Source organism: Tiliqua scincoides, chromosome 2 (genome assembly GCF_035046505.1).
Source record: "Tiliqua scincoides isolate rTilSci1 chromosome 2, rTilSci1.hap2, whole genome shotgun sequence".
Taxonomy (NCBI): domain Eukaryota; kingdom Metazoa; phylum Chordata; class Lepidosauria; order Squamata; family Scincidae; genus Tiliqua; species Tiliqua scincoides.
Genome location: NC_089822.1, coordinates 111,328,679 through 111,389,626, shown reverse-complemented (window position 1 = coordinate 111,389,626; position 60,948 = coordinate 111,328,679). Strand labels below are relative to the sequence as shown.

General features: G+C 45.5%; 1 protein-coding gene across 1 annotated transcript; it reads right to left on the bottom strand.

Moving 5' to 3' along the window:
• Positions 1-470: 470 nt before the first annotated feature.
• On the bottom strand, positions 471-46,039 carry LOC136638659 (phospholipid phosphatase 3-like). Its single transcript, XM_066612693.1, has 6 exons — positions 45,985-46,039; positions 25,029-25,186; positions 23,691-23,971; positions 21,011-21,068; positions 10,909-11,085; positions 471-1,400 (listed from the first exon to the last, which is right to left on the bottom strand). The coding sequence occupies exons 1-6, from the start codon at positions 46,037-46,039 to the stop codon at positions 1,299-1,301; spliced, it is 831 nt and encodes a 276-aa protein (XP_066468790.1). The 3' UTR covers positions 471-1,298.
• Between the last annotated feature and the right edge of the window lie 14,909 nt (positions 46,040-60,948).

The window sequence follows — 60,948 nt, the reverse complement described above, 5'->3', positions numbered from 1 at the left end:
AATATCTGCACACTTATTTAGCTTGCTACCAAGGCATACAAGATGTTAATGTGAGATTAAAGTGGGCACTGGCACAATGAAAAATAGCATTGTTGCCCTTCATTCCTTAGAATGACCCCAATATTTCCATTTTCCAGGTCTGAAGTGGTGGTTGTGAAAGGAGAGGTGCAATTGGTCAGAAGTGGGGTGGAAAGGATTTGATTCTTCATAATTTCACAATCATAAGGTCTAGAAACCTACTTCTTTGTTTTAAATGAGAGCTACACTTCTCAGAACCCAATTCAGTGTTAGGTATCAGATCCTATCCATGCAGAAATGCAGAATATAATTAGCCACATCAGCTGTTTGGTGCCACATAAACTCAACTAGGAAGAACGTTTTGAAGTACAGAGTAAGTGAAGTAGTGCAGTCTACTTGGCATTCCCAGCCTACTTGCCCACCCTCTACCAAGTCATAGCTATTAAAGTAGATGATTGTCAGTACCATTTATTACAAAAATAACATTCACATTTTGGGGGAAGGGGGTAAAAAGGTGAGGGCAGGAGGTACACTGCAGCATTCGATAGCACACTGCATCAGCATACTGGTATTAATCCACAGGTCCTCCACATTTTTCTAGACCCACAACCTCACCTCCAGGGTCTGTGGTTCATTCCTTCATGTGCAGGTTGCTGCAAGACACAAAGCTGCCTCATAAGCAGTTGAGATGCATCATTTGAGCAACAGATATTGAATTAAGGATATCAGTTCTTCTCCCAACAACACACCCAAGTGCCTAATATTTCCAGGGTGAGATCATCCCAGTACCAGTGAGGAGGAAGGGCAGGTCTTCCTGGATGAAAAAATATGGGATTTCCTTCTGGAGTTTCCTCTATCATCTTGCAGGAAGCGAGGCTGGCAGTGGTGATGTGGACTCTTCATCCTTCATGAAGTGTATAAGAAAGCAGGGAGTGGTTTTGTGCCCAAATCCATAGAAAAACCAGGCAGCTGGTTTGGATGGTTGAATCTTAGTGTTGGAATAACAGTGACCTGAAACCTGTAGTAGGGCAGCACCCCTTTTCTCTCTTATTCCTAGTAGTCATTTCAGCAATGGACAGTGGTGTGGTAGTGAGCAAGAGCTCCCTGATGGCTCCCAGAAGTTGGCAAGGCTGTTGTATCTGATACCTAAATAGTCATCAGATACAGTAAGTGCCTTGCAACTGGTCACTGAGGTAACTAGTTTGAATAAGGGCTCTGAAGTCAGAAATACAGAGAGTGATTTTGGCCATCAGGGAGCAGAGTGCATCTGTATCCCAGTGTTAGCAATCAGTGTGCCCATCTGAGCTGGGACTGTCCAAGATGGTAATACGCCGATCCTGGGGCTGCTGCTTACAATGAAACATGCTGGAAACATGGAAGGCCTGTAAATAGAAACAAGAGACAGTATGAGATACGGTCATGGGGTCACCGAAAGACAACAGCCCAGGGGCTGCAGATGGGATGTGAGCCCCCACCTCAGGCCCACCACAGAATCAGGGCATTTGAGTTCAACTATGATTGCTTGCAATGGAACATGCTGGAAACATGAAAGGCCAACAAATGGAAACCAAGTAAACTGCTGAGGAATCCTTTTTCAGGACTGGTATCTACATGTCACCAAACTATTTCCCCCCCAAAAAATCCTACACCAAAGACAACCAATTCAAATCAAACAGCCCAACCCTAACCAGGGCTGGGGCAGTGGGGCCATATGGCCCACACTGTGTGCAGAGCTGAGACTGAGTAGGCTGGAAGTCACATTGAGGTATGAGAACATTTGCTCCCTTACTCCATGTTGAGCCGCAGCCGGCTCAATGGGGCTACTCAGATCTGCACCAGCAAAATTCCTGGTGCAGGTCCAAAAAGCCCTTTGGTGGGGCTTTAAGGACCAGGATGGGGAATAGAATGTGACACAGGCCAGTGCAACTGATCCTGCCCCCCCCAGGCCTTAACCGCACTGCATTCTGCTCTCCCCCACCCTGTTACACACCTTTCCATCCCTGTTCCGCCCTCCTCCTGCCCCTGCGCTGCTAGGCAGGAGCTTCTTTATATGTTTAAGAGATTTATACTCTGCCTTTCCATGCCACTTAAGTGCCCTCAAGGCAGCTTACAAACAATAAATCAATACAATAAAAACAGTGCTAAAAACATTAAAACAATTAAAACCAGAAAACAATAAAACACAATTGGATCACAGATTAAAAGATGTTTCATAAAAAGCGACAGCCCCCTGATGTCAAGTATTTAAAAGCTTCCCTAAATAAAAAAGATCTTGAGACCCCTCCGAAAGGACTCCAAAGTGGGAGCTGTACTCAATTCCAGAGGGAGGGAATTCCATAGATGGGGTGCCACCACTGAGAAGGCCTTATTTCTTGCTGCCATCCCCCTCACCCCTACTGATGGGGTGGGCAGTTAGAAGGTCCCCCTCTGATGACCTAAGGGAACGGGTGGGATTATATGGAAGCAGGCGGTCCCTCAAATACATGAGCCATAAAGGGTTTTTAAAGTAAAACTAGTACTTTGAATTCAGTCCAGAAATAAACTGGAATTCCGTGAAATCGCTGAAGCAATGGCCCAACAGAGTCAAACTGGCGAGCCCCAACAGCAGTGTTCTGCAGTTTCCGAACTATCTTCAGAGGCAGCCCCACGTAGAGCGCATTCCCGTAATCTAATCTAATTGTCACTAGAGCAGGTCTGTGAGACCCAGGTATGGTTGCAGCTGGCAAATCAGCCAAAGCTGTGCAAAGGCTTCCCTGGCCACTGTCACCATCTGGGAATCTAGGAGCAGCTGCAGATCCAGGATCCACCTCCAAGCTGAGGACCTGCTCCTTCAGAGGAAATGCAATAGTCCAGAGCAGGCCAATAGTCCAACACCCAAATTGTGGATTTCCAGACCAGGAGAACCTCTGTCTTACCAGGAGCTTATCTGCTCTATCAGGCAGTGCTCTTGGATTCAGCACTGGCTGGACTGCACAGATTTTTCCGCTGGTGCAGCCTACTTACTGGATGCCACAAGCATGCATTATGGCACATTTGCAACACCCTAGGCCGGTGAAGTGGCTGCTGCACCAGTGTAAGGAAAGTATAGAATTCTGTTGAAAATCTACCATGTAAAATGACTTTTTTTTAAAAAAGAAGAAAAAGCCAAGCAAGATCCTAGCTCTTACAGTTGCAGACAACAGCCCTGAAGCTCTACTCTTGGTTTCTGCAATTCCTACTCAGCACTTACAGCAGAGACCAGGCTATTGGCCTTGCACATGTCTTGATCTTAATTATGAGAACATCTCCTGTTGGCATCAGTCTAGCTTATTATCTGTTGAATGTGGCTGATATCTTTTAATGATGAGAACCCCAGCTGCAGTCATACATCTATCACTTTGCTGTCAAGTAGCCCACCTTTTCCCAATTAGAACTAATTTCATGATAAGGCAGCTGGAGTAAACACCTAACCTATAAAAGCCACTGCATTCAGCCATTGCCTTACTCCCAGGCCATGCTGAGTTGCCTTGAGTTGTTGTATTCTTATAAGAGATTCATGTGTGCAAGACTTATGCCTAGAAATGTTGTACCTGGAGTTGCCTCTAGATGCCTGGAGGTACTCCTGTATGTTGATGCGCTTCGATTTTCTCTGTAAACCGCTTTGTGAACTTTCCATTGAAAAGTGGTATATAAATACTGTTAATAATAATTAATAATATGCTTGGAATCGTAAGTTCGTGCTTGGAGATGCATCTAGGTACCTAGAAGTGCTCCTCAAGTTGATGCTCTTCTGTTTTACAGTAAACAAATAAAACTCTTATGACAACCTTGAACTTAGACTCACTTCTTTCTATGATCCAAAAGAACCTCCAGTCCTAGCAAGAGCCAGTAGACAGAACACCACCCTCTAGCTCAGTGTGTCTCAAACTGTGGGCTGAGACCCACTCGGTGGGTCATGAGCCAATTTCAGGTGGGTCCCCATTCATTTCAATATTTTATTTTAATATATTAGACTTCATGCTACCATGGTAAGTGGCTGCATCTGGGGAAATGTTACAGCTCTGTACTTTTAACAGGCTACTATGTACAATGTACTACATTGCTTTTAACAATGATATGGGACTTTAACAAATGGGACTTACTCCTGGGTAAGTGTGGGTAGGTTTGCAGCCTAGGATTGTTAAAAATTTTCCTGCTTGATGATGTCACTTCTGGTCATAAGATCACTTCCGGTGGGTCCTGACAGATTCTTATTCTAAAAAAGTGGGTCCTGGTACTAAACATCTGAGAGCCACTGAATCTAGCTGTTTTAAACTTTATTTGGATTTCTATCCTGCCTTGTCCATTGCTGCACTGCCCCCTTCCTGATGTTCCCTACCTTAGTGCACAATTCTAGTGACGCAAACAGAAATAATCTCTTGCAGATCCCAGTGGCCTTATAGCCCATCCCTCCTCTTTTAGCTCAAGACCACTCATAGGGGACATGACTCTATAGTGACCCTATGGGTGGGGACGTGGGGTTGTGATGGTGTATTACAGGGGCATCCAAACCCTGGCCCTGAGGCCACTTGCGGCCCTCAAGACCTCTCAATGTGGCCCACAGGTAGCTCCCAGTCTCCAATGAGCCTCTGGCCCTCCAGAGATTTGTTGGAGCCCACACTGGCCTGATGCAACTGCTCTCAGTGTGAGGGCGACAGTTTGACCTCTCACATGAGCTGTGGGATGAGGGCTCTCTCCACTGCTTGTTGTTTCACATCTGTGATGCAGTAGCAGCAGCAAAGGAAAGGCCTGCCTTACTTTGTGCAAGGCCTTTTATAGGCCTTGAGCTATTGCAAGACCTTCATTCATTCATATAAGTTCATCTTTAATATATTCATTTATGTAAACTTATGCAAATTTATTCAAATTTTAAATATAAATTAATTCTTTTTTCCCCCGGCCCCCCCCAACACAGTGTCAGAGAGACAATGTGGCCCTCCTGCCAAAAACTTTGGACACCCCTGGTCTATTAGGATATCATTCATCTTACCGATTATGCTGTCCAGCAGTCTACAGGGTTTGAGTGCCTTCGTGTCATGCTGGAGGGGCGAGTCATAATAGGGATTTTGTTGGTATACTACCCGCCATGCTACCCCCTTGTCTGAGCTGATGGATGTCATCTTGAGCATGGTTTGGAGTGCCCTAGTCTATTAGTGCTGGGGGATTTTAATATTCACACCAAGGCCCCAGGGACAGCTGCAGCTCAGGACTTCATGGGTCTCTCTCAGAGAATAACCACCCCAACACATGATCCAAGACACACGCTGATCCAAGATTTACTGCTAGGAAGGTCAAAGGAACTGGATGAGGAGGAGATTAAGATCACTCCCTTGTCATGGACAGATCAATTCCTGGTGGGATTTAGGCTTATTGCAGCTTTTTGCCTCTGCAGGGGACCACGCTGTATTGTCCACCCTAGAGGCCAATGGATCCAGATACATTCCTGAGGGTATCTCCTGTTGCCAGAGTTGATTACTCACCCAATGCCCTGGTTTACTGGTCATTGGGGAAATGACCAGTGCTTTGGATTGGACTGTTCCTTGGTTTACCAAGAAACTGAGGGTGATGAAGTGATGGGGCAGATACCTAGAGCAACAGTGGCAGAAAACTTGTGCTGAGTCTGACCATACACAAGTTAGAGACTAGTCTGTGGTGGCATTGGCAGACAAGAGGGCTTTCTTCTCTGCCACCACTGCATCTGCTTGGGACAAGGGTATTTGAGGGACTGCCTCCTTCCATATAATCTGACTCATCCTCTGAAGTCATCAGAGAAGGGCCTTTTAACTGGGCCAATGATAGAGGTGGGAATGGTAGTGAGGAACAGATTCTTCTTGGTGGTGGGACACTGATTATGGAATTCCTCCCCAAGGAACTGGCTCTCTCCCTGGAGACTTTTTGGCAGGGCCTTCAATAGCATTTAATAGCTGACATGATGGGCTAGTGCAGTGGACTCCAAAGAGGAGACTGCCGCGTGCCAGGAAAAGCTTCCCCAGCACAAAAAGTGCTTACCATTCTGCCAGGAAGCTTTGTGGTCACAGCACCGCTCTCCCCAGAACTGAGCCCCGGCTTGCTGCTTCCAGGGTCTGTCACCCCAGTGACAAGCCAAGGTGCAGTTTGGAGGAGAGTAGTGCTGTGACCAAGAGGCTCCCTGTGGAACTGTAAGCACCATTCATGCAGGAAGGGGTTACAAAGGGCACTGGATCCAGAGTCTTGAGAGCCCTGGGCTAGTGTTTTAATCAAATGTAGTTTTGACTGTTTTATGTGATCTTTTGGGGATCTTTTGTTTTAATTGCTTTTATTGTTTTATTATTGTTGTTTTTAGTTCTGTAAGCCGCCTTGACTGCCCTTACAAGGAGAAAGGCAGGGTATAGGCAGGGTATATATTCTTTAAATAATAATAATAATAATAATAATAATAATATTCTTTAATGTTATTGTCATCGACATGGAGCTGACATGTCATCATCGACATGGAGCCGAGCAGACTGCAGATGGACATCGTCGCCCTTCAAGAGACAAGGCTGCCAGATTCCAGATCTGTCAAGGAGAGAAATTTCTCATTTTTCTGGCAGGGAAAACCACCAAACGAAACCAGGGAACATGGCGTTGGCTTTGTGGTCAGAAATACTCTGCTGGAATCCATCATCCCACCTACTATGGGAAGTGAAAGAATTTTGTCCCTGCAGCTCCAGTCATCAGCAGGACCTGTCACACTCATCAGTGCTTATGCACCGACTCTGTCGTCTCCAGCAGAAGACAAAGACAAATTCTACGATGACCTGGCCACCACTATCAAGAAGATCCCTGTAAAAGAGCTATTGTTCATCCTCGGCGATTTCAATGCTAGAGTTGGTGCTGATAACAGTTCGTGGCCCACTTGCTTAGGTCAGTTCGGCACTGGGAAGATGAACGAAAATGGCCAACGCCTGCTAGAGTTTTGCTGTCATCACGGTCTCTGTGTCAGCAACACATTCTTCAACACGAAGCCCCAACATAGAGTCTCTTGGAGACACCCAAGATCAAAGCACTGGCACCAGCTCGACCTGATTCTCTCCAGACGCTCCAGCCTTCCCAGCATCAAGATCACACGCAGTTATCACGGTGCTGCCTGCGACACTGACCACTCCCTGGTGTGCAGCAGAGTGAAACTGCAAGCAAAGCGACTGTACCACACGAAAAAGGAAGGAAGACCTCGCATTGATACCAGCAAGATCGGGATCAGAGAAAAGTGGAGGAATTTGCACAAGCACTTGAGGAATCTCTTCCAGGCCCAGCCAATGCAAACACATCCAACAGATGGGAACATTTCAAGAACACCGCCTTGTCCATATTTGGCAAGAGGACCAACAAGACGGCAGACTGGTTTGAAGCCCACTCTGAGGAGTTGACACCAGTCATTGAGGAAAAGAGGAGAGCTCAAGCAGCATACAAGGCCTGTCCCAGTGAGTGCAACCTGCAGGTCCTCCAAGCTGCTCGCAGCAAAGTCCAGCAGCCTGCCAGGAGATGTGCTAACGACTACTGGCTCCAGCTCTGTTCCGAGATACAGATAGCAGCTGACACGGGCAACATCAAGGGGATGTATGATGGTATCAAGCAGGCCCTAGGTCCAACACAGAAGAAAATTGCCCCTCTGAAGTCTGCCACAGGCGAGGTCATCCAGGATCGGGTGCAGCAGATGGAACGCTGGGTGCAGCACTATTCTGAGCTATATTCCAGAGATAATGTAGTCACCGAAGAAGCGCTGAACAACATTGAGTGTCTGCCTGTGTTGGAGGAGCTTGACAGTGAACCAACCCTAGAAGAACTTCACGTGGCCCTGGACTCCCTTGCCTTTGGCAAGGCACCAGGAAAAGACAGCATCCCTGCTGAAGTCCTAAAGTGCTGCAAAGAGATCATCGTCACTGAGCTGCATGAAATCCTCTGTCTCTGCTGGAGAGAAGGTGGAGTACCTCAAGACATGAGGGATGCAAACATCATCACGCTGTACAAGAACAAAGGTGACAGGGGTGACTGCAACAACTACCGTGGCATCTCTCTCCTTAGCGTTGTAGGAAAGTTGTTTGCCCGAGTTGCACTAAAGAGGCTCCAGGCACTTGCAGAGAGCGTCTATCCAGAATCGCAGTGCGGATTCCGAGCCAACAGGTCCACCACTGATATGGTATTCTCCCTTAGACAACTGCAGGAGAAATGCAGGGAACAACAACAGCCACTCTTTATAGCCTTCATAGATCTCACGAAGGCTTTCGACCTGGTCAGCAGGGACGGCCTCTTCAAGATTCTCCCCAAGATTGGATGTCCACCCAGGCTCCTCAGCATCATCAGATCCTTCCACAAGGACATGAAGGGCACTGTTGTCTTTGATGGCTCCACATCAGACCCCTTTGACATCCGAAGTGGCGTGAAGCAGGGCTGTGTTCTTGCACCAACTTTGTTTGGGATTCTCTTCGCTGTCATGCTGAAGCAGGCCTTTGGAACTGCAACAGAAGGCATCTATCTCCGGACCAGATCTGACGGAAAGCTCTTCAACCTCTCCAGACTGAGAGCAAAGTCCAAAGTCCAGCTGAAATGTCTGCGTGACTTCCTCTTTGCCGACGATGCAGCTGTCACTGCCCACTCTGCCAAAGATATCCAGCAGCTCATGGATCGTTTTAGCAAGGCCTGCCAAGATTTTGGACTGATGATCAGCTTAAAGAAAACACAGGTCATGGTTCAGGATGTGGACTCACCTCCCAGCATTACAATCTCTGCGCATGAACTGGAGGTTGTCCATGACTTTGTGTACCTTGGCTCAACGATCTCCGACACTCTTTCTCTCGATACCGAGCTAAACAAACGTGTCGGTAAAGCAGCTACCACGTTTTCCAGACTCACAAAGAGAGTCTGGTCCAACAAGAAGCTGTCGGAACATACCAAGATCCAGGTCTACAGAGCTTGCGTCCTGAGTACACTTCTGTACTGCAGCGAGTCATGGACTCTCTGCTCACAACAGGAGAGGAAACTGAACGCTTTCCACATGCGCTGCCTTCGACGCATTCTCGGCATCACCTGGCAGGACAAAGTTCCTAACAACACAGTCCTGGAACGTGCTGGAATCCCTAGCATGTATGCACTGCTGAAACAGAGACGCCTGCGTTGGCTCGGTCATGTCGTGAGAATGGATGATGGCCGGATCCCAAAGGATCTCCTCTATGGAGAACTCGTGCAAGGAAAGCGCCCTACAGGTAGACCACAGTTGCAATACAAGGACATCTGCAAGAGGGATCTGAAGGCCTTAGGAATGGACCTCAACAAGTGGGAGACCCTGGCCTCTGAGCGGCCTGCTTGGAGGCAGGCTGTGCAGCATGGCCTTTCCCAGTTTGAAGAGACACTTGGCCAACAGTCTGAGGCTAAGAGGCAAAGAAGGAAGGCCCATAGCCAGGGAGACAGACCAGGGACAGACTGCACTTGCTCCTGGTGTGGAAGGGATTGTCACTCCCGGACTGGCCTTTTCAGCCACACTAGACGCTGTGCCAGAACCACCTTTCAGAGCGTGATACCATAGTCTTTCGAGACTGAAGGTTGCCAATATATATATAATATTCTTTAAATATATTAGAAGAAAGCAAAGTGCCCTCAAGCCTTTCCTTCACAACTGAGCAATAGCAGTCTGTTCCTACACAGAAAAGGAACAGAGATATGCTGGTCCAAACTCTAGCATATCTTTTTTTTAAAAATAAAGCATTGCCATCACTTCTATTGACAGCATTCTATGAACATTGTCCAAAATTTTTTTAAAGGATAGGAGAAGTTTATGGCTGTGCTCCCGTAACACTGTTGAATCTGATGCCAGTAGTCCAATATTCAGTGTACCCACTCACATTCAACACTCTGTGAGACTCCATTTCTCCTAAACAACAAGGGATAAAATTATTGCTTGTTAGGATCCTAGCTCTAGTAGTTAGAATGCAGGGCAGCAGTTAGGAATTTCCACTTCTATGCACACTTTGTTGTATGTTCTGGAGGCAGATGGGTGGGGCTAGAATCCCAGAGCCAGAGATGGTAGGAAACAGAAGAATTTCCTACTTGCTGCCTGTACACAATGCTGGCAAGGGTGTGCATTTCCTTAGCTATTTCCTGGCAATTCACACCAAACCCCATTGTTTTTCTCCGCAGCAGAGAAGATGCTGCTTAGTATCCCACACATCCCACAACATCTGGACAATGGAGCCCCTTGCAATTTAAGAAACAAAAAAAGGGGAGTAAAAATGACTGGGGTTGAAGCACCTTCCCAACAAGTAAAAGCTAAACCATTTGAAACTTTTTAGTTTACAGAAAAAAACCAAGCAAGGTTGGGACATAATGGAAGTTTACAAAATTATAAATGGTAGGGATTAGGAAGATAATCTTTTTCCTCCTCTTCTCATAAGAACTTGTACGTACATGAAACATAACATGTGAATAGACCTAATGTGTGCAATGCCTGCTGAAATCTCAGACGAGGAAGAATAACTGAATATGACTTCCAGTGGTCAGGGGGTGGGGCTTCAATTCCTTGTCCTTTCCCATGGCTAGCAGAATAAACTATGCAAAATTATGCAGATATATTGTTTTGTATACTTTTTACTGAGTGCAGAATTTGGCTTTTTTGTCACAGAATTTGGGTGATCTTCACAATGAATTTGTTTGTTTTAAAAATGCAGCCTGGCTGTAAATAAGAGAACACAATTTTTTTTTCCTTTTCCATAGCTACAATTAGAAAACTACAGCAATCCAGGTTCCTGCCTCCCTTACTAGATAACCCAGCAAGGCCCTCCCAAGCCCTCTCACAGACACTCCATAAAGAGCCCCAACCCCTCTTTTCCTCAAAAGACAGGTAGGGGAACTGCAACTCACCACCCAGTATGCCACAAGCGCCCCTTGCAACAGCCCCACCACGACATCAGATGGATGGTGCCGATAGTCAGAAATGCGGGTCAGGCCTGTGTACATTGCTAGCATCAGCAGCACGAACTGGACCAGCGGTCTTATCAGTCGAGCACCTTTCCAGGTGAAGCGTGCCTGCAGATAAAACTGAAGAAAGAAGGGGCAGAAAAATGGAACAAGTCAGCAGAGGTTCTAGCAAAAGTGAGAGCTGGGCCAATCGGCTTATCTCCACCATGAATCTGAGGCTACCCAACTTCAGCCATAAACAGGAGATCAGGGGTCTCAATGCGTGGATGAGACGGTGGTGTAGGGAGGAGGGGTTTAGATTCGTTAGGCACTGGGGAACGTTTTGGGACAAGCGGGGCCTGTACAAGAGGGACAGGCTCCACTTGAACCAGAATGGAACCAGACTGCTGGCGCATAACATTAAAAAGGTGGCAGAGCAGCTTTTAAACTGATCCCTGGGGGAAGGCCGACAGGAGCCGAGAGGCACCCGGTTTGGGACTCCTCATCCCTATGGGACGAGGATAGGGAGGTTAGAGAACAACAAGACAAAGGCAGAATAGGAGAAGAAACTGGGAAAGGTAGCATGATAGGATGTGATAGACAGTTTGGCACAGTGAGAGGATGCGGGGACAAAGGAGCGAATAAGCAGCCCACCCTGGGGCATTCCATGTACAAATGCTTTTATGCGAATGCCCAAAGTCTCCGAGCAAAGATGGGAGAACTGGAATGTCTGGTGACAAGGGAAAACATTGACATAGTGGGCATAACGGAAACCTGGTGGAATGTGGAGAAACAGCGGGATATCGCAATCCCGGGCTATAAACTCTACAGGAGGGACAGGCAGGGGCGTGTTGGAGGTGGGGTGGCCGTTTATGTTAAGGAAGGGATAGAATCCAGCAAAGTAGAGACTGAAGGTGGGTCCAACTCCACCGTAGAATCTCTGTGGGTTAAATTACCAGGCTTGTGCAGCGATGTAATACTGGGGGCATGCTATCGTCCTCCAGACCAGAAATCGGATGGGGACCTTGAAATGAGGAAACAGATCAGGGAGGTGACAAGGAGGGACAGGGTTGTAATCATGGGGGACTTCAATTATCCTCATATAGACTGGGACAATTTGTGTTCTGGTCACGATAAGGAGACCGGATTTCTTGACGTGCTAAATGACTGCGGCTTAGAGCAGCTAGTCACGGAGCCCACCAGAGGGCAGGTGACTCTGGATTTAATATTGTGCGGTACACAGGACCTGGTTAGAGATGTAAATGTTACTGAGCCATTGGGGAACAGTGATCATGCTGCGATCCGTTTCGACATGCACATTGGGGGAACAATACCAGGCAAATCTCTAACAAAAACCCTTGACTTCCGATGGGCGGACTTCCCTCAAATGAGGAGGATGGTTAGAAGGAGGTTGAAAGGGAGGGTAAAAAGAGTCCAATCTCTCCAGAGTGCATGGAGGCTGCTTAAAACAACAGTAATAGAGGCCCAGCAGAGGTGTATACTGCAAAGAAAGAAGGGTTCCACTAAATCCAGGAGAGTGCCCGCATGGCTAACCAGCCAAGTTAGAGAGGCTGTGAAGGGCAAGGAAGCTTCCTTCCATAAATGGAAGTCTTGCCCTAATGAGGAGAATAAAAAGGAACATAAACTGTGGCAAAAGAAATGTAAGAAGGTGATATGGGAGGCCAAGCAAGACTATGAGGAACACATGGCCAGCAGCATTAAGGGGAATAATAAAAGCTTCTTCAAATATGTTAGAAGCAGGAAACCCGCCAGAGAAGCGGTTGGCCCTCTGGATGGTGAGGGAGGGAAAGGGGAGATAAAAGGAGACTTAGAGATGGCAGAGAAATTAAATGAGTTCTTTGCATCTGTCTTCACGGCAGAAGACCCCGGGCAGATACCGCTGCCCGAACGGCCCCTCCTGACCAAGGAGTTAAGTCAGATAGAGGTTAAAAGAGAAGATGTTTCAGACTTCATTGATAAATTAAAGATCAATAAGTCAGCAAGCCCTGATAGCATCCACCCAAGAGTTATTAAGGAGTTGAAGAATGAAGTTGCTGATCTCTTGACTAAGATATGCAACTTGTCCCTCAAAACGGCCACGGTGCCAGAAGATTGGAGGATAGCAAATGTCACACCTATCTTTAAAAAGGGAAAGAGGGGGGACCCGGGGAACTATAGGCCGGTCAGCCTATAGTTACATTCCATCTATCGTGGAATGTAAGATGGTGGATGTCCCCTGGTTCTGGTGTTATGTGAGAGTGTAAAGAGCATCTCCCTATCCACTCTGTCCATCCCCTGCATAATTTTGTATGTCTCAATCATGTCCCTCCTCAGGCGTGTAAGGTGTAAGATGGTAAGATGGTGGAATGCCTCATCAAAGATAGGATCTCAAAACACATAGATGAACAGGTCTTGCTGAGGGAGAATGAGCATGGCTTCTGTAAGGGTAAGTCTTGCCTCACGAACCTTATAGAATTCTTTGAAAAGGTCAACAGGCATGTGGAAGCAGGAGAACCCATGGACATTATATATCAGAAGGCGTTCGACACGGTCCCTCACCAAAGGCTACTGAAAAAACTCCACAGTCAGGGAATTAGAGGACAGGTCCTCTCATGGATTGAGAACTGGTTGGAGGCCAGGAAGCAGAGAGTGGGTGTCAATGGGCAATTTTCACAATGGAGAGAGGTGAAAAACAGTGTGCCCCAAGGATCTGTCCTGGGACCGGTGCTTTTCAACCTCTTCATAAGTGACCTGGAGACAGGGGTGAGCAGTGAGGTTGCAAAGTTTGCAGACGACACCAAACTCTTCCGAGTGGTGAAGACCAGAAGTGATTGTGAGGAGCTCCAGAAGGATCTCTCCAGATTGGCAGAATGGGCTTCAATGTCAGTAAATGTAAGGTCATGCACATTGGGGCAAAAAATCAAAACTTTAGATATAGGCTGATGGGTTCTGACCTGTCTGTGACAGATCAGGAGAGAGATCTTGGGGTGGTGGTGGACAGGTCGATGAAAGTATTGACCCAATGTGCGGCGGCAGTGAAGAAGGCCAATTCTATGCTTGGGATCATTAGGAAAGGTATTGAGAACAAAACGGCTAATATTATAAAGCCGTTGTACAAATCTATGGTAAGGCCACACCTGGAGTATTGTGTCCAGTTCTGGTCGCCGCATCTCAAAAAAGACATAGTGGAAATGGAAAAGGTGCAAAAGAGAGCGACTAAGATGATTACGGGGCTGGGGCACCTTCCTTATGAGGAAAGGCTACGGCGTTTGGACCTCTTCGGCCTAGAAAACAGATGCCTGAGGGGGGACATGATTGAGACATACAGAATTATGCAGGGGATGGACAGAGTGGATAGGGAGATGCTCTTTACACTCTCACATAACACCACAACCAGGGGACATCCACTAAAATTGAGTGTTGGGAGAGTTAGAACAGACAAGAGAAAATATTTCTTTACTCAGCGTGTGGTTGGTCTGTGGAACTCCTTGCCACAGGATGTGGTGACGGCATCTGGCCTGGACGCCTTTAAAAGGGGATTGGACAAGTTTCTGGAGGAAAAATCCATTACGGGGTACAAGCCATGATGTGTATGCGCAACCTCCTGATTTTAGAAATGGGCTATGTCAGAAGGCCAGATGCAAGGGAGGGCACCAAGATGAGGTCTCTTGTTATCTGGTGTGCTCCCTGGGGCATTTGGTAGGCCGCTGTGAGATACAGGAAGCTGGACTAGATGGGCCTATGGACTAGATGGGCCTATCCAGTGGGGCTGTTCTTATGTTCTTATGTAGGAGCAAGGGACCTTTTTCCTGCAGTTCTCAGAGAATGTGCCAGGCTAATGGACTCTCCTGTTTAGCTAATGGACCCTGTTTAGCAGGGTGGACGGAGGATATCTAATCACCATTATACAAGAATCCTGGCCCCTTAAAGATTAACAAATTTATTGTGAGCTAAGTTTTCACAGGGAAATACAGTGAAGGAAAAAGAACCAGCATTGTACAGCAGACAGAGTGATAGATTTGGACGGAGGGAATTTGGGTTGAATCCTCATTTGATGACCTTGGACAGTCTCCTGCAGCCTGATCTACCTTACATTGTTGATTGACATAAGGATAAATTTAGCGAGGCTCCATGTGTGCAGCCCTGAGCTTGGAGTGCAAAGGGTAGAATACAGATATGATAATAAAGAATTGCATCTTCATCAGATGCAGATAAATCTGTTTTCCAAATATGATCCTTGATCTTATAGGCTCACCTTCTAAAAACAGATTTGTCTATGACTAGATCTGTATATGCATATATTTTCAAGATTCTTACTGTGGGTTCTTGAGAGCTGTTGAGTAAGGTGACAGATGAAGCTGTGAACCAGGAAGTCCCCAGTTCAAATCCTGCTTCTAAGGTGAACTCCTGAATCACATCAAACTCTTGGAGGCTATTCTGGCTTCATCCTCACACTGTAGCATTAACCTCCTAAGTCAGCAGTTCTTAAACTCTCTAGGAGATGTGACTCTAGAAGAGTTTGAGCCACAGTAAGTCCCCAGGATCTCCAGTCCCTGCAGCAGCCTCCTGGGGGTACAGGGAGCCCTGTGCAAGTGTCTGCAGGGCTCCTAGGCCTTCTAAATGTGAAAGCACTGCAATCACGCTCTGCCTCTGCAAAACCAGAAGTGGAGTGCAATTGCTCCAGTTTAGCTTTTGGAAGTCTGGGGAGCCTTGCAGAAGCTTGCGCAGGGCTCCCCACACCCCCAGGAGGTTGCTGCAGGGACTGGTGAGTACATACCAGTCCCTGCTCCCCCCCTTAAGGGGGCAGAGGCCAGGGCCCTCAGGCTGGGATATCGTGATGCCCCAGTTTGAGAAGCCCTGTCCTAAGTTTAAGCATCCAATCTCACAGCTGGAACCATTGTACAAGTCAGAGGTTCAGGGAAACCAGCCAACCAGCCAGGACAAGCCTCATAATCACATCTTTCTGGCACTAGAGCCTCCCAGAGAAGAAGAGGCTCTGCTAGGATGCCAGCCTAATCCTTTATTTAAATATATCAGTGTAATTAAATAATGTGCGTCAGATTCTCTGAAGCTACATAATGGGAAATGGAAGAGAACTAGGAATCGGTGGGGCACGTCAAAGACTCAAGTAAGGGTACAAGAACAGCTCTGGAGTTCCATTTTATTCTAGCACAGCATTGCCCAAAGTACAATTGAATTTCCCATAAGCCACTGAGGCTGCACCCTGTCATGCCCATCCCTCACTGAGCCAGCTGCTTAGCAGTCATAAAGTAATTGAGACCCAAAGTCATCAGAAAGGAGATAATTATTAACGTCTTTGTTTTACCTAAGAGGAAATTGTGATGGAAACAGTATAAAACAAACATCTGTAGAGTTAGGGAAGTACACTGTGAGCCAATATTCCTGATTTAAATCACCAATATTCCACTCTCCCCCTAAAGCCAAAGATAAACACATACATACTCTCCTACATCTCACAGATAACAACAGGGACAATTATATATACATTTTAACATCTCTACTCTCACAATGAGTGGCCCTGTGTGAGCACCCCTACCACAACCAAATTACTGAACGCTCTTCCTCACTGCTGTGCACCATGTGTCGATCTGAGAGAGCAAAGTAGCTTGTTCTTTTGGTTAAAGATATATTAAAAAATCATAATTGTCCTATAATATGTTCTCAACAGTTCAAAGTCAACCAAGCATGTGAAATGGCAGGCTGTGCAATATAGTGGTGTTAATGTCCACTAAGAACCACATGCACCTGGGGGCCCACTCAGCTACTGAATTTTACAAATCCAGGGGATGGTGAAATCTGAAAAAAATAACACTCAATTAGCACTAACCACATTTTAAAAAAAAATCACCCCCAAAATCTCAATAGGAAAAACAGGGACAGTGATTCACTAAGAACAGGAGTTGACTCTGGTTAACAGGGACAGCTGGAGCATAAGAAAACCTGGAGCCCTGAACCAAAACATTTGTTGCTATTCTGTCTTTATGTCCTTTACTGTTCTTCCTGACAGAAAGAAACCCACTCAACCAGCAGTTAACTTTAGGTGTTGTGATCAGCAGCAGAAAATAATTATTAATTGGATTTGTACTCTGCCTTTCTCCCCAAAGGGCACCCAAGGTGGCTAACAGGCAATACATAAAATACATAGTCTAAAAATGATAAAATACAGATAAAAACTACAGAAAACAACAATAAAAACAGACAATATAAAAAACAAGCAGTCAGTAATAAAACATGCCAATAAAAACATTAAATAAATTCATAAAAGCAGTCATTACAAGCCTCAAAGGCTTTCCTAAATAAAAATGTCTTCAGGCCCTGCTGGAATAAAGAGGAAGCTGGTTTCAGCTCAAAGGGGAGGAAGTTCCATAACACAGGTACCATGAAAAAGAAGGCCCTGTTTCTGGCTGCCATCCCCCTGACCTCTCTCGATGGTGGCACAACCAACAGTGCCCGCTCTGATGACTTCAAAGAACGAACCTGATCGTACGGAAGAAGGCAGTCTCTCAAATACGCTGGTCCCAAGCCGTTTAGGGCTTTAAAGTTCAAAACCAGCACCTTGAATTGGGCAGCCAGTGCAGCCACCAGAGCAGTAGTGTGACAGAGTCACACTGCTGACCTCCAGCAACTACACAAGCTGCTGCATCCTATAGTAACTATAACTTTCAGATCATCTTCAAGGGCAGCCCCACATGGAGCGTATTACAATGATCTAATCTTGATGTCATCATGGTATGGACCACTGTGGCCTGAGCTGACTGAGGGCCCGATCCAGACCCACGTGCGCCAGCTTACCGCTGGTGTACACTGTCACAAACATGCAGTAAGGCATGTTTGTGAGTCCTTACAGTGGGCCCAGCACCGAAGCTAGCCCAGCACGAGCCTGTGCTGGGCCAGCTCAGGTGCTGGGCCCATGTTCCGCAGCCCGGAGGTTGCCCAGACCACCTGGTGGCAGAGTGAGGGTATGGGGGAAGGCAGGGAGGAGGTGTTCCAGGACAAGGGGAGGACAGGGAGGAGGCATAGTTTGGAGAGATGGGACTGGTGGAGCTCGGCTCCACCAGATCCTGAGCCCTGTGTTAGGCCGTGTGGCATTTCATGGGAATTTCCGATTCTGCACTGGCTTCTGAGCTGGCTTCAGAGCTTCCTTACCCGGGGGAAGGGGTCGAAAGTCCCCCTGAGGAGCCACTGTGAGCTGCCCAGTTAGGCTCAGGATGCCACGGTAGCCATCTTGGCGCTGCAGCAGCCCTGCACTCTGGGCCACTCAGGATTGGTCTGCCCAAAAGGTATGGCTGCAGCTGCTGCACCAGCCGAAAGCCGGGTATCCATGAGCAGTTGTAAGTCCAGGATAACCCCCAAGTTGCGAACCTGTTCTTTCAGGGGGGGTGCAACCCCATTCAGAGCAGGGTGATAGTCAGCACCCACACTGTGGATTTCTGAACCAAGAGGACCTCTGTTTTGCTGGGGTTTAATTTCAGCTTGTTTCCACTCATCCAGATACAAAATGCCTCCAGGCAGCACTTCAGGACAGAAACAGCCATCCTGGTAGCCAGTGGAGAGATAGAGCTGTGTCATCAGCATACTGATGGCACCCAACTCCAAATCCCCGGATGACCTCTCCCAGTGGTTTCATGTAGATATTAAATAACATGGGGGACAGTATACAACCCTGTGGCATCCCACACCTTAAGGGCCAGAGTGCTGAACAGGAGTCTACCAGAAACACCATCTGGGATCTGTCAGCCAACCACCACAGAACCACCACAAGACAGTGTCCCTGACCTCCAACTCAGCCAATCATCCCAGAAGTACACCATGGTCGATGGTGTTGAAAGCCACTGAGAGGTCCAAAAGGACTAGCAAGGATGCACTCCCTCCATCCAGCCCTTGGCGTAGGTCACTAGGGTGACCAAGGCCATCTCCATCCTGAAGCCTGGCCTGAAGCCAAACTGACAGGGATCCAGATAATCCGCTCCATCCAGGGCCCTCTGGAGCTGAAATGTCACTACCTGCTTGACCAACAACAACAAGCCTTTATTAGGCATATAACCTGCTTGACCACTTTGACCAGAAATGGAAGGTTCAAGACTGGCCAATACTGAGGGCTCCAGAGAGGGCTTTTTCAGGAAGGGGTGAACCACTGCTTGCTTTAAAGCCAGTGGCAGCACTCCCTCAAAGATGAATTTACTACCCTCTCTAACCACTCAGCCGGTTCCTCCCGGATCTAATCAGCCATGCTGGGCATGGGTCCAGCAGGCAGGTTGATGGCCTCACACTCCAAAGGATCCTGTCCACATCCTCAGGTTCCACAAGCTGAAAAGAATCCCACAAACCAGGACCAACAGATGCCATGGGGACATCTCCAGACATTGTCAAAGTGGTGTGAAGTCATGGAGAATCTGAGCAATTTTATTTGTAAAGTGCCTGGTGAACATGTTATAGCAGACTTCCATGTGTTCCTTCCAGACAACTGGAGAGGTCTGATGAAGAAGACCCACACAACATGGAATGGTTCTGCTGGCCAGTTGTGTGGATACGACAGTGGCAGAGAAAAAGGAATGCTTTGCTGCCATCATCGCCACATCATCATCACCAGGGCTTTATAATAAGCCCTAGCCCGGTCGGACTTGTCACGAGTCTTTCTCCATTGTCGCTCAAGACGTCTGCCCTGCTGCTTCATTATTTGTAGCTCCTCGGTAAACCAAGGAGCCACTCTGACTCTGCTAGCTGGCAGACACTGCTCAGGAGCTATTTCATCCACAGCCCTAGCCATCTCCCTATTCCAGAAATCAACCAGAGCTGCAGGTGAGTCACCCACCCAACTTCTGGCCTTTCCCACCCAACTGCTGCCTTTTCACTCTTCAGGGGAAAGGTCCTAGAGATTTCAGAAGCCTCCTATTCCTTGTGCCTGGATCTATTTCCCCTTTACAAACCTCCATTCATATTCAGATTCCAGAAGTATAATCTGCACTGCACAGCGATAAGTTTTATATCACATTAACTGTCATGGCTTCCTCCAAGGCATCTTGGGAATGTTAGTTTGCTGAGACTTCTGTTAGAGAACCCTACCCTTTCTCTCGGAAGAGGGAACTACATCAATCCAATTCACATTTGCTGAGCAGATACACCCCTTGACAAGGACTAGATGGGTAAAACCCATGAAAACCCTCCCCCTTCTGAAGAGGAAAAGAATGCTCCCTCAAGATTTCTAGCCAACAAAGCTCCAGGTATATTGCTAAAATTACAAATGGAGACACTGCTCAGAGGAAGAAAACGCAAGAACAGGCATGGCTAGTCATCACAGATTGTTGCTACAGCTCTGGAGAACACTATTTTCAACAGTCTATTTCCAAACAATGTTTGTAGTCTGGAATTTTCTGGCAATGTGCTGGTAGGTAGGGTTCTTGGCTCCTATTCACACATGCTAGACATCAAAAAGAAACTAGATTGTGTGAAGCCTGCTCTACATGGCAACCATTTGTACCAAGTGGCTCTGTAGTGGTTTTATTTATTTTAAAGATGTATTACCTTTCAGGTTTAAAAACTCACAAAGCAGCTATCGCAATATAACATAATATAAGGCGTTGCATTATTGTAATAAAACAACAATTTTAAAAAAGAGACAATAAAACAATATTATGCTTTTAAAAAATGATAACAGTTAAAATAAAACTGAGGTCAAACAAAGGCCTCAAAAATAAATGTTCTAACCACTTGCTTAAAAGCAGCTGGTGTACTGGGTCTGGTAAACCTCCCCATGGAAAGTTCCAAGGTGCAGCACCATAACCAAGAAAAAGTTGTCTTTGGAGCCTGTCATTCAAATTTATATAGGCCAGACTGCAGGACTTGGTATTTTCACCAACCCAGCCTGGGTTTTCTCTTTTTGCATAGAATAGGGAGCAGCTCACACAAATGGCATGAGCTACTCTGCACAGTCACATGGCTGTTTGCATGTATGAAGCCCCCCCTTTTTTTTAAACCTTGAAGCTTACAAAGTGGTCAGAAATACAACAGGAAAGATCCCCTGAAACACCCCAGCAAAGGGACTTACCACCAGGTACATCATAGCATACATGGCAAAGGAAGCATGACCAGAGTAAAATGATTTTCTGAAAGAGAAAAGAACATTTTGGTAGAGAGAGTGGCATTTGCTAAATTATTAGACCAGACAGTTCAGATCACAGTCCCTGACAGCAGCCTATGCTACAGCCTGCTCGCTAACCAGGATTTCTTTAAACAGCCCTCACTTATACAGTACAGCTTCCTTCTGCTTAACACATCCTTGTCTTGTAGCCTGATGCTTATTCACAGGGGATACAATCCAGAGAAAGTTAACCAAGTGATAAGTGTGGGATTAAACTCTGTTCATTTCAGTGTGACTTGCATGTTTCAGTGGGTCCTAACTTTCACTGGGCTGAGATTCAGGGAATTTAAGATTCAATGAGAAGGCCAACTTGGTAAAGGTGTGAAGGCCAGACATGAAGGTCTCTGACTTTGGGTGAGAAGAGGGACTACCTAGAATTTTAAAACAAAGGCAAGTCATGACAAGGCTTTCCTACACAATATGCATATTGTTACTAAGGGAGGCCTCACTTTGATCCTGCTTATCCACCCATCTGTCCTCTCTTCCTTTCATCTTGCTGTCCCTTCATCCTAGTCAGGGATAAAGACCTTAGCCAGCTGATAGCAATTTTGGAGTCTCAGGGGCAATTTTGGAGTCTCAGGGGAAAAAAAAACTGGAGAGAGTGGCTGTGGGCAGGTTAGTTTTCTGCATTCTTCAGCTGTAAAATGCCCTTTTTATCTTTAAAAATCAGGCAGCCCATCCCCTCATTGTATGCAGTTTGAGCTATTTTATGTTTCAACATACTGAACTGCCATGATCACATCTAGCCCTTTGCTGCTGTTATTTTAATAAACTGTCTCCATCCTTGATTGCACCCTGTGGCTCATCAGCCATCAAGTTTCCATCTCACTTCAAGCCCCAAGGCTAAGAAATAATGCACGTTTCATGCCTGACCTTTTCTAGTGATGGGCACATGTCTGTATAGCATTAGAGTAGCACTCCCCAGAACAATCTGCATAACCTTGGGCTCAGGAAGACAAGTGTGGTCCCTTGATAGATCTGAACCAATGAACACCAAGTTCAAATTCCTTCTCACAGCAAAGGTGTGAAATTTAGAGATTGAGCTGGGTTAGTCTCAGTCATTCATGTCCAATGAGCTTGAGCTAGAGATGGATCACTGTTTGGTTGTGTTTCATTCACCTTAGTAGATGGGAGAACTATTAATATATCTTTGGACTATGCTAATTTTTTGAAAACTTCAGTCATGTCTCAGAAGGAGATTCACTGGTTAATCACTGTCTCTCAAGCTCAGATCACCATCTGTAAAATGGGAACAACAGTTAATCCCACAGAATGCTTGTGAGAAATGTACATGGCAAGACTTTTAAAGCTCTACAAAGCAAGTGCCATTAGAGATCAGAGCACAGTATCTCTTCTTCAATCTACTGGGACTTATAAAATATCTCATATCCTCCTTCTTAGCCTCCCTTAAGGGCAAGCACAGGAACTGCTTTCTGCCCTGTTAGCTGGGCCCATGGAAATGACAGTGGCTGAACTATGCAATCTGAGAACCTTCTACTCCTAGAGTTATAGCATTTCATAAGGCACACTTGTCAGGTTACATGCAACTTTATTAGTGTACCCTAAAATATCACTGCCCTACCCCTATGCGACCACTTGGACTGCAGATTGCTTGTGCTACTGGGATACCCCTGGTGTGGACAGTACATATAAACTGCCTTGCCAAATCAGACCATGTTGCCAAGCCAGGAGCCTCTGGAAAACTCACAAGGGTCCTGAGACAACCTGCTGTCACTGTTTGCCTCTAACATCTAGCACTCAGAAGTGCTGTTGTTATGTCACTTCCTATTTCTAATATTTGAAATTCCTTTGACTGGATCCGAGCCACCACCCGCTCTAAGGTACCAGAATCTTCCCCCCTACTAGGGCCAAGGACAGTAACCAGATATGCTAGTTTGAACTGTTCAATTTTCTTCCCATTCCTGGCTTTGGTTCCTCCCTGCAAAGACCAGCTCATGATAAAATCCACTGGTCTCTCAATGGCTGCTTCTGGCCTGAAATTAGACTGACAGCTTCTGCCACAATGAATAAGGAACTGAGGCTAACCTTGGATCTTGCTCCCCAGACCACTCCATCCAGGGTTTCCTTTAAAGCTGTAACCCACTCCCCTGAGCACTGCCCCCCTTGAGGTTCAAGATGCTAGCAAAAGAAAGCCCCCTAAAAATAGCTGCATCTGTACATTAGAAATTGCTGTGTAGAATACACAGTGATGCAGCAGGCACATGAAAGAAATATACAGAAAAACTGCTTGGGACATGAGACAGATATAGATGCAAAGATTAATAAAATAAAGGATTCATAAAATGATATAAAAGTCTGCAACTAAAACTATGAATCGCACTGTATGCAATTTCAGAAGCATGATGGGAGGTTGGTTCATTCATCTGATTCACACAGAAAGTGTTATCATGGAGCTTACAGTTTTTGGTAAGGTGTCTCCCATCAGTCCAGTGTGAAAAAACAGTAAACATTCAATGTGTTCCATTTCTAGGGTGCTTTCTTTTGTTCTGTGTGCTTTGGTCAGCAAGCATCCACCACCACTACCACCACCACCACCCCAATTTAGGGGGTGAGGCCTTTCACACACCTAGCTTCCTTCTCCTGAGAGGTGCCCCCAGTACAGATGTAGTCCTCCAGATATCCAGCAGAGCAGTTAATGTGAGTGAAGTTAGGCCGACATACAGCCAGAAAGTGTGGGCGGAGGCGACCCACAGCAATTTTGGCCATGTTTGTGAATGACTGTCCCACAGTGCAGCCAAAAAGAAAGGCACCAATTTCTTTATACAGTGCAGCCACATAACGGTTGGAGACTATGGAGCGTGAACTTTGGGGCAGGTTGCGTACACGGCAGGTTTCGCCCAAGATGATCTGCAGGAAAAAGAAAAATGAAAAGCAATTACTTATAAGCCATACCAACTTCAGGAGACATTTTTCTTGATGAGAGTAATTAATTCCCACTGTCCCAGACAACAAAGCATAAAGCTGTCCCTTTGCTGGCTAATGAAAATCAAGGACTGCGGAAGATTTACCTAATTTAGGAAATGAGTACAGCAAATTGTAAAAAAGTAGTGAAAAAAGAAAAGTGGGTAGTGAGTGTTGCATAATTTAAAAAAGAATGAAATGCAACAGTTTTTTTGCAGTATTGGAATCAAATTTGATAATTATAAGTAAGAAATATGCATTATGCCAAATTTCCATACCCCAATGGAAACAGTAGGTACAATATCCATAATCCAGTGGAACCATCAGGCCAAAATATTTCCCTACCCCTGGTGTATGGATTTGCCATGGAGAAATGCATAAGGCTGGGAGGAAGGTCTCCACAGAGAACCAGAGTTAGGGTCAAACTAGCAGGGGGCACTTTCCACCCCAAAGAGCACCTAGAATGTCATTAATTTCCTGTTGTTAATTTCCTTGGAACTAAAGCTTCCACTTGTGCCAATGGAAGTATTTATTCCAGAATGAATAGCAGCCATGTGGGGTGGGGAACTCAATCCAGATCAGGACTGTGGTGGAGACAGAGAGCTCCTCCCACCCACGTTACAATCCTGATCTATTGGGTAGGCATCAAGGTGCTTTTTTAAAAAAAAACCCTGGCATATTAAGTGTTAAGCAACACTTAACATATCAGATAGTCTAACACTTAGCCAAAGTTCTGAGACAGGTTTGTATAATGCAGGGGCTCCTGCACAACTTTATATGTGCCTATCAGTAGATAGGCACAGAGGATTGCACTCTAAACCCAGGAATGGACAGTAGGCCACAGGTGCTGTGCCACTCTCTAGTAAGCCTAGTGAAGGAAACTGATATGATGACAGAATTTACCTTTGGAACATTTTATAAAGTGGTGTTCTGCTGCCAGAAGCAGAGTATAGCGCATTACATCAAAGGGCATCAGCATTAGCCCTCCTCCCCCAAAACTTACCACTATGGAGGCGGTAAGGATTCCCACTGAGATGAGCACAGTGTCGGAGACAGTCTCAGCACGCTGGAGTGGGTAGTTGATGCTGCTATCGTTGCAGAAGAAGCCATGGCGCACAGGGGAGACAAGGCCAACTTCACAGATAAGGAATGGAATGGAGACTGCAGCAGTGGACAGGATGAAACAAAGCAAGAGCCATGAAAAGGGAACGGTCCTGAGATTGCCATACTCGATGAGTCTAGCTGAAGGATCAGCGATAAGAGGACCCCAAAGTTAGAGCTTTAAGGAGTCTGTAGGTAAAAGTCAGTTCCCAACATTCTGTCACATTCTAGTGTGACCACTGAAACATAAGCTGGAATGAAGCTTATATAGAAGGGGACTACCTTGATTCTCAAAGGCTGAGGTCAGTAGAGGCAAGGACATTACACCTCCACCCTATGGTGGTTCTGAGCACACCTCTTTACTTTTGTTCTTATAAGTGAAGGGTTACAAGACATTCCTATGAGGAAATGTAAGTGTTGGACATGGGAATACTTGGAGAGGGGGAAGGGAGCAACATCTGCTCCCCGCAATGGGTAGTCAAGCTCCCATTGACAGGGATTATATGCAAAAGGGCACTTTGTGATCCTGTTCAGAGTACACAGAAAGGCACTGTACCTGTCAGGGGTTCTCTTACAATATATAAGCCTTTCCTCCACAAGCATCCCATCTGTCACAATGATAGGAATTTTACTTGTGAATAATATAACACCACATAGTATTTACATAGCACTTTTCCTAGGAACTTAGACGTGGCTAGATACATTTTATCAGTTACCCTCACAACAACCCTATAATGTAGGTCAGGGGTGTCCAAAGTTTTTGGCAGGAGGGCCACATTGTCTCTCTGACACTGTGTTGGGGGCCGGGGGGGGGGAAGAATTAATTTACATTTCAAATTTGAATAAATTTACATAAGTTTACATAAATGAATATATTAAAGATAAATTTATATGAATGAATGAAGGTCTTGCAATAGCTCAAGGCCTATAAAAGGCCTTGCACAAAGCAAGGCTGGCCTTTCCTTTGCTGCCGCTACTGCATCACAGACGTGAAACAACAAGCAGTGGAGGAAGCCCTCATCTCACTGCTCAAGCGAGAGGTCAAACAGTCGCCCTCATGCTGAGAGCAGTTGCATCGAGCTAGTGTGGGCTCAAACAAATCTCCAGAGGGCCAGAAGCTCATTGGAGACTGGGGGCTCCTGGAGGGCCGCATTGAGAGGCCTCGAGGGCCGCAAGTGGCCCCAGGGCCGGGGTTTGGACACCCCTGATGTAGGTCAACATTACTAGTATTCTTGTCCTGTAGATTGAGAAGGGGTTGAAACTGGCAGAGATAATGGCCTAAGATCATCCAATGAGTTCCTGACTGAGGTGGGATATGAGCCAAGGCCTACCAAATCCACAACTCTTGCCTGGGTGGAAGGTTCACCTTTTAGCCAATAAGTGCCTAAGGAACTGTTTAGTATGGCAACAGCATTTCAGAATTATTTGTATAGTCAATTAGGTAAGAGCTATTTAAAAAGAAAACCAGGGTCCTCATGATGTGGAATTCTCTCCCAGATACTGTTAATAATAATAATAATACCACAATTTTGCACTATGATGCATAACTGTAAACGATAATGACATACACAACATTGATAATGCACTGTGAAGTACTTTAAGAATATGGCTTTTGGCTCTCCCTATCTTTCAGGTCAGAGCAATAAATCGGAAGCCAGCTGCCTCCATGACTCACATATTTGTCTTCACCCACACGGGTAACCAAGCAGAGGTATCTTTTTAGAGAAATGAACCTGATCTGGAACTGCCTTGAGCAGAAATGTACTTTTCTTCTCCATGATCAAGCTCTGTGGAAATAATGATTCTTCAAGTTTGCAGAAGTGCTGAATGGCTAGCACCACATGATGTCACCAAAACATTCTCCTCTCCACAGGCCCCAAATAAATTTTGAAAGATAAATGAAAAGATAAACATGGTACTATAAAAGAAATGAAACAAAAAAGGTGGGCAGCAGGTTTAAAGCTCAGTACAGAAATAAACAAGGACAAGGCCAATAGCCACTGACTTTTTGGCACGTGTACATCTGTCATTCAAAATTGCGACACCGAAGAAAGCCAAATTCACACAATGGCTAAGGGACCTACGGCAAGCTCTCTTTTTATATTACATTCTCCTTAACCCAGTGAATCTATCTTTGCAGCACACAGAATTAACATAGCATATTCTTCAAAACATTGGAAAGATGGTGGCCAAGAGGGTTTGATCATCCTGTGTGGTAGGAATGCACATGAATGCAAGATTTAAGCTGCAATGCTTACAAGATGCAGGAACATACAGCAATCAGCAAAACCCAGCCTAAGGGTTCAAAATTGGTGGTTCTGTACACATGGAACAAGATAGTCTGTTGTCCTTTCACAAAGGTTTACTTTTCAGTTTACTTTTAGCACATGAGATTGTCTAGGTAAGCAAATGAAAGAGCGTAGACTAGTTCAATAAAGGTTGGTAAATAATGACTACAGCAAAATTCAGCTCTCAAATTCATGAACAGAGAAATTCTGAGAGCTCAGATATGTTTCTTACTGTATGGATTTTCTCTTTTTTCCTATCTGGAAACATCTGAAGACAATAAATGTACTCTTCCACTTGCTTGTCTCCTCACTATCTCCCCTGCCAAGAGAACCTGGCTGCCCAGGGAACTGGGGGGACGACGACAGTATGATGTGTATCAAGAAGAGTCCTGCAAGTTATGAAAATGAAGCAGATTTGGTTCTGTCAATACCAGAAAGGGATAAGCATGAAGCTATAAAAATCCACATCTGAAATAAGAGAAATGGCCCAGCCCACAAAACAGATTCTTCTTTCCATTCTACCAGTCTTCCAAGTGGCAAGTGATGCCTGCCACATATAGGGGACTGGAAGCTGAAACCAGGTACAGAATCCCTGGGGCATGGAACAAGGTATTCCAGTTGTGGATCTTTCTGCTCAGGAGCCTTGGCACGTGTTTCCTAGGACACATGATGTCACTTGCCCTAAAGCTGAGGCATTGCCACAAGGAATTCCTACCCCACCTAGGCAGATAGTCTATTTACCACACCTAGGTAGGTCCTAATGTTGCATTAGGAGTCAGGAGGAAAGAAGCTTTGGAAATGATCCCATCAGCTCATGTACGTGCAAAAACTTTTTGTCAAAAGTAATTACCAATGTAACTTTCCCGCATAAGCTGAAAGCAAAAGGCGGGATCTTGTTGATTATTTCTACTATCCTGCCTCTGAATATGAAGGTTTGATTTGGCCATCATGGTTGCTCTATCTTCCATGAATTTGCCTGCAGTAATGTCTGATTTTCATGGAATGGCACAATTAAGCAAATCTGTGCAACACAATTTGATAAATTGAGGCAGTTTTATAAATAAGTAGCTCTCAATGTCATAATTTACCTATTTTTGAAATAGCACAATTTGCCAATTGATATCAAAAGTCTAATTTATCCTGGCAATTTTTGAAATAATGTAATCAATTAGCTGCTAATCAGTTGCTATGAAGCAACCCCATTAGATACTGGAAGCTTCCTGTAGGGGCCTCCCCTAAAGCCAAAAGATAAAAAATAGATACCGTGTGCAGAAAACATATTCACAGAATTACTACTTAACACTATCCCAGTTTCCTTACTGACATCTTTGTTTTCCTCAGTGCTTTATCAGCCGTCAATATCAATAGCCACTCCCAGTAGCCTCCCTCCTCAACCCTCCTGCTATGCCATCTTGCACTTCGGGCAAGAACGACCTATCTACTGGAGGGTTCAACAGGCATCTCTAAAGAAAACGTGGCTCAAGCACACTGAAGAAGATCTAAGGAATCAGTAGCTGACCATCAATAAGGCTACTAATAATACCAACAATGTTTGGGATTTTCTTTGATGTCCTGCTGAAGCAGGCCTTTGGAACTGCAACAGAAGGCATCTATCTCTGGACCAGATCAGACGGAAAGCTCTTCAACCTCTCCAGACTGAGAGCAAAGTCCAAAGTCCAGCTGAAATGTCTGCGTGACTTCCTCTTTGCCGACAATGCAGCTGTCACTACCCACTCTGCCAAAGATCTCCAGCAGCTCATGGATCGTTTTAGCAAGGCCTGCCAAGATTTTGGACTGACAATCAGCCTTAAGAAAACACAGGTTCAGGATGTGGACTCACCTCCCTGCATTACAATCTCTGAGCATGAACTGGAGGTTGTCCATGATTTTGTGTACCTTGGCTCAACCATCTCCGACACTCTTTCTCTCGATACCGAGCTAAAAAAGCACTTCGGTAAAGCAGCTACCACGTTCTCCAGACTCACAAAGAGAGTCTGGTCCAACAAGAAGCTGATGGAACATACCAAGATACAGGTCTACAGAGCTTGCGTCCTGAGTACACTTCTGTACTGCAGCGAGTCATGGACTCTTCGCTCACAACAGGAGAGGAAACTGAATGCTTTCCACATGCGCTGCCTCCAATGCATCCTCGGCATCACCTGGCAGGACAAAGTTCCAAACAACACAGTCCTGGAACGAGCTGGAATCCCTAGCATGTATGCACTGCTGAAACAGAGACACCTGCGTTGGCTCGGTCATGTTGTGAGAATGGATGATGGCCGGATCCCAAAGGATCTCCTCTATGGAGAACTCGTGCAAGGAAAGCGCCCTACAGGTAGACCACAGCTGCGATACAAGGACATCTGCAAGAGGGATCTGAAGGCCTTAGGAGTGGACCTCAACAGGTGGGAAACCCTGGCCTCTGAGCGGCCCGCTTGGAGGCAGGCTGTGCAGCATGGCCTTTCCCAGTTTGAAGAGACACTAGGCCAACAGTTTGAGGCAAAGAAGGAAGGCCCATAGCCAGGGAGACAGACCAGGGACATACTGCACTTGCTCCCAGTGTGGAAGGGATTGTCACTCCCGAATCGGCCTTTCAGCCACACTAGATGCTGTTCCAGAACCACCATTCAGAGCGCAATAACATAGTCTTTGGAGACTGAAGGTTGCCAACAACAATACCAACAAAGAGTAGAAACATGTCATGACTGATACCAGTGGTGTACCTGGGGTATGCCCCCCGTTTTCCGCTCCCCAAACCCCTTTTCCAGCCTCCCCACCTCTGACCCAGAAGTAATTGCGGTGACATCATCATCACCGCAATTACTTTCGTGCAGCTACCTCCTCCGTTCTCCCTTTGAAAAAAGGGGGAATGGAGGAGATGGTCGAGGCCCCAACGGAGCCTTCCGCACCGCTTGTCAAGACAGGCAAGTGCTGCTTCCAGGAGGAAATGGAGACCTCTGGGCCGCTTAGAAGCAGTGCGGAAGGCTCCGATGGGGCCTTGGAAGCGGCATGCGTCTCCTCAGAAATGGGAGGAGGTGCTTGCTGCTTCCCCTCCACCTCAGACATAGAGGAGGGGCATCCAGGATCACTGTGGAGAGGCAGTGAGAAGCTGCCTCTCCAGCAATGACAGAACACTGGACTGGGTCGCTCCCTCTTCTCCTTTATAGGAGGAGAGGAAAGGGGTGCCCTAGAGAGGCAGCATGTCAGGAGATGCAACTCCTGGTGCGCCAACATTCTAGGGCGCCCCTTTCCTATCCTCCGAAGGAGATAAGATGGGCCCTATAGAGGCAGCAGGCTGGGAGTTGCAATGCTCTGGAGGAGTGAGAGGAAACGGGTGCCCTAGAGCGTCTGCGCACCTGGAGTTGCAACTCCCGACACGCTGCCTCTCTAGGGCGCCCCTTTCCTTTTCTCCTATAAAGGAGGATGGGAGAGGGGGCAATCCAGTACAGCACTGAGTCACTGCCAGAGTGACAGCTTCTTGCTGCCTCTACAGCAGCAATCCTGGACACCACTCCTCCATCAGGAGGAGACTTTTTCTTAAAGGGACAGAAGCGGGTGGAGCTGCTGGCTTATCTCCCTTTAAAGAAATAAGGCAAACAGGCTGTAGGGGGGGGCGAGGCTCAAGGAGGTGCCCCCAGAGGGTTGGCACCTGAGGCATTTGCCACGCTTGCACCCCTCCAGGTATGCCACTGACTGACATGGATTCCAGTGGTACCTACAGCACTGTATTGGTTGAGAGGACAACCAGCTCACCAAGTTCCAGTTAAGGATTGAAGAAGAACAAGAAGAAACCATCTTGGGCAAGCCGAAGTCACCAGCCACCAGTGTGAATGTTCAATGACTTTCCCCCGAAACCACATCAGTTACATTGGTTCTTATGGGAAAAATGTTTTTAATTAACACATTGATTTCCAAGCACTCAACCCCCCACATAAATTAACAGCTGTCTGTAATAGAATTGTAGATGAAACAGGCCAGAACACGGCTAGAAAATGATATTTAGTAAAAAAGAATTCCACAGCCCATCACATTTTGATCACAATGGCTCACCAGATCTGTTTCCATTATAACATAATACTACTTTTTGGTCTTCCTTAAATTGATCGACTTGGGCTCCTCTTGCCATGCAGAGAATCAGTACATGATAAACATCTCTGCAAAAAGACCATCAGCTTCTGTCATACACTGAATATATATTCTTTCTGAACTGCTGTGTGGATTTTCCAGCCAAGGGTGCTGCTAAAACAGTGCAATACAAGAGGCGCACCACTGATTAGGGTGTCAGGCTTGGGTATAGGAAACAGAGTTCAGATCCCTTTCTTGGTCATGAAGTTCACTGGGGGACCCTTGGGCCAATGAAGCCAGGCAACTGAACCTCACACTTACTGGAAGAAGAGAGAATACAAGAGTAACAAATAATAAATGTAGAGCAGGAACATAAGATGCCTCTGAAAAGGGCACTCTCACCAGGTCAGGTTGCAGAGACAGCTGAGGCACAGGAGCCTCCAAGGCGGAGAATGCCATATGCCAAGACAATCAGGGTTTCTCTGTCAACCATCTAAGCCTTGTAGGGACAGCTGGGCTGGGCACACACACTGAACTTTGTAACTAGCTCTGTCTCAGGCTCTCTTTGAGAAGGTTCCAGTTTTCCACTGGAATCTGTTGGATTCTCAGGGGCATTGAGATATCGGGTGGAGGGAGAAAAGGCTATATACAGAAGGTGAAGCAACCAACACAAAGAGCTCAAGAACTAGTGCCACAGGCTTGGGATCAGTGTCAGCTCAGCCCAGAGAAACCTTATCCCCATGAAGAAGATCTTGTCCCCATGGAGCTTTTGCCAGAACACATTCCCTCAGGGAAAGTCATACAGTAAATGGGCTCCCATCTGGGACTGGGTTATATTAGGGATGGGTGGGACTGTGGATAGGAGTAATGCCTCCGTTTGTTTTCTGGTATGTGGCTTCGGAAACAAGGCGATTTGTGGGCAGCTTTGCGATTGCAACAAAGCCTTTTGAACTATACAGATGAGAAGTATTCAAGGACACACATCACAAGTTCCAAGGGTGCAAGCAGGTGAGCCTCTCAGCACTACATCCATCCACTTTTTAAAAAGGGCCTTGCTTGCCAACTCACATTCAACTTTCCAAGTTCCCACAAGAACCTCCTGCCTGGAGTCAAGGCCACCCAGCTCACCTTATATGGTGCCTCAGTCCTCCCGTGCATGTAGAGATTCCCTGGCACTTGGAGACAGCTATTAATATACATACTCTTAGCTATACTGAAGCATTCCCACCAGCTTTCCTTGGCCAGCTGCCCAGAGTCAAGGGCTCAGGTGTTGCGGTCAAGAACTGGCAGAGGGCCAGTGCGACTGGAAGAGAGACATGGCAAGGCCTCAATGACACAGTGCCAGGATTCTAAGAACATAAGAACAGCCCCACTGGATCAGGCCATAGGCCCATCTAGTCCAGCTTCCTGTATCTCACAGCGGTCCACCAAATGCCCCAGGGAGCACACCAGATAACAAGAGACCTCATTCTGGTGCCCTCCCAAAATTCTGTGACACTGCATGCAAACACAACCAATCCATGCCACCACCTGGCACCACTAGCTGCAATGTAAATTGCCATTGACTTGTCACTCTGTACACACTACAGCACAATGCCTCACTCCATCTGCAGAGTTCCCACTCTTTGAGTCATGCAGCTGCATATGAGGTTCAGGTGCTTGCACAGGGCAGCCTCATCAAGAAAGCCCTATTCCATACCCTCAGAGACACTCCTTTGGTTCCATTCTGCAGGGTGTTGCTCCTGGTCTGTGGAAACAGGCAGCAGCCTGCCCAGGTCCCTCCCATAGCAACACCCAGGAGAGCAAGACTCAGCCTGTGATGTCGCTCCAGTGCAAGGGAGGAGCATGAGGAAGCAAAAAGCAGGCTGGCACTGTTGGGAATCGTGTTTCGGAGCTGAGAGGAAACTGGTGTGGGGTTTTTGTTAATCATTTACAAAATGGAGGGAGGAGAGAGTTTTAAGATGCTGTAGAAGCACCAGCTACATAACATAATGAATGTTATGATATTGGAGAATAAGCGTGGGGTGAAAAATGCACAAGTTGTATTTGAGAATGTTGTCAGTCACTCTGAGGATGTGAGAGTCAAAATGTGGGATATACAAGTTTAATAAAATAATAACTGGAGAGAAGCTGAGAAAGACAAGTCCACATAGTGGGATAGGAACCACTTGAACTCTGGGGCTAAGGCAGGAGGTCAGTGAGCCAAGATTCACACTAGGAGCTCCTAGGCTCGGTTGCTCTTGCTCTTTGTAATGAGCCACTCAAGGTAAAGGTACAGTGGTTTGCACTGACCAGCTGGGGCTATAAGCAGTGGTGTCACTAGGACTTGTGTTATCCGGTGCGGGAGGCCTGCATGTCACCCCATGCAGTGGGCGGGGCAACACCCCAGGTGGTAATGCACCATCACACCCACTGGTTTTTTAGCTGTACCTTTTGATAGAACACAGATATTTCAATGTGGTTTATTTCATTGCATTCTGCATGAAATTACACATTGATTGATATATAACATGATGGTATTATTCCTCCTAACGCTGATTTTAGTGATTTTGAAAACTTGTAGAGTCACACACACACAAACACACACCATGTCAACTTACTAACACCTTATTGCAGCAGTTCTCAAACTTTTACCACTTTTTAGAATGACAATCTGTCCAGGACCCATTGGAAGTGATGTCATGGCCAGACGTGACATCATCAAGCAAATTAAAATAAATAATTATAAATAATTAAATTAAAATGAAAGAAATAATTAAATAAGGGGGAGCCAGTCCTGTTCCACCAAGTGAATTTTCTCTGTAGTCTGCTTGCAAGAACCCCCCCCCAAATCAGTGAGATTTCCTGCCCTCTTCTCCAGTTTAAAGTTCTTCTATCTCAAGCATATCAAAATAAAGACCCACCTGGTTTTACAAGTGCAAAATAGAAAACATTCCCCTTACCAGTTCAAGCTTCTTTTTTTGTCCTTTTTAGTGGGGGGGGAGGGGGGAAGATGCTGCCTTCTGGAGCATTTGTTGCGCTCCATGATCGAATTGGGATCATTCTGGTGTCCTCACAAGCCAAGGCACGTCTGCCTACTCTTGAGTAAACACGTCCGTGTGGCTTAGTTTCGCTTTCCATAGGGCTCAATACATTCGCAGCTGGGAGGGAGGGACCTCCTTCTCGGGTGTTTTTGGGGGGCTGCATTCACTGCATCAGGACCATTCTGACATTGTTGGATTCCTCTCCACCTGCACTTTCCGACGCACTAAGGCAAGTCCACCTGCTTACGAGTAAACGTGACCGCGTGGCTTAGTTTCGCTTTTGATAGGGTTCAATTCACTCGCAGCTGGGAGGGAGGGATTTCCTTCTTGGGTGTTTTTGGGGGGGCTGCATTCATTGGATAGGGACCATTCTGGTGTCGTTGGATTCCTCTTGGCCTGCCCTTTCTGACGCACTAAGGCAGGTTCACCTACTCACAAGTAAACGCGCGATACGGCTTGGTTTCACTTTCCATAGGGCTCCATGCATTTGTTTGTTTCCAGTTTTTTGGCCATAACTTTTGATGGAAAGGAGATATTTCACTCTGGTTTTTTGCATTGCATTCCACTGGAAATTCCACATCCAACGGTATATAACATGATGGTATTACACCTAACTACCGCAATTTTAGTGCATCGCCCCCCTTGCACATCACCCAGTGTGGCCCCCACATACACACCCACACCCCCTTAGCGATGCCACTGCTATAAGTGCTTCTGTGTCAGACCAAGTCTCTCTTTGAGCAACATCCAGATTTTGATTTCTGTATTACTGCATAGTCTCTTCCTGCCAGCCAGCCAAGCTGTCATCCGATTCTTGCTCCCACCTTCTTGTCCATTTGCCAGCTGCTTCCTTGCAACTTCTTTCATTTCAGGATACTACTGACTAGCCTCCCAGCTTAAACTCTGGCCTGTAACCAATTTTGTCTTTGAGTCAACTCTCTAACACAATTTTGATAAGATTACTTCTTAAACTCCCATGCTTATTCCTCAGGACATAAGAACAAAAGAAGAGCTTTGCTGGGTCAAGCCAAGGGCCATCTAATCCAGCTTCCTCTATCTCACAGTGGCCCACCAAATGTCTCTGGGAGCTCACAAGACAATAAGATACCTGTATCATGTTGCTGCACCCTTGCACCTGGCATTTAGAGATAGGCTACCTCTAAAACCTGGAAGTTGAATACAGTCATTATGGCTTGCAACCTGTGGTAGACTTTTCCTCCATAAAATTGTCCAATTCCCCTTTTAAAGACACTGTAAAATTTGACATAGTGTGAAGAAAGTGCTCCTCTTTCAAAATAACAAAATTCAGACCCAATGAGTCTGACTAGTAGAAGGATTAGGACACACAATAAACATTAAGAATTTTGGCCACTGGTTTTAAAAATACTTGGGCAAATTCAGTGAAGATAGACCAGTGAAGGTGACTGTTAATCATGATGACTAAATGGAACTTACAGGTTTAATCAGTATATCTCTGAACACCTGTTTTTGGAGGGGGGGTCTATTTTCTTCATGCCCTGTTTGTGGCTGGATTCCTAGTTTCCTGTGGCTTTTGGGTAGCTGCTTTTGGTTAGCTGCTTTTGAAGAGACACTTGGCCAACAGTCTGAGGCTAAGAGGCAAAGAAGGAAGGCCCATAGCCAGGGAGACAGACCAGGGACAGACTGCACTTGCTCCCAGTGTCGAAGGGATTGTCACTCCCGAATCGGCCTTTTCAGCCACACTAGACGCTGTTCCAGAACCACCATTCAGAACGCGATACCATAGTCTTTCGAGACTGAAGGTTGCCAACAACATGCTTTTGGGTACCAAGTGGTTTACAAAATTCTTTAGTAAGTGGGTGCCTCCAGTAACAGCTTCTTGCTCTGCATACTCTATTGAGGAATGAATCCCTCCTGAAACACAAAACCTGTGTGCCTATTTTCATCTGACATGTTGGAGAGTATGAGTATCATTTCTATCTCTGTGATGTTTATGAAGGATCTATTCCAAGTTCTTAGATGGACACAAGAGTCCAATGCAGTTAACAATTCTGGAATAAATGAATCCTGGTTTTATATAGAAGTTGGAGATAGGAATACTGGCACTTAGCCTACTTATACTCTGGGACAACACAAGATATTGTGCCCAAGTTGAAAAATCAAAATGGCACATGCACACACAACAGTGAGCAAAACCCATTATTATTAGCCTCTTTGAACTGAAGAGAGCCATGCAAAGGATAGTGAATTGGGCTGCTTGTGTCAGATCTGTCTACCAAAGGGATGGCCAACCCGCAACACACCGTGTGCCACTTTTGTAGAGAATCTTGAACGGGTCACTCTACCTTAACATTGCTTTTAGCGATTATCGTACTAGCTAAATAGATCCTCCATGTTCAAGTACAGTATATCTCTCTGAGTGCCAGAAGGTACAGCACAAGAATCACAGAGGGCTGTTGCCTGTTTGGGGATTTCCAATAAACCTGGCTGATTGAATAAGGTCAGAAAGGCAGCCTGCATGGACCTTCAGTCCAGCCCAGTAGGACTTGTTCCAAGGTTCATATAAGGTGTGTTCATTGCCCTTCAGCACAACCCCCCTCTGCCTGCCCATCTTCTCATCCTCAAAGATGATCTTAGCAGTGATCTTTTTGTGGATGATCTTCCTGAAGATAGCATCTCCACCCAGCTGGGTCACCTGAATTTTGCTGATCTAATTGGTCATCTCTGTGCTGCTACACTGCGCTGCTACACTCAGCGCCCGTCAACTTCTACAGCCCACTCCTTGCCTCTTCAGCACTCCATCAAGCCTTCAGTTAAGTGACCCAACAGTTAGTAGAATGCAGCTGACTAGCATCTGCCATATTGGCTTTCTCACCTGTCCATCATTCTTTTCCTGCCTTTTCCCCATATTCCAATCAGAGTAAATCAAGCAGAATAGGTGAGGTTGCCCTGAGTGTGCCCACTGCAGCATTAGAAACTTGAGGTTGTGCTGTGTAAGGAGTACCAAAGAAATCAAGCGAGATAAAAGGAGACTTAGAGATGGCAGAGAAATTAAATGAGTTCTTTGCATCTGTCTTCACGGCAGAAGACCTCGGGCAGATACCGCTGCCCGAACGGCCCCTCCTGACCGAGGAGTTAAGTCAGATAGAGGTTAAAAGAGAAGATATTTCAGACCTCATTGATAAATTAAAGATCAATAAGTCACCGGGCCCTGATGGCATCCACCCAAGAGTTATTAAGGAGTTGAAGAATGAAGTTGCTGATCTCTTGACTAAGATATGCAACTTGTCCCTCAAAACGGCCACGGTGCCAGAAGATTGGAGGATAGCAAATGTCACGCCTATCTTTAAAAAGGGAAACAGCGGGGACCCGGGAAACTATAGGCCAGTCAGCCTAACATCTACGCGTATACCGGGTAAGATGGTGGAATGCCTCATCAAAGATAGGATCTCAAAACACATAGATGAACAGGCCTTGCTGAGCAATCAGCATGGCTTCTGTAAGGGTAAGTCTTGCCTCACAAACCTTATAGAATTCTTTGAAAAGGTCAACAGGCATGTGGATGTGAGAGAACCCGTGGACATTATATATCTGGACTTTCAGAAGGCGTTCGACACGGTCCCTCACCAAAGGCTACTGAAAAAACTCCACAGTCAGGGAATTAGAGGACAGGTCCTCTCATGGATTGAGAACTGGTTGAAGGCCAGGAAACAGAGAGTGGGTGTCAACAGGCAATTTTCACAATGGGGAGAAGTGAAAAGCGGTGTGCCCCAAGGATCTGTCCTGGGACCGGTGCTTTTCAACCTCTTCATAAATGACCTGGAGACAGGGTTGAGCAGTGAAGTTGCAAAGTCTGCAGACAACACCAAACTTTTCCGAGTGGTGAAGACCAGAAGTGATTGTGAGGAGCTCCAGAAGTATCTCTCCAGATTGGCAGAATGGGCAACAAAATGGCAGATGCGCTTCAATGTCAGTAAGTGTAAAGTCATGCACATTGGGGCAAAAAATCAAAACTTTAGATATAGGCTGATGGGTTCTGAGCTGCCTGTGACAGATCAGGAGGGAGATCTTGGGGTGGTGGTGGATAGGTCAATGAAAGTGTCGAACCAATGTGCGGCGACAGTTAAGAAGGCCAATTCTATGCTTGGGATCATTAGGAAAGGTATTGAGAACAAAACGGCTAATATTATAATGCCGTTGTACAAATCTATGGTAAGGCCACACCTGGAGTATTGTGTCCAGTTCTGGTCGCCGCATCTCAAAAAAGACATAATGGAAATGGAAAAGGTGCAAAAGAGAGCGACTAAGATGATTACGGGGCTGGGGCACCTTCCTTATGAGGAGAAGCTATGGCGTTTGGGCCTCTTCAGCCTAGAAAAGAGACGCATGAGGGGGAACATGATTGAGACATACAAAATTATGCAGGGGATGGACAGAGTGGATAGGAAGATGCTCTTTACACTCTCACATAACACCAGAACCAGGGGACATCCACTAAAATTGAGTGTTGGGAGAGTTAGAACAGACAAAAGAAAAAAGCTGGGGCATTTGGTGTGCCGCTGTGAGATACAGGAAGCTGGACTAGATGGGCCTATGGCCTGATCCAGTGGGGCTGTTCTTATGTTCTTAAGCAAACCATAAACTGCTGCAGCACTGTCTTTGTTATTACTTCAGTGTTTTTCAAAAATACATAGCAAGTTTGAGTGTGTCACATAGAAAGTGTCCGTATACATGTGCCGCAGGTTGGCCACCCCAGGCTACCACATACTCTGCTGCCCTTAATGGCTCTGGAAATCAGCTTATCTCACCTTGCCTCATGCTTCCAATTGTACAGGTGAGCCTGTTTATCCATGGATTTTATATCCACAGATCTGGCCCAATGTGGGTCCCCTGAACCCATGTTGAGCCAGACTTGGTCCTACCTGAACTCTCCAAAGGCAAACACAGCTGCACTCTGGTCGCCTCTGGTGGGCTTTCTGAAGCCCACAGAGACCATGCACATCTGCCCGTGGCCTCTGTGGACTTCAGAATGGCCTAAACAGCCGGGAAAAAATGTGACTTCAGGATTCCAGAGGGAAACCAGAAGTCATTTTTTGCAGCCTTTTGGGCCATTCTGAAGCACAGGCAGATGCACATGGCCTCTGCTGGCTTCAGAAAGCCTCTGGAGGTGCTCTGGACTCCTTTGGAGGTTTTAAAGGGGCCAAAACCATGGATTTCTGTATTCATGGTTTTTGGTATACTGATTTGTTCTAAGTCTAGTTAGCAAACAATTCAGTTTGCTAACAAGTTCCCTGAGTTTTTACTATACATAAAATGCAGAACTGCGGTTTATTCTTCAAATGAAAGATTTCGCTCCACTTCTCTTGCATGTGAAGGGGTGGGGGTTGAATGCAAGCCCATATCTCTCAGAGGCTTACTCTTTTAGCAGGAAGCTGTGGTTACCCATTATATCTAAACCTCGTCTATGCTTCTCAGTATACGCTTTCCCCATTACTGGTTTAGTATTACAGTCCCTGGGAGAAGCTGCCATCTGGATGAAGTCTCCATCCAAGACTTCCTTACATCAGCCTGAGTTCATTCTCTCTACAAAGCAGGCAAAGAAGACAGTTTGCCTCTTCTCCCTTCTGAAAATAGCCTTTTGTTCTTTGCAAAACAGATATTCCCAACCCAGCTCTTGCTCACTTTTCCACTAGCCTGGTCATGCTTCCTGAAATCGACCAGTCTGCCCTTATCTTTCTGGCTGCTGAACAATTTTACCTTACATGTGCTCCTTCAACCATACCTGAAATTTTTGCCATAATCAAGCTCAAATTATCACTTTCGCCTTATCTCCGGGTCAATCAGAGGACAGAGCCTTTCCACTCTGAACAGTTTCCTTTCTCAAGTGACAGAGGGGGCCAAGTTTCTCAAGCAGCAGGCAGCTCCTTAGAAGCAATTTGTTAACCTTTTATTCTCCTTCCTTCTGCTGCAGCCTGGTTCTGCTTTGCTAATGCTTGCAAATTCCAAATGCTTGCAAAGCAGGTCTGTTTTTTGAAACACCAGGAGGGGAATCCTCCTTTCCATTTGAAGCAGGCTACAATTCAGTGCACGCTTCAGAGTAACACCCATGGAAAGCAGTGGGTCTACTTCTGAGTAAAAAGGGTTGCAAATATATGCAGCTGCATCTCTCTGCTGTGAATTGAATTGCACACTCCCAGTTATGTGTTATGGATTGTATGTTGTACAATCTGGTTTAACACACCAGACACCTTAAAGGTGCATTTGATTCATGGTTCTCCTGCAGTGGTTCCCAACCTTTTTCACTTGCATATCCCTTGGCAGCCCATTTCCATAAATTGTACCCTTCATATTAGCAAAATGTTTACAATTAATAATACACGCCTTCATCTCCTCTATATGAAAGCCCAGACTTCATGTATTTATCACAGTGTTTTCTCTTTTTATCTGTTTGAAGAACAGAAGAAGAACAGTGCCTTTGCACTGTTTTGCGCCAGAAGTGTGCTGAGAAATTCTGGGTGATTGATCACTTTCCATATTATGTTTCAGCTTTTTTACTGTGCTGGTTTTCAATCATTGTTTCATACATGAATTGATGACCAAAAACCAGCTATTGGTGGGGCTTTCACAGCCAACTAGCTACCTCCCTTCCTGCCTTGCTGTAGCTACCTCCCTTCCTGCCTTGCTGGTCCTTGCAGATTGTCTTGCAAGACATTCTGGAGCATGACCTGCCTTTTTCTACCATTATTCCATTCTTTTTCAAGTACCCCTGAAGGTTCTGTTGAGTGTCCCTGGGAGTCCCAACCAGGTTGGGAACCACTGTTTTACTGGTATGTTGTTTACAGTGCACTTACTCTGATAGTGCTTACAAAAAGGTGATGAAGATCAGAATTTTAAAAGAATAAAAATGTATTTTATGATCTTTTACTATGTTTTTAATAAATTAGAGACTACAGTTCTTAGGTAACAATTAGTGGTGGGTTATTTTTCAGGATCTGGCCTCGAGTAAAATCAGACAAAACTATAGTCAGACACCCCCTTAAGTTTAACTCCTGACTTATCCGAGGGTCATAGAAAATTCCATGATTGCTGGCTCAAAACCTGCCCTCAACTTATCTGTGGGATTGACTTATTGGCGGGAGTCTGCGGTGAATGGGAAGAGGTTGCCACATGTGGCTGGAGTACGATGCAGCAACACCAAGAAATTTGGGAGATGTGTTTGTCCCCCTCATTGAAAGGTATGTGCATAAATTAGAACTTCCTGCTACTGAAATAATTTTCGTTTGCTTAAATTGCTCTCCTGTACACTGATAATCAATTATCTCAATGTGACTTTTTAATTAAGTTTGTAGTGTACCAAAAGCTTTCTAAAGGATACTTTTTTGAAATGTGGAAGAAAATTATGAGATATTCAATTTGATGAATCGACGGTCAGCCCAATCCTGAGCTGCCCGGGGCACAGGGCTGTGGTGGTACCGAAAATGGCTGCTGCCGCGTCCTACGTGCTTCGAGCAGCTGTGGGCAGCACCTCGGGAGAAGGAGATTTTTGTCCCCTTCCCCCAGGGTAAAGCAAGTAGCCCTGCAATGGGGCTACTCCATTCACCACCAACAAAAAGGTCGGCGGTGAATCAAGTGCCTCCATGTCGGGCAGTGAGCCCAACACAGAGGCCTTGGGTCCAGGCTTTGGGTCATCGCTCTACTGGTCCTGCCTCACTCCCTCCCTCTGGAATGTCTCCCCCCGCCCTCTTCTCGCCTCTCATGTCCCCATCAAGCCTCCTCCCCCCCTCCGCCCAACTCCCAAGAACCCCTCCTCCCCACCTCTCCCCATGCCCCCACTTACCTCGCTGCTGCTTGGCGGTCCACATGACCACCGAGCAGTGGAGGTTGGGTGCCTGCCTAGCAATAGCCCGGCACCGGCCAGTGCTTGGCTACCACCAGCATTTGCCCGGCATTAGGGCCCTCGAACATGCCTTATGGAACGTTTGCGACAGTGCACACCAGTGGCAAGCCGGTGCGCCGAGCCCAGGATTGGGCTCTTACCCATTCATTTTTTAGAAAAAGATTATGATAGAAGGAAATTCAGTACCCTCTCATAAGTTATTAATAATAATATTACAAGAGCCAGGATGGTATAGTGCAGCGGTTTCCAAACATTCCCTGAGTTTGCAGGGCAGCATGACCCACCAGTTCGAAAACCACTAGTATAGTGGTTCAGGAGTTGGATTTACGACCTGAAAGATCCAACTTCAAATCCTCACTCAGCTATGAAGCTTCCTGGGTGACCTTGGGCCAGTCACTATCTCTTAGCCTCAACTAACTCACAGGGTTGTTGTGAGGGCAAAAGGAGGGAAAGAAACATCCTTTTCAGTATGTTTAAAAGTGTGTGGCAATGCTGGTGAAACAAAGGAAAGTTGAGCATGATTACTAGTAATTTAGGGGTAGCATCTCATGCTATTTCCATAGCCAAAGTGTGTCAAACCAGGGGTGTCAAACTCATTTCATACAGCGGGTCGAATAGCATTTAGGATGCCTGCTGAGGGCCGGAAATGATGTTATTTGGCAAGAAATGATGTCATTAAATAGGTCATAACCAGAAATAAGCACTTTTTTCTCACTTAGGAACACATTAGCTGCAAATGATAGAAGATACACAAATCTTGATCATATTTCAAGATATAGCAGAGCCCAATTATCATTCGAGCCACCCTTTCAGTAGTAACACCTCAGCACTGCTCAGCAGCTGAGAACCCAATGGCCAGATAAAAAGCTTCCATGGGCCCACCCGGCCTCCGGGCCTTATGTTTGACACCCCTGGTACATCAGTGGTTCTCACACATTTAGCACTGGGACCCACCTTTTTAGAATGAGAATTTGTCAGGACCCAATGGAAGTGATGTCATGACTGGAAGTGACATCATCAAGCAGGAAAATTTTTAACAATCCTAGGCTGCAATCCTACCCACTCTTACCCAGGAGTAAGTCCCATCTACTATCATTGTTAAAAGAATATACATAGTACGTAGCTTGTTAAAAGTACAGGTCTGTAACATTCCCCCAAATGCAGTCACATACCATGGTAGCATCAAGTCGTAATATATTAAAAATAAAATATTGAAATGAATGGGGACCCACCTGAAATTGGCTTGCAACCCACCTAGTGGGTCCCGACCCACATTTTGAGAAACACTGCTGTACACATTTTGTTTAATTTGTTTAACTTCTACAGGATGCAAGACTTTCTTTGTGCAGAATTTGATTATTGTTCTTGCAAGTACAGGGTACACACACTGCCCTGCTTTTGGTTTCTTGGCAAGGAAAGAGCTCTTGGCAAGCAAGGAACAGCAAGCAATCTACTCTGCTCATTCATAGAGACAGGGTAACATTTCAGATATAGCAGAACAAATCAGGTCACACTGCTGTGTCTCTGTGGAATTTGTGCAATCTTAACACTACAGGTACGAGTAGCAACTGATGGTGCAATCCTAACCCCTTATGTCAGTGCTTTCAAGCACTGGCATAGCGGTGCCAATGGGATGCATGCTGCATCCTGCAGTTGGGTGGCACTCACAGAGGCCTCCTCAAAGTAAGGGAATGTTTATTCCCTTACCTCAGAGTTGCATTGCCCTTATGTCAGTGCTGGAAAGGGGTTAGGATTGTGCCCTAAGAGTCTCACCTCTATCATGAACAAACTACATAGCCTTAGGCAATCTACTTGTAACTGTGAGCCCAATCCTATGCATATCTACCCAGAATGGGGCTTACTCCCAGGTAAGCATGGATAGGATTGCAGCCATTATTCCCCATTATCTGCAACAAGAGGGATTTTCACACTTATTATTAAGAATATTTATAAACTACTTTTCAACAGAAAGAAGTTCACAAAATGGTTTACAGAGAAATTAAAAAGCTCCCTGTCCCCAAAGGGTTCACAATCTAAAGAGATGTAGAAGAACACCAGCAGACAGCCATTAGAAAAGACACTCTGTGCAGGGGGAGGGAGCAGTTACTTTCCCCCTGCAAAATACAGGAGTACCACCACTGGAAAAGTGCCGCTTTGCACTTAAGCATGGTAAATATATATTTATATACTACCCTTATCCTAAGAAGCTTAGGATACTGTATATGGATAGGTCAGGCAGAAAGGGAGTGAATAGCCCAAGATCACCCAGTAGGTTTCATGTCTGAGTGGATATTTGAACCCAGTTCTTCCTGCTCAATGTCTAACATTCCAATTACTACACCGCACTGGCTACAGAGCCTATCGGATATTGTTTTAAAAATTAAGAAGTGTAATGTTAATAAGAAACAGATTGCCTTATATAGACACAAGTCCATCCCTGTCTTAGAGACAAACTTTCTTCAACTCTGAGGAAACTGATATCCTGACAGTGGCAGTGATGGTATAATAAACAGATCCTTCCTTTGTTCCCATCTTGACTTCTCCCTCTTTTCCTTCTGAACTGCTCTCTTAGTATCCATTACAGTTTGCACTGCAGGGGATGGGTGATATTTGGCATGATTTGCATAAAAAACAAATAAGAACACTTTAAGTAAAATATGGCCTACTTCAAGTTGGACTACTTGAAATTACTGGTCACTCAAAGATTGGAATAACAATGGAGTGCAAAGGGACAGCTGCTCAGGATTGTAGCTCTTCCTCAAGCACTCAGCCTCATTTTGCCTTTCTTAAAGTGAAAGACTCTAGGTCTCACAACAGACTCTGGAAACAACAAGCTGCATTTTCCAAAATCTGAGAAACTGAGTACTGTACAGTAATGTGTAATAAGGGCTTAAGCACCCTACCAAGTTATCTCCTAATCTCTTCCCAATCCCCCCCACCTTAACTTCTTCCCACCTACCCCAGTAACCAAGCAACCTCCTTCCCTGTTCAGCACCACCCTTGTCCTTCTCTTCATCTCCATTTCAAGCTGCTTCCTACTGGAATATAGCCAGGTGATTTAAAGAGACAGGCTCAGGAGTTTTCTGCTAAACTGGGATTTGAAACTGGAATTCCCTAAAAAAAACAACCAAAAACATTTTTCAAAACCCTGCCAACCTAGCTTTCTCGCAGCCATCCCCCTCCTTCAAAATCATTCAGCAGATAGTCAGGACTCTGTGTGTGCCACAGTTCCATGTACGTGCCAAGTCTAATATTGGGTACATCATCTAGTGTCCTAGGGATTTCAGTATTTTGTTTTTATTTATTGATTTATTTTCAAAAGAGAGGCAGAGCAAGTCTCTAGCCCTGAAAGTCCAGAGATATTCTTTGACTGTATGGAGGTGAAACCTAAGAAAATATGAGAAAAGTTGCTTAATTAAATTCCCAGAGGTTGGGACCCGAGTGCTCCGTATTACACCTTGCAACTACCACCCCAACAATCACTAACATAATCAGAACATGACTTTGGATGAATGTTTGTAGAATAAGGGCCCAATCCTACCCAACTTTCCAGCCACAGTGCAGCCACAGTGCAGCCTCTAAGTAAAAGAACCATTGTTCCCTTACCTTGAGGAGTCCTCCATGATTGCCCCTGCAGAACAGGATGTAGCACACATCCCATTGGCACTGCTGCATCAATGCTGGAAAACTGAATAGGATTGAGCCCTTAGTCAGAACAGATAAGGTTGGCTGGAGGCCTTAGAACAATGATCCCACCCAGACATTTCATTCAAACCATATCCTAAGATTAACAACTGGATTTTCATGGGACTTGGCTCAGGGGAATTTTTCCATGAATTAAACCTCCCTGCCAGATTGTTTCCTAGTTAGTTTTGTGACCAAAATCCACTGCCTGAAGGTGACATTATGAGGCAGTCATGGAGTGCCCAGACCAGATTGCTTCTGAATACTATTCTGGGGAGGGGGCATTTGCAGAGAAAAATTTCCCCCCAAACCTCTCCACAGAATTGATGTCAAGGGAAGAAATAAGTAACTTGCAGCCCAATCCTAGCCACACTTTCCTGGGCCCTATTTAATCTAATGGGATTTACTTCTGAGTAGTCATGCATAGGATTGGGCTGTTGGTGAGGAAAAAGGTCTGGGGGAAGAATAAAGCAGTTCCCCACTCCAGTTCATTAATTCCTGAAGAGTCTTCTCCTCCATTTTTGCTAACCAGGAAGGACACACTCATGCATGTACCATATCCTTCTATTCTGAGGCTACTTTGACCCACAGCAAGATCACCTCTTTTCAAGGGGCAGAAGCATGAACTGGAAGTTTTTGGTAGCAATAAATGCAAAGTTTTACCAACTATGTGAAAAAAATCTACTAGGTAGGAATAGGTTCCAAAGTCAGGAACTTAAAATGCTCTAATAATAATTGCTGAACCTATCCATACAATTGTTTTGCACACACCTGCATGAATTAGTGTTAAGAGCTGTGGTAACTCCTTATCATATGTTCATGCAATGGCATCAAAAACTAAACAGCCAATGAGCTGCCATCCACTGCAATCTTTCTTGATACATCCACATGGCCTCCAGATATCTAGAAGTAAACAGCATAGCCACTGAGTCAGAACACTGTTTTCCAAACAGCAGCATCCTACAGAGAAACAGAGCACTGGGCAAAGGATGGAAGTGAACTGTGTTGCTGAGCATCACAGACTTGTCTCCCAGAGAGCAATTTACTCATGTAGAATTGGGCTGAATACAAGGGAATTTGACTGGAAACTGAATACCTCATTCTGCAACCCAGCCCCAGGCAACAGTGCCTCTGAGCTGCATTCCCACCCCTGCAGTAGATGCTAAGGACCAAATCAATTTGAGCTGAGACTTGAACTGCATATGCTTCAGTTTAAAGAGGCCCTTCCTGTTTGCACAACTGATAGTTTGGCTTGCTGACTTGGTGAATCCATCTGTAACTACCTTGTTATCTCAATACAGTACTATAAACTGTATTTATAGTATTTATAGTTTGATGCAACATTACCAGCCTAAATGGCAAAGGTGCAAACTACAAAACAAACTTCAAATTAAGCAATGGCAAACTAAGAGTAATAAGCAACCCTTTGGCTGGGTTCAAGCTATCCATTTCAGAAGTTGCATACGTCTGGAGCAGATTCCGTTTTCCATTGGCTTGGAAGAGTAATGTACCAAGTTAATGTACCAAGTAATGTACAAATCATCATTTACCAAATAGTGTCTTACCACAAGTTACATGCAATGCCTGACTAAACCAGCCTGGGTGTCAGTTAGTCATAATCCTGCCATCCGAGGAAGAGAATCTTACCATTCCCTGGCTGTTTCCAATTTCTGATCAGCTGTGGTACTGTAGTATTTTCCTCCCCACATGGCAGTACAATGCAGGTGGCCAGCACTTGCTAAATGGTTGCCTGAATTTGCCTTTATCATGCAAGCCTGTACCCAGAAATTCCAGAATTTCAGCACCTTTATCCCACTCACCTACAAGTAGACAAGCAACATCCACAGCCACTAAGGTCTTCCTCAGAGCAAAGTTGGGAGCAACATAGTTATCAGGTTGGGATCTTGGGCTCCGTGCAGTCACTCGGACTTCTCCATGGCCTTGAGGCCACCTCAAGGGCTCAGCCAAAGGGTGCTGGGTCAGATTATGAAGGAGCTCACAGTGATCTTTTTGCATGATCTTTTCAGATCTACTTGTCTCTGTGGGATCAGGCTGGATCCAGCTTGTTAGCATTCAAGGCAAAATATTCTTGGCTCCCTGATGGAAGAATCCAGTCTGCTAGCTCCTAGCAGGAAAATGAGGAAGTGTCCAGGCTTCTGGTCCGTGGAGGGGATAGCAGGATGGGGTGAATATCCAGACCCCTGTAGTGGCAGCAGGTTCCTAAAGGACAGAAGATAGTAACAGAGTCCTCCAGATTCCAGATTTCTTGCGGGGCGGGGAAGGGCCAAGCAACTTGGCAAGCAGCAAAACAAACAAAAACCAATTCACCAACTTTTTCTTAGCAACAGCAACGCAGCAGGAATGTTCCCAACCCTCGGACAAAAAGCGGCCCTGCCGCAAAAGGGCAGTTGCTCCAACCTGGGCAACACGCCCAGGGGGCGCTTCCTCGTCTTCCAAGAGGCGTGACAAAAGAGGGGGCAAAGTGCAACGAGGAAGGGGCAGCCGGTGTCCAAGCTCAACTGCTGGCCCCAACAGAACCAGTCCAATACTTGCACGGCTGGGTCACATGGCGAGGCAATTCTCCTCCTCTCCCCCCCCCCCGGCAGTCCTAAACTGGAGAGTCTTGTCACAGGGTGAGGCAAAGGAGGAGGTAGCAGTTGCTTCGGGGCAGAGACCCACCTGGCTGCCCACTCTCTAAGCCTCTCTCAGCCCGAGTCGACGCCTTCGCTGCTGCCTTCGCTGCTTTCCTTCCCTTCCCTTTCCCTCCTGCAAGGCGAGCCGCTAACGCGGCCGCTCCGCCCCTCGGCTGCGCTCCTAGAGGAAAAAAAAAAGGAAAGGAAGAGTAGGCTGCACCTTTACTTGGGAGTAAATCTCATGGGCTCAGTCAGGATGACTTCTGAATAAGCGTCCAGAGAATAAAACTCATGAGAAAAGACTATCGGGGTAGAGAAAGGGAGGGGGCAGAAAGGATAGACCTCAGGACCCCTCCCCACCCTTTCAATAGTGACTATCAAAAAGGATGCTTTGTGCAGACCAGAGGAAGCTCCTGTTCGTTTTAAGAGCTTCATAAAGGGAGAATTCCAACAAGTACAACTTCTTCTGGCCCTGCACTATTGTGATGTAGAGTTGCCAGCTATGACCAAAGCTAGTCCTGCAGATTTCTTTCCCAACTCGAAGCAGTGTTGGAAATACCTGGAAGCCCCCTTAAACTCTCCCAATTATTTTTAGTAGTCATCTGGATACCTGGAGATTCCAGACCAATCCTCTATAGTTGGCAACCCTACTGTGGGCCCAATCCTATCCAATTTTCCAGTGCTGGTGCTGCTGTGCCTATGGGGTGTGCACTGCTTCTTGTGTTGGGGATGCAGTCACAGAGGCCTCATTAAGGTATGGGAACATTTGTTCCCTTACTCCAGGGCTGCATTGTGGTTGCACCAGTGCTGGAAAGTTGGATAGGATTGGGCTGTGTGAGAAAGGAGAAACTGCATTGGCTGAATGCTCCCTTCAGTTTAAGTACAGAGGCTTTATCCTAGTCTACTCCTGGGGCGGTCACTTGCACAAGGCAATGTCAGGTGGCAGATTTTGGATACCATTTGGGAGAAACAGATCTGACCTCATGGGAAGTTTTCCCTTGGATTCACTGGGAAGTTTTCCCTTGGAAGAGTCATTGCTTTTGTTAATTTCAGTGAAGGTTTCACAGAAGAACTATTTCCTGGTAGATTATGCCCTTTGCTGATGCAGTTGGGCGTGGGGTAAAGTGTGTGCCATTTCAAGTCTTGCCTGTGACAGACAAATCTAGCTAATAGGCTTTGCAATGTGAAATTTTTTTAATACAATATGTTCAGCCCTGTAATGTTATATGTAATTTGTCTACCATGTTTAATGGGCAAAAGAAACTTCAAAAGATTATTAGTTTTATTAAGAATCTTTATATAACACTTTTAATGAAAAAGAAGATCACAAAGCAGTTACAACAGCCTTCTAAGTGAGGCAACTCTGGGATCATTTTACAGAGGGGAATTGAGTTAGACCAGCCATTTTCAATCACTGTGCCGCGGCACACCAGTGGGGAATGGTCCCCACGTGTGCCGAAGGAATTGGGAGAGGGTCATTCATTAGTAGGGCCATTGGAGGTTGTGAGTCCCCCATTGACAGCACACTGTGCCTTGTCAGTTGTAAAAAAAACTGATGATGTGCCTTGACATTTTATTGCCTTGCTAATGTGCCGTGAGGTGAAAAAGGTTGAAAATCACTGAGTTAGACAGTGGCCTCAAGGCCCAATCCTATCCAACTTTTCAGCACCAGTGCAACTGCAATGCAGCCCTGGGGTAAGGGAACAAATGTTCCCATACCTTGAGGAGGCCTCTGTGACCTCCTACCTGTGCAGCCTACCACAGGATGCAGTACACACCCCACTGGCATGGTTGCACTGGCACTGGAAAATTGGATAGGATTGGGCCCTCAATGCTTTGCTAGTCGAATCTCCTCTTTTTTTTTTACTAGCATTTGGTTAGCTGTGTGAGGCTGCAATCCTAAACACTCCTTCCTGGGAGTAAACCCCAGTGAATATAATGGGACTTACTTCTGAGTAGACAGGCATAGGATTGGGCTGTGAGACTGCAATCCTAGCCAGTTTCCTGACAGTAAGCTCCATTTATTATAATGGGACATTTCTGAGTAGACAGGCCTAGAATTGGGCTCTGCAATCCTATCCACACTGACCTGGAATATAACAGCCCAGTTACTGTTACTGGGGCTTACTTCTGAGTACACATGAATAGGATTGGGCAGTAAGTCAGAGCAGCCCTAATTGCTCAAGCAGTTCTAACAACTGCTCAAGCTGGCAATAATTTTAGAAGTCCCCCCCCCCAAAAAAAAATCCCAAAACAGTCTGTGATTAAAGGGGTTTACCTCTAGATCACTTGCACTATCGCAGAGGATGCTTTGGAGCGCCTCTTGGATCATGTGATACATCTGTTTGGGGCCAGATCCTGAGGGCCCAATCCTATCCAACTTTCCAACACTGATGCTGTCATGCCAACAGTGTGTGTGCTATAAGTGAAGGGCAGTCTCAGAGGACTCCTCAAGGTAGGGGAACATTTGCTCCCTTACTTTGGGACTTTATTGCAGCTGTGCCTGTGCTGGAAAGTTGGATAGGATTGGTCCCTGAATGCCTGGGGGCCCTAGGCAACTTGTGCTCCTGTTTATCCAGACCTGTAAAGATGTGAAATTCTGGGACTTTCTGTTTATTCTGATCAATGAGATTAGACAATTAACTATGTCATTCAAAGCTAAATTAGTCAAACTGTCAGTCAACCGACTGATGCAAAAATTCCCAATCTGCAAATTTGCCAGTTAAAATATATTGTTGATAATGTGATTTCATACTCATGGCAACTGTATTTTCCATCATTGTACAACACTCCCCAGTTCATCCATACAGTCAACCTCTTGTTTACATAAATATTTATCTATTTAGATATATGGTTTTGAGACTCAAGTCAACACCATTGTCCTATTTAATTCTCTCTCCCAAAATGAAATCCCTGCTTCCTCACTTTGTATCTGTGGAAGAGCATTTGCTTATTACAATCCTTCGCACCTCTACTCAGAGGTCAGTCCTACTGAGCTGGACTGAGTAAATGGAACTTACTCCCAGGTAAGTGTATATAGGATTGCAGTCTATGCACTGGCAGAGTTTCAGGAGGGATCATGTGTTAAGTTGATAGTGACATAAATCATGTCTGATTTACCACAGTTCAAACCCGGAGTTGTCAAGCAGACAACTGGTCCCTAGTGGGACTATAGTGGGAACTGATTTACGTAAAGTGATTTCAATAGCTAAGATGAATTTAAATGATTCTAATTTATTCTTCAAATATTTCCTAAGTGAAATACTAATTGATTGATGCAACTATAAAGGCATATTTGGTTATAACTAGATCAAGTTCTTAGACTGCCTGTAGTGCTTACCCAATGATAGATTTGAATGTGAGGTAGGGGGAGAGTGGTAATTCCCCTTGAATTGGGTTCCGGTCCATAACTGGGGATATGCAGGCAAGAGAGCACCCTTCGGTATTCTTAATAGCTGGGGCCACCAGGGGAAAGGACCATGTTTAATTATCTGAAGTTCACCCTCTATAAATGAATATTGTAACTCTTCCTGTTAGAAAAGTAAAGTGCTGCCCAAGGACAATGTTGCAATGCCCATGCAGTGTTGCAGTGTTGCAGTGCCCATGCAATGTTGCCACTCCATGCAGTGGGGTGCAATATGCAGGATCTCACTCCACACATAGCCTGCCTGTCAACATGAGAAGCATTTGACTAGCATGTAGGGAACAGTGCTAGGCAAGCCTGTCTGCTTTGGGAGTAAATGAGTGGAGTGATGGTGAGTGAGGCTGCAGGGGGGACGATGACGACTGGAAGAGCTCTCCGTCCATTCCTTCCCCACCCTGTCAAGCTGTAGCTGATGCAGAAAAAAAAAATCTCAGGGTGGCTCAGTCCCAGCACGGAAAGCAGTGCCAGCTTGTGGACTGAGAAGGAAACTCATGAAACAATTACAGTATTTCACAATAATTTAAAGGGGATGTTTTGACATACCATCCTGCAACAGAAGATATATCCAGGCTTCCATAAATATGTCCTTGTAACCCTTTCCCTTCTCTGTTAGGCCATCTTCTGGCTTCAGACAATCAAAATCACAGTTTGTAGACAAGTGTTTGTGGGCAACCCCTACAATAACAGTCTAGATTGTGTGGATGGTGTAAGTGCAACATTTCTTTGCAAGAGAGCCAAGTTTAACTGGAACTTCCAAACCACACATCTACTATTATACAGAAGCAAGAACAGATTGCAAATAAACATGTGTACATCAATCAGTTCCCTAAATGAATGGGTTAGACCTATAAGTACTATCCAAGAAAGGTAAGTGTATTCAAATCAGACATAGAGGGATGCAAACTATTCTGGAAGGCTATTTGACTTGGCATCAAAAACACACACACACTGATGCTAGGTAATATGGGATATGAACTGCTAGTAAATGCTTCTGGATAAGTCATATTGAAACAAATGACAACTGTGCAGGAGTTTCCCAATGTAGTGCATGTCCCATGAGTCAGATCTGTTTCTCCCACTCAGTCATCCTTCAAGGAAACAGCCTTGCCACTTCAACCTGCCATCACCCAAAAGACTTTATATATTTTATTTGGTTTCTCTCAGTTTTGATATTTAGGGGCCAGGGTTTTTTTCTGGATTAAAACTACCCACCAACACCAGAAACGGCTGATCTATACAAGTGGGAGCCTGCCAGGAAATGTGCAGGAGTAGCACACATTGCTTAAAAATCTTTGTGCATAAACTGCATAGCAGATCTGAGACATCATTAATAGCACATGCCCAGTCATGTAAGCCCCATTGTATCTAGTGGGGCTTACTCCCAGGAAAGTGGATATAAGATTGCAGCCTAAGGGGAATAGAGTGGGGAAAAAATTGACAGATCTAATCTATCAGTGCATGGACCACCTGGGAAAGTCTTTTGAGTGAGTGCCATTGGGAAGAGCTGTGCAAGGGCATAACCCATGCTAATATATGTCTCTCTCACAAAATTGGGTATTTTTAAATGGTAGTAGTTCGTCTGGCACAATGTGTGTTGTAGCAAATGGCACTTCAAGGGATAGCTAGCCACTTCAGGAATGTAATTTTCAGTGGGTAGACAGCAGAGAGTTAAAGATTTAAATACCATTTACCTCTGCAGTCATGGCCTGGTGTGGTTGTTACACAAAAGTAAAAATTCTAGATAGAGTGCACCATCACATTATTGGAAAAGCCCCCAAACCCCTAAGTGTTAAACAGATTATGAAATGGTGGTGTTCAACTTCATGAAACTGTATGAGAGAAAAGTAAAATACATTGTTCCCTCTGAAAGTCCAGATTTCTCACAAAAAGATACAGAAGACACCACTTCTACCTCAGGCTACAAAACAGCCACTAGAAGCACTGAAGAAATGAGTTATTGGCACATTGTTAACATTTAGACTGTCAAATGACAAGAGGAGCTTGTCTAAAAGAGTTAAGCTCTTGAGGCAAAATTTCCCGCCTTTTCTGAGTGGTAGCTAGAACACCTGGCCAGACGAACAAATATTGCCTTCTGGCCCAAATACAGTCATGAGCCTCAGGGGTAATACACACTCACACTCACATCAACAGTGTATAAAATAAAAGCTCTCAAGCTACCCAGGGCTGTCACTTTCTGCAAGCCAGTAGGAGGTTTTAGTTGGTAGGCTCTCACTCTGAGAGGCCAACCAATCCTATGGGCTCGAGTGCCAGTGGTATGAGCTTATCACCAGTGCTGGGTATTGCAAACATGCCATAAAGCATGTTTGCAGCACCTGGTGAGGAGGGAGCACTGGCACTGGGACTAGGAGGGGGGTGGTACTGGTGGAAGCCTCCATGGGATCATATATCCTGTGTTGGGTTGCAAAGCCCGACATGGGGCTTCTCAAGTCTGCGCCAGCAAAATAGCTGGCACAGATTTGAATAGCCCTACTACAGGGGCAGGGCTTTACTTGGGGTAAGAGGATTAAATGTCCCCTTTCCCCCAAGGAGATCTTCAGTAACCTTCCTGGCCCAACTCTCCTGGCCCATCAGTAGCCATTTTGGTGCCACTATACCTGGCGCTGCTGGGGAGGATAGGATTTGGCTGTTAGTCTCTTGGGTCAGTACCAGCAGGCCTGCATACATGCAGAAAAGGAAGATCCATACTCTCCCCTTCCCTCTTCCCCCCACTCAAGTTTTCAGTTCTCAGAAACCACTGGGATAGTCTTTGCTCTTAGCCCTGAATTCTTTGGTATTGATAAAGCATCCCTTTGCTTTGATACTATTTTTTTGTTATCTTTCCCCGTTCTTACAATAAAAATCCTTATTGAGTTTGAGAGAACCATGTTTGTGTGTTTTCTTTTGGAATGTTTTGCCAAGCCACAAAAGGGTTCCGTACACAAACCATCTTGTTTGGGTTTCTTGGCCCAGGTTTGCCTTACAACTAGACTCCTGAGACAGGTTATTGGAGTTGCGCCTATACTATAGGGTTGTACTATGCTATATGCCCTATAGTAGTTAGAGGCTTGGACTTGGGAAGTACTAGTTCTACTTAGCCCCCAACCTTGAAGCTCCCTGGATGATCTTGGTCTAGGCACTATCTCTCCGGTTAACTTTGCAAGGTTGTTGCAAGGATAAAATTGGGCGGGTAGGGAGGAACACTGTACACTGCTCTGAGCTTCTTGAAGGAAGAACTGGGTAGAAATGTAAAGAAATGAAATGGGTCATTCCAGCCCATCAGTTAAAAACCATAGTACTGATTGAGAAAATGGATCACCAGGGAGGAAAAAAGAACATAACCCATTGATCAATATTCCTTAGCTGGAAGCAAGGCATAGTCAGATTGAGACATTTGGGTAGAAAATCCAACTGCAACCTTCACCCCTCCCCAGTTGACTATCTTACAGAACTAAGACCAAATGGCAGTTGGTGAAGTGGCCTGAGAGGAAGGTTGGAGCAGCAACAGAAAGTCTGTGGAAATTCTGCATTACTCATTTGAAAACAATAACAGGACGCCATTTACAATAAATGCAATGCTGTTGAGTTCCTATCCACATAACAAAATGTTTTCTTGATTGGTTCCAAAACAATGGACAGGCATCCTCCTTGCCAACTACAGGATAGTCCAGTCTTTGTTCAGTCAGTCAGATGTCAAATCAGGTTTTTGGGCTGTCATGATTTACCCCATTTGTAAAGCTACTTCAGCCTGTGACAGCTGCATTTCTCAGTCAGACTGCACCGACTTTTGGGCATGTTAGTTTATGATGAGGGTGCAGTCTGGCTTTTGGTGCCTTACCATCTGATAGACCATTTGTGGGCAAAGTGGTGTCATCAAGTGGTGCTTAAATCCACTTGCTGAATTCTGATAGGAAAGTCTGAGAGCACAGAATGGTGGTGACATCATAGCTGGAAAAGTGACTGTTGGAAAGAAGATGGTTGTGGAGTTTTGATAAGAGAATCCAGAGAAGGCCAAGAGAATCCAGAGACTCCATAAATATTTATTCATTAATATACCACCCTTCCTCTGAGGAGCCCACAGGGTGATATACTTCTTCCCCCCCCCTTTTATTATTATTTATCTTAAAAAAAATTATATCCTGTCCATCTCATTCAAGGTGGCTTACAAATTAAATAACCACATGCGCACGCACGCACGCACACACACACACACACAGAGTTTAGCAGAATAAAAATACATCTAAAAACTAATAGCAACAGAAAAAAATCAAATTACACAGGTGAGAGACAGCAGGAAAAAAGCAAGCAAGCAAACAGGGATAAGCAGCAACAGCTCTGATGGGCAAAGGCCTGCCAGAAAAGGAGGGCACTCATCCATCTCTGAAAGAAAGTAAAGTGAAAGGTCCTGGCACAACTCCTTGAGATGGCAATTCCTCAGAGCAGGAGGCTACCAAGGAGAAAGCCTCTCATGGGTCACCACCATCACCTTGCCAACTCACAAGGAGACTTGCCGGCGCCGGTCCAAGGGTGCCTCAGGATTATGTCCTTAAAGAGTTAAACATGCATAAACCCATTGATGTAACTGGATTTAAGCACAATCAAGTTGTATTAATCTGTTCTGTTCTGCTCTAATCTCCAGACTGATGGTTACATATCGCCATCTGCTGTTGTTTAAAAGCTGGTGCAGACAATGGGTTATTTAAAAATTGCCTACTCAGTACAGTACTTGGGAACATAAGAAGAGCCCTGCTGGATCAGGCCAGAGGCCAGCTTCCTGTATTTCACAGTGTTCCACCAAATGCTTCAGGGACCACAAAAGACAAGACACAACCTGTGTCCTGGTGCCCTCCCCTGTATCAGGCATTCTGAGATAGTCTACTTCTAAAATCAGGAGCTTGCACATACCTATCATGACTTGTAACCCGTGATGAACTTTTCCTCCATAAATTTGTCAATCAAATTTAGAATCAAAGCATTCTCCAAATGGATCATTTTTTAACATTTAACATAGGACAATTGTGTTTCTCTAGGATGGTATTTCTCAAACTGTGGGTCAGGACCCACTAGATGGGCTGTGAGCCAATTTCAGGTGAGCACCCATTCATTTCAATATTTTATTTTTAATCTATAAAACTTGATGCTACCATGGTATGTGACTGTATCTGGGGAAATGTTACAGACCTGTATTTTTAACAAATGTATACGTATACCTTGATAGTAAACATTAGTATACATTAGTATAGTATACATAGTATACATTAAACAATGTATAATGTATAGTATACATTAAACAATGATAGTAAATGGAACTTACTCCTGGGTAAGTATGGGTAGGATTGCAGCCTAGGATTGTTAAAAAATTTCCTTGCTTGACAATGTCACTTCTGGTCATGACATTACTTCTGGTGGGTTCTGACACATTCTCATTTCAAAAGGTGGGTGCTAAATGTGTGCGAGCCACTGCTCTAGGATATGTTCAACCCAAAGAAATGCATTCTTTTTGTTTTAAAATCATATGATCATATGGAGGTTGTGGCAGTTAAGTAGCGTAAAGTGACACATACGGGAGCAAAAAATTGAAATATTGGGATCATGTGAAATAACACAATAAGAATATTAACACATTGTGAGGCACCAGTGTAGAAGAAAATTTCATGCTAGGGGTCATTAGGAAAGGATCACAAGAAATGCGATGGCTACCAGCATGGATGACTGGACCAAGAGAGGACTGGACAAATTACCAGGCTTGTGCAGCGATGTAATACTGGGGGCGTGCTATCGTCCTCCAGACCAGAAATCGGATGGGGACTTTGAAATGAGGAAACAGATCAGGGAGGTGACAAGGAAGGACAGGGTTGTAATCATGGGGGACTTCAATTATCCTCATATTGACTGGGTCAATTTGTGTTCTGGTCACGATAAGGAAACCGGATTTCTTGACGTGCTAAATGACTGTGGCTTAGATCAGCTAGTCAAGGAGCCCACCAGAGGACAGGTGACTCTGGATTTAATTTTGTGCGGTACGCAGGACCTGGTTAGAGATGTAAACGTTACTGAGCCATTGGGGAACAGTGATCATGCTGCGATCCGTTTTGATGTGCACGTTGGGGGAAGAATACCAGGCAAATCTCTAACAAAAACCCTTGACTTCCGACGGGCGGACTTCCCTCAAATGAGGAGGCTGGTTAGAAGGAGGTTGAAAGGGAGGGTAAAAAGAGTCCAGTCTCTCCAGAGTGCATGGAGGCTGCTTAAAACAACAGTAATAGAGGCCCAGCAGAGGTGTATACCGCAAAGAAAGAAGGGTTCCACTAAATCCAGGAGAGTGCCCGCATGGCTAACCAGCCAAGTTAGAGAGGCTGTGAAGGGCAAGGAAGCTTCCTTCCGTAAATGGAAGTCTTGCCCTAATGAAGAGAATAAAAAGGAACATAAACTGTGGCAAAAGAAATGTAAGAAGGTGATAGGGGAGGCCAAGCGAGACTATGAGGAACGCATGGCCAGCAACATTAAGGGGAATAATAAAAGCTTCTTCAAATATGTTAGAAGCAGGAAACCCGCCAGAGAAGCGGTTGGCCCTCTGGATGGTGAGGGAGGGAAAGGGGAGATAAAAGGAGACTTAGAGATGGCAGAGAAATTAAATGAGTTCTTTGCATCTGTCTTCACGGCAGAAGACCTCGGGCAGATACCGCTGCCCGAACGGCCCCTCCTGACCGAGGAGTTAAGTCAGATAGAGGTTAAAAGAGAAGATGTTTCAGACCTCATTGATAAATTAAAGATCAATAAGTCACCGGGCCCTGATGGCATACACCCAAGGGTTATTAAGGAATTGAAGAATGAAGTTGCAGATCTCTTGACTAAGGTATGCAACTTGTCCCTCAAAACAGCCACGGTACCAGAAGATTGGAGGATAGCAAATGTCACGCCTATTTTTAAAAAGGGAAAGAGGGGGGACCCGGGAAACTATAGGCCGGTCAGCCTAACATCCATACCGGGTAAGATGGTGGAATGCCTCATCAAAGATAGGATCTCAAAACACATAGACGAACAGGCCTTGCTGAGGGAGAGTCAGCATGGCTTCTGTAAGGGTAAGTCTTGCCTCACAAACCTTATAGAATTCTTTGAAAAGGTCAACAGGCATGTGGATGCGGGAGAACCCGTGGACATTATATATCTGGACTTTCAGAAGGCGTTTGACACGGTCCCTCACCAAAGGCTACTGAAAAAACTTCACAGTCAGGGAATTAGAGGACAGGTCCTCTCGTGGATTGAGAACTGGTTGGAGGCCAGGAAGCAGAGAGTGGGTGTCAATGGGCAATTTTCACAATGGAGAGAGGTGAAAAGCGGTGTGCCCCAAGGATCTGTCCTGGGACCAGTGCTTTTCAACCTCTTCATAAATGACCTGGAGACAGGGTTGAGCAGTGAAGTGGCTAAGTTTGCAGACGACACCAAACTTTTCCGAGTGGTAAAGACCAGAAGTGATTGTGAGGAGCTCCAGAAGGATCTCTCCAGACTGGCAGAATGGGCAGCAAAATGGCAGATGCGCTTCAATGTCAGTAAGTGTAAAGTCATGCACATTGGGGCAAAAAATCAAAACTTTAGATATAGGCTGATGGGTTCTGAGCTGTCTGTGACAGATCAGGAGAGAGATCTTGGGGTGGTGGTGGACAGGTCGATGAAAGTGTCGACCCAATGTGCGGCGGCAGTGAAGAAGGCCAATTCTATGCTTGGGATCATTAGGAAGGGTATTGAGAACAAAACGGCTAATATTATAATGCCGTTGTACAAATCGATGGTAAGGCCACACCTGGAGTATTGTGTCCAGTTCTGGTCGCCGCATCTCAAAAAAGACATAGTGGAAATGGAAAAGGTGCAAAAGAGAGCGACTAAGCTGATTACGGGGCTGGGGCACCTTCCTTATGAGGAAAGGCTACGGCGTTTGGGCCTCTTCAGCCTAGAAAAGAGACGCTTGAGGGGGGACATGATTGAGACATACAAAATTATGCAGGGGATGGACAGAGTGGATAGGGAGATGCTCTTTACACTCTCACATAATACCAGAACCAGGGGACATCCACTAAAATTGAGTGTTGGGCGGGTTAGGACAGACAAAAGAAAATATTTCTTTACTCAGCGCGTGGTCGGTCTGTGGAACTCCTTGCCACAGGATGTGGTGCTGGCGTCTAGCCTAGACGCCTTTAAAAGTGGATTGGACGAGTTTCTGGAGGAAAAATCCATTATGGGGTACAAGCCATGATGTGTATGCTCAACCTCCTGATTTTAGGAATGGGTTAAGTCAGAATGCCAGATGTAGGGGAGAGCACCAGGATGAGGTCTCTTGTTATCTGGTGTGCTCCCTGGGGCATTTGGTGGGCCGCTGTGAGATACAGGAAGCTGGACTAGATGGGCCTATGGCCTGATCCAGTGGGGCTGTTCTTATGTTCTTATGTTCTTATGACAAATTCATGAAGGAGAGGGCTATCCATGGTTACTAGTCATTATCTATTTCCAGATTCAGCAGCAGTTTGAATCTGAATACCTGTCACAGGAGAGCCATGATGGAAAAGTATGCCTGCCTCTATTGCATACGGGCATCCTGCATGTAGCCGATGGGACACTGGAAGAAACAGAAAATAGATGGGACTCTGGCCAGATTCAGCAAGCTTTTTCTTATGTTCTCCCCTGGAAATATGCTTTGAAGCCACACTATACACCAGTGATTTTCAACCTTTGTTATCTTATGGCACACTGACAATTGTCAAGGCACACCATCAGGTTTTTGACAATTGACAAGGCACACCATTCACATCCCCCATTGGCCCTACTAATAAATGACTT

Bases quoted from the DNA above. Each gene is read 5' to 3' on its own strand.
- LOC136638659 (XM_066612693.1), bottom strand. From the start codon at position 46,039: ATGGGATGTGTGCTACATCCTGTTCTGCAGGGGCAATCATGGAGGACT. The intron at 23,972-25,028 runs GTAAGTTTTGGG...TTTTTCCTGCAG, and splicing joins TCCTTACCGCCTCCATAGTG to ATCATCTTGGGCGAAACCTG. The intron at 11,086-21,010 runs GTAAGTCCCTTT...TTCTTTCTTCAG, and splicing joins ATGCTATGATGTACCTGGTG to TTTTATCTGCAGGCACGCTT.